Source organism: Bombina bombina, chromosome 3, assembly GCF_027579735.1.
Source record: "Bombina bombina isolate aBomBom1 chromosome 3, aBomBom1.pri, whole genome shotgun sequence".
In the NCBI taxonomy this organism is placed as follows: domain Eukaryota; kingdom Metazoa; phylum Chordata; class Amphibia; order Anura; family Bombinatoridae; genus Bombina; species Bombina bombina.
This window is the reverse complement of record NC_069501.1, coordinates 745,055-817,143: the sequence shown is the minus strand read 5'-3', so window position 1 is coordinate 817,143 and position 72,089 is coordinate 745,055. Positions and strand designations below refer to the sequence as shown.

Genomic DNA, 72,089 nt, shown 5'->3' with positions numbered 1-72,089 from the left:
ATCACAATCCATATTCCCAAGGAAATCGTACAGAGCATGACGCCTTGAAACATCTTTAATGCTCCGTACATTTAATGAACAAATTTTAAGATCCATGAGAATCACATAGAGATCATTCTCTCAGGACCCATCATATTACTATCATCTGATATAGAGCCCAACAGAGACTCAGGAGATCTGATCTCCAACATATCCTCCTCAAAACTGCTAACAGGAGAGATCCTACCAGGAGAAATAATATCCACTGACACATCTTCTTGCTCCACCACCATAGATTCTGACCCCGACTCACAATACAGAGTCCCGGGAACAAAGTCTGACCTCTTAAACCCCGACTCACCAACAAGAGTCTCAGGGAAGGAAGCCATTCCTTCATTTTTACTTGATCCTTGTTGAGCCATAAGATGATCTGAATCACAAACAAGAGTCTCAGGGAAGGAAGTAATAACTTCATCCCGACTTGATCCCTGTTGAGCTATAGGATAATCTGACTCACAAACAAGAGTCTCAGGGAAGGAAGTAATAACTTCATCTTGACACGATCCTTGCTGAGCTATAGGATGATCCGACTCACACACAAGAGTCTCAGACACAATATCCGCCAAGACATCAAAACGATTCTTCACTGGAACAACAATATCAGAACGAACCTCCCTTTTCTTGCCAATACCAGGAACCTTTGCTTCTTCCAAAGCTCTTTTCTGAGACTTTGGCCTTTTAACCACATCTTGACGCACATCAATAGAGGGCTGTTCAGACTTCTCAGGTGAAAGAGACGAAACAGAATGGCGTCTCATCTTTTCGGCAGCTTTTCTTGCCTCATATTGCTCCTTTGGAACCCATGCACCAACATCAGAAGTAGCACTCTTCCTTCTAACATAGCCAGATTTTAAGAGGTAAGCATCCCTTTCAGCATCCGACATTACAGGGGCATCACCATCTTTCTTCTCAGGAGCATTTTTCCCAGCTGAACGAAACTTAGAAGGACACTTGGCGTATATATGTCCACTTTCTCCGCATAGATCACATGTACGGTTAGTGCAATCTTTAGCATTATGTCCAAGCTGATTACAGAATCTGCAGAATAAATCTCCAGCACACTGGGCAGCATCATGGCCATACTTCTTACAATTCCGGCAAAACAGAGGCATATTATTGTAAAAAAGAAAACCCCTTTTATTGCCAATATTGAAAACTGGAGGTGGCCTTTGAAGACCCCCATAACCAAGAGGATCCGAGATAAAAGTCACACGAAATTTATGTTTCCCATTCCATATTCCAAATGAGTTGGTAACTTTTCCAACATACGAAACATCAGAACAAAATCTCATTAGGAAAGTATGGATATCTTCTTTGGGAACATGCGGACTATACATATGTACCGTAACAAGCCTGTTACGGACATCAAAAAGAGGAACAACAATAATCCCTCTAAATTCGGCATTCTCAAACTTAGTCTTGAAAACTTCATAATATTTCCCAGCAATAGCTTCAGACACAAAGGTGACATCATATGTGCCTCTCTTTGGGAAATCCTGTACACATAGAAGATCTCGTAGGCTCACTCCAAGTATTTTCATCAGGATAACACCAACGATAAACTTCAGATCTTTTTCCATACGAAATTCAGGCCGAACTTCAAAGCGTATTGTATCTGCACGATCCGTTGATGCAGCAGCAAAATGGACTTCAGGATCCGCCATGATAACGAAGCACCTGTCCCGTCCAGGACGCACAGAGATCCCAACTCGTTGCTTCAAGAAATGCCCACCACCCAATAGCAGCAAGTAGCTGAAGCCCAATTAAGGACGATACTACAAGGCCGAATGGCAGGGTTCTCTAAGCACCAAATAGCAAAGACCAGTAAAAAACTGATCTTCGCCAAAAGGCCGAGAAGCGATAACGCAACGCTCTTGTCTGGGACGCCGCACGCTCAGAGCACTCCCTCTGCCTCGGGGAGACAGGGCACTCACTCCAATGCTAACCACAAATCACACCATTGCAAATTCTAAAGCAGCAGCAAATAACAACACATGGCAGGCTGCTAGGCCAGGCAAAAAACACAACTAGATATAACCACAAAATAATATGCTTTAGGAGAAAAAGCAGCAGCGGCGACGACCAGGAACCTGCTGCTGCTGCTGCCTCCTGACTACTGGACAGAGAGCTGCTCTCCAATTTGCATGGCTCCGCCTCCTCCACCCTCCCCCGAAAACGGCCCCCCTCCTTCCCCCCGCCATCGTCGGAGCTACACTCCGCAGACACACAGAAAGGCGTGAAAGCCACCGGGCGGGGCTGGCAGATCAGGCTGATTGCACCTAGTAGCTGCTACTGCTACTGGATCTTGTGGGGGACTAGCTGCCTGCCTGTCTCACTCGCTAGCTAGCTAGCTAGCTAGCAGGCTCAAGTCTTTTTTTAAAAACTTCCCTGTCCAGGCACCAGGGGGGAGAAAGAAGCACAAAGACAACATTGACAGCTCCAAAGACTTTTATTGTCTGCCAAGAAGGAGTGATAGATAGATAGATAGATAGATAGATAGATAGATAGATAGATGAAAGAAAGAAAGAAAGAAAGAAAGAAAGAAAGACATAATTAGTAAACACATCCATAAATCAAGAAATGGACACATCTAAATACATACAAAATAAGGAACCACAGAAATAAATAAATAAATAAATAAATAAGTAAATGAATTTACACAGCAATACAGAGATTTGGGAAGAAAATGCTCATCAAATGAAGAATGAACAAAAAAGCATAGCAAACACGTCACCTCGCCAGGTTACAGCCGTTTCCTAGGCTTCTTAGGGACAGCAGACAAGGGGTTAACAAGAGTCCAAAAGAAAGCTGCGTGCACAGGATGGCAAAAAAGAAAGCAGGCAGGACAGATGCTTGCGGCTGAGGCTTTCGTCCAAAATGCTGCTGCTGCAGCAGTCATTTCGGCTTGTCGGCTTTTGCTTAGTTTGGGTTGATTCTGTTTTTGTCACACAGCAAAAGAGAGGGGCTGCACCGGTCCTGGAGGTACTGCAATACCAGGTCAATGCGTGGAGTGGACAGAGCAAGCTCTTCTTCCAATCTCCCTGTTTCAAAAATCCATTTAATATGTGGCACCAGATAGGGCGCGAGTATCAGATATAAACTGATAAGAACAGATTTTTTTTTTTAATTATTTTATTAGAAAAATAACATATTTACAAAAATAAAATAAAAGTTATCAGCAATACATTGACAAAATCAGAAACAAATAATAAACATAAATCCCCATCCCAAAAACAAAAAAAAAATTAACTATGCAAATAAACAAAAACAACTCCCTATAAAATAAATCAAGAACACCAATCTTTCCCATTTTTTGGTCTTCCAAATACCTTCAGAGTCCTCAAATCCCAACTTTCTCCTATCAAGAGAAAAATACAAATACAATTTACTACAAATCAAGTGAAAACAAGCATCTTCATTAATCTCCTCCTTCCTGAAAACAAAACATTCCTCATATCCCATAATGCCTTCCTTAACACAACAAGCAAGAAACCCACCACACACGCAAATGTGATTTATCCAAACCACACAACCCAAAAAGAAACCATATCAAAAGTAAACATTTTCAATCCAGTTAAACCAAAAATAATTTTCCCAAACTTCCTCAAACATTCCGAGCATACACACAACTCCACAAAACATGCACAATATTCTCACAATTACCACAATCCATCTCTAGGACACATATTAGACCTCACCAAACCTCTTTTATGCTGAAATTCTCTCGTCGGCAAACACCACATGTACAGCCATCCATGCTACATCCTTCTGCCTATTTACCAAGCCTTTTCACATTCACATTCTTCCATACCTGAGCACTCTGAACTTCTGATAAAACACCAAGCACATACACACTTTCCCTTTCATACAATACAGACATAACAGACTTACTTACACACCAAACATCACTAGATAAACCTCCCAAACCATATTTCCACACACACCAAGCCATCTTCAAATAAAACCAAGGACCTAACAAAACACTCAGGTCTACATTTATCACGTACACACAAATCCAAACGCCTTAGAACACCACCTGCAGCATATCTAGTCATACAACCTGCAATATTAACTTTCTTACTAATACAAACACTTAAACTAACAAACTTAACTAATAAAAACCTTTCAATTTCAGTCAAACCCTTACCACCATTTATACGCAACAACATCCACTTTCTCTCGACTCAACTTTTCCATACCAGATGACCAAAAAAACAGAAAAATCATTCTCACAATCTTCTGTAAACAACCATAAGGAGCCGGAAAAACACATCCAATGTACAACAAATATAGGAATCAAAACAGACTTAATCACAAGCACCTTACCTTCCAAACTCCAGACTACGCAAACGCCAAAAATCTATTTTCCTTTTCACCTTAACATATGCCAACATCCCAGCTTTCAAACCCTCTCAAATCATTATTAAATTGCACACCCAACACATCAATAGCCCCACTCTCTCAACAGACAAACCACATGAATCCAAATCAAACCCACTCACCAAAACCTTTCACTGCACATTTATCCCAATTAACCCTAAAACCACTTGCTAAACAAAAAACAATTAATATGAAATTTAAGTCTCTCTAAACCAACCAAACTTCTACAAAACCACAGCTAACATCATCCATATAACCCAAAACTTTCATACAACGCCCCCCCACTCACAGGTACAACCACACCTCTAATAAACTTATCACCCACCTAACATCTCAGCAATGGCTCAATAACACAAACAAAAAGAACAGGGGACAGAGGACAACCTTGACGCACACCCGATCTAATACAAACATTTCCAGTCAAAAAGCCATTTACCTGCACCTTACTCACAACACCATCATACAAACATTTAATCTGATTCAATAACTTCATTAGGAATTCCCACTTTCTCAAGAACACCAAACATAAAAGAATGAGCAACCCTATCATACGCTTTTTCAAATCAATCTTAGCAATCACAACTGGCTGCTTACATTCCATACTCAAACCATACCACATCTCTCAAACAACCCAAAACTTTCAGCAATCTGCCTACCAGGAACTGCACACACTTGTTCCTCACCAACAATCTTACCAATAACAACTCTCATTCTATCAGCCAAAACTTAGCAATCACCTTATAATCAACATTCAACAAAGAAATAGGTCTCCAATTCTTCAAATCACGCTTATCCCCTTTTTTTTATATAATAGCACAATCACCACTCTCCCTCATAGACACAGATAATTCATTCATCTCAAAAACATATACACAAACATCCAAAAAATCTTCACATATCATATCCCAAACCTTACAATAATAATCAACAGGCAAGCCATCCACTTCCTGGAGTTTACAATTTTTTCATACCAAACAACAACCTTCAGCAACTCATCCAAACTCAGATCATGTTCCAAAAGCGCACAATCATCCCTATTCAACATACAATCAATACCATCCAAACAATCATTATACAAATCTTTATCAACAACTTTCTCCCATAAAGATTCTCATAAAACTTACAAACAACATCCAAAACATCATCACTACCAACCACTTCATCACCAAAATCATTCAAAACAGAAACCATACCCTCCTTACCAGAAAATACTTTCTTAAAAAACAAACTCGTACACTTCTCATCCTTCTCACAAACATCCATTCTAGCTTGCATAACAATCTTACGCCCTTTCTCATCTAAACATTTCCTTAAAACCTCTTTCGCAGTATCCAACTCATCCTTTATATCCAAACCAAGATCTCTCAAATTCCTTAGATAATCTAATCTTTTCTGCCAACTATCATACTTCAACCTTTCATTCTTTACTTTCAAACAACCTTGTTTAATAAAGAAAAACTTAGTTTCAGCCTTCATCCATTCCCACCAATCCAAAACAGAGACAAAATCACATTTCTTCTTTTTCATCCAAGCATACTTCCTTTCATACCTCTTCATAATACATTTCATCTTCAAGCAAAATAACATTTCAACTTCCAAACACCTTTACCATAAACATACTTCACATCCAAAACCAACTCACATACAATACATACATGATCCGAAAAAGAAAAGGAATGAGTATTGTAAGTCTTAACAACAATATTCCTGGAAAGAAAGAAAAAATCAATACGTGACTTAATAAAACCTTTGTCACTAAAAAAAAGTAAAACCTTTTCCAGGATTATTAGAGACCCTGAAAGCATCCTGCAGACCAAAAATACGAATTAAATCAAAAAGATCTTTACCAGATTTATCTAAAGAACCCCCCAAACTTCCCTTCTCTATCACCTGGAGAAAGAACACAATTAAAATCCCCCACACAAAACAGTATAATCCCTCCCACCCAAAAAATAAACTCAGAGTAGCAAAAACCTGCACACGCTCCGCTTTCTTTGCTGGAGCATACACATTAATAACCCTAACAACAACCCCCCCCCAAATTAAAAAATAACCAACAAAGCCCTCCCCCCTAACAATATGCTCCACCCCTAAGAATTTTAAACCCATCACCTACAAAAACATATACCAATCCCCCCATTCTTATCTACAGAAAAAGACCAAAAAGATTTGCCCAGAGACCATTCGGCTTCTTTAAAAGGAGATGTTAAACAGCATTCCTGTAAACAAAAAAACGTTAGCACATATAAGAGACAAAAGATGAAATATACATGCTCTACGTGAACAGAACAAATGTTACGAACATTAATAGAGGCAAATTTAAGAGACATGGGAAAAAAAAGGTTATAAACAACAAAAAAACCAAGAAAAACATTAAGGAGACTGATCCCCAGATTTTTTACACCTCTACCTCTACCAACCGGGGGTTTTTTCTTAGTGGATGTGGATAAAACAGAGGCAGATTCTGGAACAAAAGGATCCCTAGATTTACCATCAGGACCTATAATAGGGCCAAAATCTCTAGTCAATTTACAAGGTTTTTTAGGATCAGAACCAGAAACCATTTCAGTCGTTTTAACAAAAGACTTAAGAGCTTCTTTACCCAGGAAAGCCTCCTCACATAAAGAAGAAGAGTCTGACACAATACCAAGAGACTCCGCATCACCAACAGAATCAGAGGAACTTGAGAGATCTTCAGACAAAGAACGCTTCATACTGCATTCAGGATCCACATCCATCTCACCCATAACTGGATCAGGTACATCAGAAACCTCAGACTCAGCAACAATAGACACACCAGGAGAAGATTCCACAACTTCAGAAGAAAATGGCACAGGCTCAACAGGAACATCGGGAACAACAGACTCCTTAGGAACATCTTCATCCTGAAGCATCTGCACCTCTCTCAACTCATCATTCAGAATAGCATGACCACGAAGAGCAGCAGCATAAGATCTTTTCTCCATTTTATACTGAGGACACTGACGTGCAAAATGATCATGTGAGCCACATAAATTACAAGCATGACCTTGTGGACAATTTGCAGAAGTATGATCTTTCTCACCACAAGTGCGACATCCCACATCAACATCACATTCTTCTTTCCGATGACCAAACTTTCAACACTTCCTGCAGAAACGTGGCATTTCAGGATAAAATAAATATCCACGTTGACCAAAAATATTAAAAGCCTGGGGAGGATGTGAAATAATGATACCATTTGCATCACGAAGAAACTCCACCCAAAAACGTCTATGGCCATTGAAGGTACCAAAAGGATTAGTCATATGCTCAGCCAAGCTCACACTAGAACAGAACTGCTTCAACCAGGCATAAATCTGAGCATCGTCCACAAAAGGATTGTACATGTGAACAATAATTGGTGTCCTAGTAGATACAGGAACACTACAGTGGAAAGACATACCTTTCAAGTCAGGATGGTCCTTAGCATCCATAGCACGCTGATAACACATAGATGTAAAAGCCTCCATGGTAAACGACACATCATAAGCTCCTTTCATGTAGGGCTGAACACAAAAGAAACTTTTTTTCTGCGTTCCCAGAATTTTCTCCATCACCACAGTCTGGACAAATAACAGCTCTCCAATCTGCTTCTGTTGCTCATTTAAGAACAGCCGAACTGTCTACTTGAAATTAGGAGCAGTATTCTCCGCCATCGCATCTCACAGCAAATGTAAAACTCCTCCAGATCAAAAGAAACTCCACAAGGAATGCCGAAACCCCCAATAGCAGCAGGTACCCAACCCACTAGGGAAGAGCACCAGGCCGAGGGCGGGGTCTTGTGAGTAGACCAATTGACTAGATACTTGATCTAGCCAAAAGGCCGAGAAGCGATAACGCAACGCTCTTGTCTGGGACGCCGCACGCTCAGAGCACTCCCTCTGCCTCGGGGAGACAGGGCACTCCAATGCTGACCACAAATCACACCATTGGAAATTCAAAAGCTGCAGCAACAACCAACAACAATACATGGCAGGCTGCTAGGCCACACAAAAAAACACCACTACTGGCCAGGGATAACAGAAAACATTCTGCTTTATGAGAAAAACAGCAGCGGCGACCAGGAACCTGCTGCTGTCTCCTGACTACTGGACAGAGAGCTGCTCTCCAATTTGCATGGCTCCGCCTCCTCCACCCTCCTCCACCCTCCCCCGAAAATGGCCCCCCTCCTTCCCCCCGCCATCGTCGGAGCTGCACTCCTGAGGGAGACAGAAAGGCGTGAAAGCCACCGGGCTGGCTGATCAGGCTGATTGCACCTAGTAGCTGCTGCTGCTACTACTGGATCTTGTGGGCCTAGCTGCCTGCCTGTCTAGCTCGATAGCTAGCTAGCTAGCAGGCTCAACTTTTTTTTTTTCAACTTCCCTGTCCAGGCACCAGGTGGAGAAAGCAGCACACATACAACATTGACAGCTCGAAAGACTTTTATTGTCTGCCAAGAAGGAGTGATAGATAGATAGAAAGAAAGAAAGAAAGAAAGAAAGAAAGAAAATAGTTATTAAACACATCAATAAATCAAGCAATGGACACATCAAAATACAAACAAAATGAGGAAACGCATAAATAAATAAATAAATAAACAAACAAATAAATAAATAGATGAATTTACACAGCAATACAGAGATTTGGGAAGAAATGCTCATCAAATGAAGAATGAACAAAAAAGCATAGCAAACACGTCGCCTCGCCAGGTTACAGCCGTTTCCTAGGCTTCTTAGGGACAGCAGACAAGGGGTTAACAAAAGTCCAAAAGAAAGCTGCGCGCACAGGTTGGCAAAAAAGAAAGCAGGCAGGACGGATGCTTGCGGCTGAGGCTTTCATCCGAAATACTGCTGCAGCAGCAGCAGCTCATTTCGGCTTGCCGGCTTTTGCTTTGTTTGGGTTGATTCTGTTTTTGTCACACAGCAAAAGAGAGGGGGTGCACCGGTCCTGGAGGTACTGCAATACCAGGTCAATGCGTGGAGTGGACAGAGCAAGCTCTTCTTCCATCTCCCTGTTTCAAAAATCCATTTAATATATGGCACCCAGATAGGGCGCGTATCAGATATTAAACTGATAAGAACAGATTTTTTTTTTTTTTTTCTTTTTTTCCACTCAGTCATGAGCCTGAGACCTTAGAACTTGGATTTATTTGGATTGGATTAAAACGCATCACCGGAACCTTCAAATCCATAAAGTTCTGCTCAATCACATCATAGTGGATATAAAATGTGCCTTCAATAAATATATTGGATGTAAAACCATTTAGTGCATAAAAAACCACCCATAAAAAGAAAATAAAAATAAGATACTAAATCTAACCCTATATTATCCCTAATAAACCAACACTCAAAAAAAATATCCCTCACTTCACTAACCCACTACATATCCCTAAAATCTATCCTAGCAAATACTGTCCCTCAAACCTGACCCTAAAAGAAACAGAAAAGAAACTGAAAACCTATAAAAAAACCTTAAACAAAATCCTCAAAACTCACCCTCCCTTCACCACACCCAACTAACTATCCCTACAAATTGCCCCTATAACTTACCCTACCAACTGTCCCTTACAAAGAAAAGAAGAAGAAAAAGGAAAGAAACTTAAAAAACAGCTTTGTTCCATAAATAAAATCCCCATTTGCGTTTTGCACTTTTTTCATCCATGGTTTTACAATCTCCCAAAAAATAAATATGAATTAAGCTAAGAGCGTACTGTATGCAATGTCATGATAAAATAGTTTCGTGTTTAAAAAGTAAAAGATTCCTTGCCAACCAAAGGGCTTCTTTAAAACAATTTAAAATTAACCAATTATATAAAAAACTTTTCTTTGTCTATGCATAGCAGCCTTCCATATAAAAATAGCCTCTTCATTAAAACTTTAAGACCCCCTACCCACATTAAAAGGGGACGCACCTTCTTCCACACCTCCTGCGCAAAAGCACAAGACCAAGAAACGTGTAGCACATCCTCATCGTCATAGCATTCTGACGAGGGCACTTGGCTCTGGCCACCAAGCCCCTTCCATGCTGAAAAGCCCGGGTGGGAAGACAACCAGAAACAATTCCCGAAGCCAAATCTTTTTGTGCGTTGCTTAACATTTTATTAGATACATTCTTCCAAATTAAAAGAGAAATTTCATCGGAAAAAACGTAAAACTGTAGAGACCAGCTCACCAGATTTAAAAACATTTAAAAGCTTCTTATGGTCTTGTAAAATATCTACAGTAAAACTTTGTAACTTAAAATCTCTAATAATTTTATCTAAAATCATAAAATGTTTGGGTAAATTAAAAGCATGAGGTCTGTTTAATAAAAAAGGAAACCAATTATATTTTTTAAAAACAAAACCAACAGAGTATTTTAAAAAGAGGCCAGCCATACAATCATCATCCCGAAGAGCTATCTTTATATTAAAAGCAAGGAATTTAAAACTGAGAAACATATTAATATCAAGGGCATTTTTCCCACCATGTGCATGTAATTTTTGTAACTCTGTTCTCTTATGTCGTTCCATCTTAGCCCCCCAGATAAAAACAAAACACTCCCTAACTATTCGTCTTATCCATAAAACTGGGGGAAATAAAACCAAGGCTGTATATAAAAGAACTGGTAAAATAACTTGCTTTATAATTAAAATCTTCCCCTCCAGAGTTAATTTCCTAAAACCCCATAAACCAAATTTCTTTTTAACTCTAGCTAAAATAATCTCCCAATTAAAATCATACTTCATATTCTGAGTAAAATGGATTCCTAAAATCTTAATTTTGTCTCTCACAACATTTATATCCACATCTAACAAACTATCCCACCTTCCATACAACATACACTCTGATTTCTCAAGATTCACCTTACACCCAGAAGCCTCACAAAACCACTGAACAGTTCTGATTGCACGCTTTATAGACACCGGATCCGTACATAACACAGTCACATCATCCATATAAGCTAACACTTTCACCTGACACCCATTCCCACGAGGTACACACACACCTCGAATCAACTTATCCTTCCTTAACGCACACAACAATGGCTCCATACAACAAATAAACAAAATAGGGGAAAGGGGACATCCTTGCTTCACACCTGATCTTACTTTCACACCTTCAGTCAAAAACCCATTCACAGACACAGCACTCTCACACCCATCATACACACTTCTAATCTGCCTACATATCTTATCTGGGAATCCTAACTTCTTTAAAACATCAAATAAAAACTTATGGGATATTCTATCGAAAGCTTTTTCAAAATCAATAGTTAAAAGCGCTAAACTCTGATCTCTATCCAAGCAATAAAAAACCGAATCTCTAAGTGTACATAAAAGCTCTGTTATGCTTCTCCCAGCACCGCACAGCACTGGCAGGGAGCAATAACCTTGGATATAACAGTCCTAATACGTGAGGCTAAAAGCTTAGTAAAAATCTTATAATCGTAATTCAGCAATGTGATGGGACGCCAATTCTTTACTTTGTCTTTATCCCCCTTTTTGTACAACAAAGTAACCACCCCCTGCGTCCAAGATTTAGGTAAAAAATTAAAATCACCATATTTCTGAATTAAAAAAATAAAATCTTTCTTTAAAATATCCCAAAAAGTCACATAAAATTCTATTGGCAGCCCATCATTCCCCGGGGTCTTGCCATTTTTAAAACTCTTAACAGCATTTAAAATCTCCTCACTAGTAAAATCCTGGGCTAAAAAACTTTGGTCATCAATATTAAAAGAAAAATCTAAAAGGTTTAAAAAATGTTTTTCTAAAGAACGGTCTAAAACTTTAGGAGAAAATAAATAATCATAAAAATCAAAAACAACCTTTTTAATATTTAAAAATCCCAGTTTCCCCTTCTAAAACCTCAATAAAACTCTTATTACTGGCAAGTTTTTTAAAAAAGAAACGGGAACACTTTTCATCTTCTTCTAAAACCTGAACTTTAGAATTAAATAAATAAATAAACAAACAAATAAATAAATAGATGAATTTACACAGCAATACAGAGATTTGGGAAGAAATGCTCATCAAATGAAGAATGAACAAAAAAGCATAGCAAACACGTCGCCTCGCCAGGTTACAGCCGTTTCCTAGGCTTCTTAGGGACAGCAGACAAGGGGTTAACAAGAGTCCAAAAGAAAGCTGCGCGCACAGGTTGGCAAAAAAGAAAGCAGGCAGGACGGATGCTTGCGGCTGAGGCTTTCATCCGAAATACTGCTGCAGCAGCAGCAGCTCATTTCGGCTTGCCGGCTTTTGCTTTGTTTGGGTTGATTCTGTTTTTGTCACACAGCAAAAGAGAGGGGTGCACCGGTCCTGGAGGTACTGCAATACCAGGTCAATGCGTGGAGTGGACAGAGCAAGCTCTTCTTCCATCTCCCTGTTTCAAAAATCCATTTAATATATGGCACCCAGATAGGGCGCGTATCAGATATTAAACTGATAAGAACAGATTTTTTTTTTTTTTTTTTTTTTTTTTTCCACTCAGTCATGAGCCTGAGACCTTAGAACTTGGATTTTTTTGGATTGGATTGGATTAAAACGCATCACCGGAACCTTCAAATCCATAAAGTTCTGCTCAATCACATCATAGTGGATATAAATGTGCCTTCAATAAATATATTGGATGTAAAACCATTCAGTGCATAAATCCACCCATAAAAAGAAAATAAAAATAAGATACTAAATCTAACCCTATATTATCCCTAATAAACCAACACTCAAAAAACTATCCCTCACTTCACCAACCCAGTACATATCCCTAAAATCTATCCTAGCAAATACTGTCCCTCAAAACTGACCCTAAAAGAAACAGAAAAGAAACTGAAAACCTATAAAAAACCTTAAACAAAACCCTCAAACCTCACCCTCCCTTCACCACACCCAACTAACTATCCCTACAAACTGTCCCTATAACTTACCCTATCAACTGTCCCTTACAAAGGAAAGAAGAAGAAAAAGGAAAGAAACCTAAAAAACAGCTTTGTTCCATAAATAAAATCCCCATTTACGTTTTGCACTTTTTTCATCCATGGTTTTACAATCTCTTAAAAAATAAATATGAATTAAGCTAAGAGCGTACTGTATGCAATGTCGTGGTAAAATAGTTTCGTGTTTAAAAAGTAAAAGATTCCTTGCCAGCCAAAGGGCTTCTTTAAAACAATTTAAAATTAACCAATTATATAAAAACTTTTCTTCGTCTATGCATAGCAGCCTTCCATATAAAATAGCCTCTTCATTTAAAACTTTAAGACCCCCTACCCACATTAAAAGGGGACGCACCTTCTTCCACACCTCCTGCGCAAAAGCACAAGACCAAAAAACGTGTAACACATCCTCATCGTCATAGCATTCTGGACGAGGGCACTTGGCTCTGGCCACCAAGCCCCTTCTATGCTGAAAAGCCCGGGTGGGAAGGCAACCAGCAACAATTCCCCAAGCCAAATCTTTTTGTGCATTGCTTAACATTTTATTAGATACATTCTTCCAAATTAAAAGAGAAATTTCATCTGAAAAACGTAAAACTGTAGAGACCAGCTCACCAGATTTAAAAACATTTAAAAGCTTCTTATGGTCTTGTAAAATATCTACAGTAAAACTTTGTAACTTAAAATCTCTAATAATTTTATCTAAAATCATAAAATGTTTGGGTAAATTAAAAGCATGAGGTCTGTTTAATGAAAAAGGAAACCAATTATATTTTTTAAAAACAAAACCAACAGAGTATTTTAAAAAGAGGCCAGCCATACAATCATCATCCCGAAGAGCTATCTTTATATTAAAAGCAAGGAATTTAAAACTGAGAAACATATTAATATCAAGGGCATTTTTCCCACCATGTGCATGTAATTTTTGTAACTCTGTTCTCTTATGTCGCTCCATCTTAGCCCCCCAGATAAAAATAAAACACTCCCTAACTATTCGTCTTATCCATAAAACTGGGGGAAATAAAACCAAGGCTGTATATAAAAGAACTGGTAAAATAACTTGTTTAATAATTAAAATCTTCCCCTCTAGAGTTAATTTCCTAAAACCCCATAAACCAAATTTCTTTTTAACTCTAGCTAAAATAATCTCCCAATTAAAATCATACTTCATATTCTGAGTAAAATGGATTCCTAAAATCTTAATTTTATCTCTCACAACATTTATATCCACATCTAACAAACTACCCCACCTTCCATACAACATACACTCTGATTTCTCAAGATTCACCTTACACCCAGAAGCCTCACAAAACCACTGAACAGTTCTAATTGCACGCTTTATAGACACAGGATCCGTACATAACACAGTCACATCATCCATATAAGCTAACACTTTCACCTGACACCCATTCCCACCAGGTACACACACACCTCTAATCACCTTATCCTTCCTTAACGCACACAACAATGGCTCCATACAACAAATAAACAAAATAGGGGAAAGGGGACATCCTTGCCTCACACCTGATCTCACTTTCACACCTTCAGTCAAAAACCCATTCACAGACACAGCACTCTCACACTCATCATACACACTTCTAATCTGCCTACATATCTTATCTGGGAATCCTAACTTCTTTAAAACATCAAATAAAAACTTATGGGATATTCTATCGAAAGCTTTTTCAAAATCAATAGTTAAAAGCGCTAAACTCTGATCTCTATCCAAGCAATAAAAAACCGAATCTCTAAGTGTACATAAAAGTTCTGTTATGCTTCTCCCAGGCACCGCACAGCACTGGCAGGGAGCAATAACCTTGGATATAACAGTCCTAATACGTGAGGCTAAAAGCTTAGTAAAAATCTTATAATCGCAATTCAGCAATGTGATGGGACGCCAATTCTTTACTTTGTCTTTATCCCCCTTTTTGTACAACAAAGTAACCACCCCCTGCGTCCAAGATTTAGGTAAAAAATTAAAATCACCACATTTCTGAATTAAAAAAACAAAATCTTTCTTTAAAATATCCCAAAAAGTCACATAAAATTCTATTGGCAACCCATCATTCCCCGGGGTCTTGCCATTTTTAAAACTCTTAACAGCATTAAAAATCTCCTCACTAGTAAAATCCTGGGCTAAAAAACTTTGGTCATCAATATTAAAAGAAGAATCTAAAAGGTTTAAAAAATGTTTTTCTAAAGAACGGTCTAAAACTTTAGGAGAAAATAAATTATCATAAAAATCAAAAACAACCTTTTTAAGATTTAAAATCCCAGTTTCCCCTTCTAAAACCTCAATAAAACTCTTATTACTGGCAAGTTTTTTAAAAAAGAAACGGGAACACTTTTCATCTTCTTCTAAAACCTGAACTTTAGAATTAAAAATTATTTGTTTTGCTTTATCTTCTAAAACCTTTTTTATTTCTCCCTTAACCCTAATAATATCCTCTTCTACTTCACACCCAAAATTCCTAGCTTGATATAAAGCATTTAAACGAAATTGTAAAACCGAATAAAACTCTCTTTTTTCTTTAGCTTTCCTTTTGCCAGCATTTATAAAAAACCTACGAATTTTAGCTTTAGCTGTATCCCACCACCCCACAATATCATTATCACCCCTAGTAAAACTTAATCTCTCATAAAACTTAATAAAATCATCACATACACGTTTATCTGTTAAAAGAGAGGTGTTTAATTTCCAATATGTTGAAGTACATTTCTTTTCACCAGGTAAATCACAAATACATTCAACAATCTTATGATCTGATAAAACATTCTCACATAACTGACAATCCAACACCTTAAAAGCCTTTGATAAAAAAATAAAATCAATCCGGGACTTAACACGAGCGTTACCCCACGTAAAACCGTCACCCACACTACCACTCACCTTCCATACATCCTGCAAAAACAAATCCTCGACCATCCCTTTCAGAGCACTCGCAGAACCATCCAGACCAGCACACATACCCAAACTCTCTCTTTTCTCACCAGGCCACACACAGTTAAAATCCCCACCTAAAATCAAAGGCTCATTGCCAGCTAAAAACAACCCTAAAATACCAAAAAACTCCAGCCTCTCCCTCTTAACAGTAGGGGCATAAACATTAATACACTTGAAGCTAAAATTATAAAAACTGACATAAATAACTAAAATCCTACCCGGTACAACTTCCTCTACCCGATTAATAATAAAATCATTACTACCAAATAAAATGCCCACTCCAACACACTTGTTCTCATTTCCTCCTGACCAAACTGAGGGGCCTCTATCCCAACCTTTTTGTAATGATTCTACATTAAAATGAGTATCGATAGCACATTCTTGTAAAAATAAAATATCATTAAAACGCAACTTCAAAAAATCATACAGAGCGGTCCTCCGAGGAAGACTCTTAAGGCTCCGTACATTTAAAGATGCCACACGGAGCATCTATAGAAAGTGAACGGTCTCAGCTATTTAGAATACTTCCTAGACACATGCAGGCCCTGACCCTCTGACAAGCAGTCACTGAGTGCAGGGCTCTGTCCACTTTCTGTTACAGGCATCTCATCGATCCTGAAATCTGTATCACTCACATCTGATATAAAGTCTTCAATCTCTCTAGAGGAATCCACAGGAGGTGACAAAGGGGACTCAAACTCCACAATATCCATTGAGGTACCAGGTACCATATCAGAAGACCCTATCTCCACAGATGAAGAAAGGGCAGACATATCTGGGAACAAGGCAGCAAATCTATTTGCAGACTCAAAAAGAGCCAAGCCTGGGTCTTGAGGTGACTGTAAAGGTGATAAAACAGTAGACGGAATAAGTCCTGACACATCCTCCAGGCTAGCTGATAAACAAACAGCTGAACTCCTTAATTTCAAAAGATTACCACGCTTGCTATCCTTAGTCTTATTGCCCTTCTTAGGGGAGGAAGGCAAACTTCTCTTCCCTCTAGCCCGACGAGTAGGGGAAAAAACTGGTTTCTTAAGAACCTCCCCAGCAACTGGAACAGGGATTATCCCAATTCCATCAGTCCCAACCACAGGAACAGGAGCTTTAACTATTGCTTCACTGGGCACCTGTTTTCCTGGTACAAGGTTTTTAACAACAGACTTGGGAGGGGCAACAGGACCTTTCCTACTCTCCCAACGCCTTCTCTCTGGGCAATTTTTGTATTCATGCCCAGTTTTACCACACTCATCACAGGTGCGATCCACACAATCTTTACTCAAGTGACCAGCCTTTCTGCAAAACCGGCAAACCTGGTCCTTTTTACAGAATGTGGTATCATGACCATAACACAGGCACTTACGACAATAGAGTGGCATCTGACTATATACCAAAAACCCTCTATTGTATCCAATTGAAAACATAGGCGGGGGTCGCCTGTAACCCCCAAACTCTTGATCATCAGGCTTAAAGGTTACCAGGAATTTCCTCTTTCCTGTCCACACATTAAATTGGTTGTAAACCCTGCCCTTTGTCTCTACCTTAAGGCAGTATTTATAAAGAAAATGTACAATATCGTCATCCGTAACATGGGGGTTATACATCTGGATGACGACAAGTTTTTCTGCATCGCCAAACAAGGGGAATATTTTAACCCCCTGTAACAGTTCATGGCCCTTATGCAGCCTAACCTTCTCCAAAACAAGATTAGCAATCACTTCAGATTGTAAAGTTAGATCATAAAACCCCCTCCTCTGAAAATCCTGAAAGCACATGAATTCAGAATAATGAAATTCAAACATCTCATGCATTAGAGTCTTCTGAATGAACTCACCATTCTTCCTTCCCTGGTAGCTCTCTTCTACCTCAATCCTGAGGGTATCCAGTGGTCTGAAACCTGGCGTCCTCCTACGAGTCCCTCCAATAAAGTTACTGGATTGGCCATCTGTGGCCCGACCTGTTCTGGATCCTCCATCTGTCACTCCTTTGCCGATCCCGGCACCTCCTCCTTCGAACTCCCGATCTCCATCTCCAACTGTCTCTCTAGTGCCGATCCCGACACCTCCTCCTGAAAACTCCCGATCTCCAACTGCAGACTTTTCCTCCTCCTCTCCTCGAACTCCTCCAGCCACTCCACACTCCTCCTGAAGCGCTGCCATACTGGCAACTTGATCCCTTCTCGTTGTCTCAGATAGCTACCCCCCCAATAGCAGCATGTGGTGCACCCGAAGGAAACACCACAAGGCCGAGGGGGTAGGTTCTTCAACACCAATTGGCTCAGACACTTGATCTTAGCCAAAAGGCCGAGAAGCGATAACCGCAACGCTCTTGTCTGGGACGCCGCACGCTCAGAGCACTCCCTCTGCCTCGGGGAGACAGGGCACTCACTCCAATGCTAACCACAAATCACACCATTGCAAATTCTAAAGCAGCAGCAAATAACAACACATGGCAGGCTGCTAGGCCAGGCAAAAAACACAACTAGATATAACCACAAAATAATATGCTTTAGGAGAAAAAGCAGCAGCGGCGACGACCAGGAACCTGCTGCTGCTGCTGCCTCCTGACTACTGGACAGAGAGCTGCTCTCCAATTTGCATGGCTCCGCCTCCTCCACCCTCCCCCGAAAACGGCCCCCCTCCTTCCCCCCGCCATCGTCGGAGCTACACTCCGCAGACACACAGAAAGGCGTGAAAGCCACCGGGCGGGCTGGCAGATCAGGCTGATTGCACCTAGTAGCTGCTACTGCTACTGGATCTTGTGGGGGGCTAGCTGCCTGCCTGTCTCACTCGCTAGCTAGCAGGCTCAAGTCTTTTTTGAAAAAATTCCCTGTCCAGGCACCAGGGGGGAGAAAGAAGCACAAAGACAACATTGACAGCTCCAAAGACTTTTATTGTCTGCCAAGAAGGAGTGATAGATAGATAGATAGATAGATAGATAGATAGAAAGAAAGAAAGAAAGAAAGAAAGAAAGAAAGAAAGACATAATTAGTAAACACATCCATAAATCAAGAAATGGACACATCTAAATACATACAAAATAAGGAACCACAGAAATAAATAAATACATACATAAATAAATAAATAAATAAATAAGTAAATCAATAAATCAATAAATGAATGCATGAATTTAAACAGCAATACATAGATTTGGGAAGAAATGCTCATGAAATGAAGAATGAACACAAAAGGATAGCAAACACGTCGCCTCGACAGGTAAATAACGTTTGCTAGGCTTTTTTGGCCAAGCAGCACACAAGGGGTTAACAAGAATCCAAAATGAAATCAAGCAGGCAGGAAAGCAGCTCGTCGCTCAGGATTTCTTCCAGAAACATGCTGCTGCAGCTCATTTCGGCTTCTGGTTGTTGTATGGATGAGGAGGATTATTCTGTTTTTGTCACACAGCAAAAGAGAGGGGTGCACCGGTCCTGGAGGTACTGCAATACCAGGTCAATGCGTGGAGTGGACAGAGCAAGCTCTTCTTCCATCTCCCTGTTTCAAAAATCCATTTAATATATGGCACCCAGATAGGGCGCGTATCAGATATTAAACTGATAAGAACAGATTTTTTTTTTTTTTTATTTTTATTGAAAAAGTTTCATATATACAAAATAAAAACAGAAATAAAAATCAAAATTTAAACAACAAAATACAAAAGAAAACAATTACAATCGGATCATATGATTCCAGACATTAATTTTCCATTTAGTTTTTGCAGTTACATCATCAATTTTTAGATCAAGCAGAAAGTATGTATAAACAGTGCTCAAAATCAATCCAATACAATCATTTACAGAAAGAAATTCTTTTTTAAATAAATACAAATTTCTCACTTTCCACAAAGTAATTTTAACAGAACAAATAAATTGCCATGCAATTCGATGTTTTTCATTGGACAAAGATAAACCCTTCCCATAAAGTACAACATCATAATTTAAATCCTGCAAATTACAAATCTCTTGCAACAAAGGAAACAACATTTTCCAGACTTGCTGTGCATAACTGCACTCCCACAAAAGATGTAAAACACTCTCCGGAAAGAAACATCGTTCTCTGGGGCAATTCTCAGATCTCACAAGACCCCTCCGGTGCTGAAACTCACGAGTAGGAATACAGCCATGCACAGCAAGCCAAGCCATGTCCTTCTGTTCATTAGACAAAACTTTACAGGAAACCTTCTTCCAGATATCCTTAGACTGATCTTCAGGGAACCTATCCACTGGCAGAACAAAAGAAAGAGAATTGGCATGAATAGTCAGTTTCTTATGGTCTCCCACAACACCTAAAGGCAAACCATTAAGACGGAATAAAAAAACAATTTTCTCCAAAATAAAATAAAATTTCAGAGGACAAAGCAAAAAAGGGGATTTTAAAGAAACATAAAACCAACCAAATCTACGAAAAAAAATTCCAGCATGAAATTTCAAAAAAGCAGAAAACTTAGTATCTTTATTAAGTGACTTAATAAGAAAAGAAAAAAACTTCAAATAAATATACGTCACCAAGCTTGGAAAATCCTTCCCTCCACACAGCTTGCTCCTGCAGAGCTTTTCCCTACTAAGCTTGTCCATACTGGAATTCCAAAAAAAAGAGAACAAAGGTTTATTAATGCGTTTTAACCATAATGCATTTGGAGGAAAAATCAAACAAAAATACAAAATAATAGGCAATAAAACAGATTTGACAATTAAAACCTTTCCTTCCATTGTCAAATCACGAAGCCTCCAAAAGGAGACCTTGTCCTCAATTTTTTTAACTAAAGCATGCCAATTCCCTTGACCAGACAAACCTTGGTCAAAATAAATCCCTAGGACCTTAACCTGATCTTTCCTAACTTCAACATCCTGTGGAAGATCCTCCCTCCAATCCCCAAAAACCATACAAACACTCTTTTGGAGATTCAAAACTAACCCAGAACCCACAGAAAACAGTCTAGCAAGCAAAATACCTCTATGAACAGCAGCAAAAGAAGGACAAAGAATATTTACATCGTCCATATAGGACAGACACTTTACTTGCCTACCATTACCTCCAGGAACAAAAATGCCTTTAACAACCTTATCTCTTCTAATCAAATTCAGAAAAGGCTCCATTGCACATATAAAAAGCATAGGGGAAAGAGGGCACCCCTGCCTAACACCAGAATTAATAGAAAAAACCTTACCACAAAAACCATTAATAATTAATTTACTCTTACCACCACTATAAAAAGACTTTATTTGGTGAACCAACAAATCAGGAAAACCCATGGAATCCAAAACAGAAAACAAAAAGTGGTGAGCCAACATATCAAAAGCCTTTTGAAAATCGAAACTTAATAAAGCAACTGGCAATCCCCTATTTTGACAATAAAATAAAGTATCCCTTAATAAACTTAATGCATCCTGAATAGTTCTTCCAGGAACTGCACAAACATGTTCTTCCTCAATAAAAAAATGCAACACATGTTTAATTCTATTCGCAAGGAGCTTTGTAATAAACTTATAATCACAGTTCATTAACGTGATTGGCCTCCAATTCCTGATATCTGTCTTTGGCCCTTTCTTATATATTAAAGTCACTACACCAGTTTTAAAGGAATCCGGAACAATTCCACTTGCCAAAATTTCTTCACACAATAACAATACATCAGCTTTTAGAATATCCCAAAAAAATGTGTAAAATTCATAAGTTAAACCATCACTACCTGGAGACTTGTTTGTTTTACTTCCATCAACAACCAATTTCAACTCATCTTCCGAAAAAGAAGCACATAAAATCTCAGCTTCACAAGCAGGAACTTTATTAGAGATAGACTCTAAAAGCATTTTATGACATTCAGCATCAAGATTTTTTTCAGAAAATAAATCCTTATAAAAATTACTAGCAATCCTCAAAATACCAGCAGAATAAGACTCACTCACATCCCCTTCAACTAAACCAGACATACTATTACTCTGATAGGCCTTCTTAAAGAAAAACCGGGAGCACTTTTCTCCTTCTTCCAAATGCTGGACCCTAGCATTAAAAATAATAGACTTTCCAGTCTCATCAATAATTTTTTTAATCTCACGTCTAGTACAAGATAATTCCTCATCAACTTGAAAACCATTATTCTTCATCCTATAAAGCCATTGCAATCTAACTTGCAATTCCTCATACATTTTCCTTTTTTGCCTAGCCTTAATTTTTCCCCATCTTACAAAAAAGGACCTAATTTCCAATTTCACCATTCCCCACCAACACACCTGAGATGAAAAAAAATTCTTAAGATAGGACAGGCTTTCATATAACTTAATAAAATTATTAAAAATGACTTTATCCTCAAGTAAGGATGCATTAAACTTCCACAAACCTGGCCCCCTACCTTCCTTTGTTAGTCCTAAGGAAACAGCTAAGATCTTATGATCAGAGAACACGTTCTCTATGAGCGTTGCCTGTGATGGGGAAAAAAAAGAAGTACAAAAAATGTAATCTAGACGTGACTGTATATTTCCTCTCCCCCACGTGAAACCAGAATCACGAGGGTTCACAACGCTCCAACAGTCAGCAAAACGTCGATCAGTAACAATTTCTGAAAAAAGTCTAGATGTTACATCAGCATATACCTCTCCTCTCTTTCGCTTCCTCCCCTCAGGCTGTAAAAAGTCACCAGCCAAGATGTCAACATCAGATCTTAAAGAAAACCGAAGAACCTCAAAAAGATCGATCCTTTACTGTTTGAGGGGAGAAGCATAAATATTAACAATATTAAGAGGTATATCATCAAAAATCACCCGCACAGACAACGCTCTACCTGGTATTATTTCACAAGAATTAACAATAGTACAATTTTTACAATTAAAAAGCACAGCCAGCCCTATTGTCGTCACCCCCAGACCACACTGAAGGCCCAAAACTCCACTCCTTCTGGAAGGCACTATAATCAGGGGATGACAGCAATGCACACTCTTGCAGACATATGACATGAAATCCTAAGGATGCAACAAAGGATAATAAGGCCAATCTACGTGCCTGTGTCTTAATAGCACATACATTAAAACTCAGAACTTTAAGCTCCATAAGGATGAGGAAGAGATTTACAACCTTCTAATAATACCTTCACTAGGAGAAGCAGGATCCAATTGCTCAGAAAACTCCTCCCCTATTGTAAGACTGTCAACAGAAGAATTATCATCAAAATATACATTTTTATCCCCAGCCACCTGAGAAGTGAAACTACCAATAGTCCCAGAAAAAGAACTTGTATCCGAAGAATGAAAACTTTCAATCAGTTCAGACCCTCTTACAGCCTCTTGAGAAGAAAAGCAACCAATTTCAGCAGATCTTTGCACAGTCTCTTGAGAAGAAAGAGTTCCTGAAAGATTAAGGTCACATTTTACCTCAGAAGAGAAAGAAGTTCCAGAGGTAACAATTTCAGGTTCAGCCAACAACTTGCTTTTTTGATGGGATATCCCCTCCTTCCGAGTCTCCTTTTCCATCCTAGGCCTTTTACAAGAAGAACTTGTATCCATAGGGGAATCCCCCATAACCTCCTCCACAAGCCTTTCAACTTCTGGAACGATTTCCTCACCACCTCCATCCGCTGATGACTCACAAACTGGAGATCTCTGGCCACACGGAATACTGGAAACCTCTGAAACACAAGACAGAGAGAACACGCCGTCCTCCAAATGGGACTCAGAAAGGATCTCATACACATTACCAACTTCATGGTCCTCAACAGCAGACACCATTGGAATAGTTGTTTCTTCCAGCTGAACCCAACTGCTTCCATCACCATCAGTAACCTTAACTTTCTTCCGTTCAGAAGCACATTCTTTCCAAAAACTTCTCTGAGGCTTAATCAAGGGATCCAAAGAACCTGTAGAGGAAAGAGAAGAAACAACAGGAATCCCCTTTGGGGGAGCAATATCATCATCAGACAACATTTTATTAATTTCACTTTCAGAGTGGCTGGGTGTATCATTACTAGAATTTTCAGGAAAATAATCAGCATCTCTTTTTCCCAAAACAACTTTAACAACTCCTGCATAAGAAGGTTGACTCTTTCTAGGACATTCATGAAAAAGATGGTCTAAAGAATGACATAAATGACATTTTTTGACTCTACACTCACTTGTAGCATGAGAATCATTTTGACAATTTATACAAAACTTAGAAATACAATTTTCAACCTTATGCCCATAAACTAAGCACTTCCTACAAAAGCTAGCCTGTCCCTTATAATAGGCACGACCTTTATTTGACCCTATAAACACAGTCATAGGTGGACATTTTATACCATTATAGGAAGACTCATCCTTACGGAACTGAACTCTATATAAACGTTTACCATTCCATATCCCTTGTTCATTTTGCAATTTTTTAACAAAAACGACCTTAGAACAGTAAATACGTAAATATTTCATAATGTCATCTTCAAGAATAAAAGGGTTATACATATGTAAAGTGAGAAGAATATCTTCCTCTCTATACATCATCTCACATTCAATTCCTTTAAACAAAACATGTTTAGCATATTTCTGATACAAATTCCTAAAATTATAAGCTTTTGCAACAGATGAAAAAGTTACATCAATAAAACCAAGTTTTGAAAAATCCTGGCTACAAAAAAAATCACCCAAAGTAAATTCCAATAAACCAAATAGAATTTGGTCATATAAAATTTTTTCAGTAACACGCCCTCTAGCATCCTCCTGAACATGGAACCGCACCGTTTTCCTGGAGGTTGTAAAAAATCGCGCCCCTCTTGAGGCCGACAAGGGTCTGGAATCCGCCACCCTTCTTGTAAAAGAAAAAAGAAAAAAGCCGCTACCGATCGCCTCCCGTTTTCCTCAGGTAATGCCCCACACCCAATAGCAGCAGCGCCCCAACCCCGAAGGGAAGGGGCAAACAGGCCGAGTGTAGGGGTCCTTCAGAAACCTTTTGGTCAGATCAGCAAAATAAAAATACCACTGATCTGAGCCAAAAGGCCGAGAAGCGATAACGCAACGCTCTTGTCTGGGACACCGCACGCTCAGAGCACTCCCTCTGCCTCGGGGAGACAGAGCAGCACTCCAATGCTGACCACAAATCACACCATTGGAAATTCAAAAGCTGCAGCAACAACCAACAACAATACATGGCAGGCTGCTAGGCCACACAAAAAACACCACTACTGGCCAGGGATAACAGAAAACATTCTGCTTTATGAGAAAAAACAGCAGCGGTGACCAGGAACCTGCTGCTGTCTCCTGACTACTGGACAGAGAGCTGCTCTCCAATTTGCATGGCTCCGCCTCCTCCACCCTCCCCCGAAAACGGCCCCACTCCTTCCCCCCGCCATCGTCGGAGCTGCACTCCAAAGACAGACAGAAAGGCGTGAAAGCCACCGAGCTGGCTGATCAGGCTGATTGCACCTAGTAGCTGCTGCTACTACTGGATCTTGTGGGCCTAGCTGCCTGCCTGTCTAGCTCGCTAGCTAGCTAGCTAGCTAGCTAGCAGGCTCAACTTTTTTTTCAACTTCCCTGTCCAGGCACCAGGTGGAGAAAGCAGCACACAGACAACATTGACAGCTCGAAAGACTTTTATTGTCTGCCAAGGAGGAGTGATAGATAGATAGATAGAAAGAAAGAAAGAAAATAGTTATTAAACACATCAATAAATCAAGCAATGGACACATCAAAATACATACAAAATGAGGAAACACATAAATAAATAAATAAACAAACAAATAAATAAATAAATGAATTTACACAGCAATACAGAGATTTGGGAAGAAATGCTCATCAAATGAAGAATGAACAAAAAAGCATAGCAAACACGTCGCCTCGCCAGGTTACAGCCGTTTCCTAGGCTTCTTAGGGACAGCACACAAAGGGGTTAACAAGAGTCCAAAAGAAAGCTGCACGCACAGGATGGCAAAAAAGAAAGCAGGCAGGACAGATGCTTGCGGCTGAGGCTTTTGTCCAAAATGCTGCTGCAGCAGCAGCAGCAGCTCATTTCGGCTTGTCGGCTTTTGCTTAGTTTGGGTTGATTCTGTTTTTGTCACACAGCAAAAGAGAGGGGTGCACCGGTCCTGGAGGTACTGCAATACCAGGTCAATGCGTGGAGTGGACAGAGCAAGCTCTTCTTCCATCTCCCTGTTTCAAAAATCCATTTAATATATGGCACCCAGATAGGGCGCGTATCAGATATTAAACTGATAAGAACAGATTTTTTTTTTAATTTTTTTTTTTATTTTTTTTCCCATTCAGTCATGAGACATAAAAGACTTTGAAAAATGAATTAGGCCTCTTAAAACAAAGAGCCTTCCATAAAAAACAAAGTCGCTCAATCACATCATAATGGTTAAAAATAGAAATCGAATTGATATAATTTATATAAGAAAAAATTAAAAAAATATTTTAAATAAAAAGGATGAAATTTAATTTTAAGTCAGCTTTAAAAGGAAAAAAAGGAAAAGGGAAAGACAGGGACTAACCCTACATATCCCTAAACCCTTACCTTAAAAAACTGACCCTCACTTCACCCAACCCCCTAACTCACCCTCACACTCTCCCTCACAAATATCCCTAAAAAACACAACCTAAAAAAGGGAAAAGGGAAGAAGGGGAAGGGAAAGGATGTTAATAAATAATTTTATTCCAAAAATAAAAACTATAAAATTTCTTTGCACATTTCTCACCTAAAAGCCTACGGTCTCTTAAATAATAAATATAAATTAGGCTCAGTGCATAGGAGATGCAATTCTTAACAGATAATATTTCATGCTTAAATAAAAATAAATTTCTTGCAAACCAAAGGGATTGTTTAAAACAATTTAAAAACAACCAAACATATAAAAACTTTTCTTCGTCTATGCAACGCATACGCCCAAATAAAATAGCCTCATGATTTAAAAAATAAAGACCACCTTCCCATTTTAAAAGGGTACTCACTTTCCTCCAAACCTCTTGCGCATATGGGCAGTTCCAGAACACATTTAGCGGAGTCTCATCAGCAGTACATTCCGGTCTCGGGCACTTGGCTCTGGCTACCAAGCCCCTTCTGTGCTGGAACTCCCTGGTTTGGAGGGAGCCAGTAACAATCCCCCAGGCTAAGTCTTTCTGATAGTTACTTAGCCTTTTATGATAGATGTTTGTCCAAATTTGTTGCAAAACCACATTAGAAAAATGTAAAACCGTAGAGACCTGCTCGCCAGATTTAAAAACATTTAAAACCTGTTTATGATCCTGCAAAATCTCAACGCTAAAAAATTGTAAGTTAAAAACTCTAATAATTCTCTCTAAAATAATAAAATGCTTAGGAAGATTAAAAGCATACGGTCTAGTTAATAAAAGCGGAATCCAGTTGTACCTCTTAAAAATAAAACCCGCAGCGTATTTTATAAAAAGGCCTGCAATGCAATCATCGCCACGAAGAGCCATCTTTATATTAAAAGCAAGAAATTAAAAACATATTAAGATCTATTGCATTCTTCCCACCATTTATAGACTTTTTTTGTAATTCCGTTCTTTTATATCGCTCCATTTTTGCCCCCCAAATAAAAACATAACATTCTCTAATAATTCTTTTTATCCATAAAACTGGGGGGAATAAAATCATTGCTACATATAAAAGAATTGGTAAAATTATTTGTTTAATAATTAAAATCTTTCCTTCCATAGTTAAAATCCTAAAACCCCAGAGTTGAAATTTCTTTTTGATCTTGGCTAAAACTAGTTCCCAATTAAAATCATATTTCATATCCTGCGTAAAATAAATACCTAAAATTTTTATTTTATCCCTAAACACATTCAACTCAACACCCAACAAACTATCCCATCTACCATACAACATACATTCTGATTTTTCCATATTCACCTTACAACCAGACTCCGTACAAAACCATTCAACCACTCTCACAGCTCTCTTAATAGACACAGGATCCACACACAAAATAGTCACATCATCCATATATGCCACAGTCTTAATCTGTCTACCTCCACCACCAGGCACAGGAACACCCTTAATCATTCTCTCTTTCCTCAAAGCACACAACAGGGGTTCCATACAGCATATAAACAGAATAGGGGACAACGGACATCCTTGTCTTACACCAGACAACACCTTCACTTCTTCAGTCATAAACCCATTCACAGACACAACACTCACACATCCCTCATACACACTCTTAATCATTTTACGCATTCTCTCGGGAACACCCATTCGCTCTAAAACATCAAATAAAAACTCATGCAAAACCCGGTCAAACGCCTTCTCAAAATCTATACTAAAAAGAGCTAAACTCTGGTTCCTATTTATAGAATAAAAAATGGACTCTCTAAGAACAGTTAAAATCTCAGTTATGCTCCTCCCAGGCACCGCACAGGCCTGACAGGGCGCAATAACTTTAGCAATGACAGTTTTAAGACGGGATGATAAAAGCTTGGTAAAAATTTTATAATCGCAATTTAAAAGAGTGATGGGGCGCCAATTCTTTAAACATTCTTTATCTCCTTTTTTATATAATAAAACCACAACCCCTTGTAACCAGGATTTAGGTAAAACATTAAAATCCGCACATCTTTTAATTAAAATCATAAAATCGTCTTTTAAAACATCCAAAACTTTTTATAAAACTCAATAGGTAACCCGTCATTGCCTGGGGTCTTCCCATTTAAAAAACTCTTAATAACCCCTAAAATCTCACTATCATTAAAATCTTGTGCTAAAAACTGCTGATCATCAGAATTAAAAGAGGAATCTAAAAGGTTTAAAAAATATTTCTCTAAAGATTGGTCTATAATTTTGGGTGAAAATAAATTAGAATAAAAATCATGCACAACTTGTTTAATCTTTAAAATCTCAGATTCACCCTCTAAAACATCAATAAAACTTTTATTCACAGCTATTTTTTTTAAAAAAGACGCGTGAGCACTGCTCATCTTCCTCTAAAACCTGAACTTTAGAATTAAAAATAATTTGTTTTCCTTTTTTCTCTAAAACCTTTTTAACCTCCTCCTTTAAAACAATAATCTGGTCTTCAACATCACAGCCATATGACCTTGCTTGGTAAAGTGCTTGTAGCTTAAATTGTAAATCTGAATAAAATTCCCTCTTTTCCCTGGCTTTTCTTTTCCCTACAGAAATAAAAAAATTACGTATGTTACCTTTAACTTTATCCCACCATGTTAAAATATCCTCATTACCCCTATTAAAACGCCAAACCTTATATTTATTAATAAAATCAGCACACACACGTTCATCATCTAAAAGAGTAGTGTTTAATTTTCAGTATGTGGGTTTACATTTAAAATCAACAGGCAATTCTAAAACACATTTTAGCAGCTTATGGTCAGATAAAACATTATCACATAAAACACACAACGCCACTTTAAAAACCTTTGATACAAAAATAAAATCAATACGGGACTTAACTGATGCACTCCCCCAGGTAAAACCATCACCTACACTCCCATTTACTCTCCACACATCCTGTAAACGCACATTCTCAATCATACCCTTCAACAGACTCGCTGACCCATCCAATCTCTCACTTGTAGCAACACTCTCACGCTTCTCCCCAGGCCACACACAGTTAAAATCACCCCCTAAAATCAAAGGCTCATTACCCGCTAAAAATAAACTTAAAACCCTAAAAAACTCCACTCTCTCTCTCTTACATGTAGGGGCATACACACAAACACATTTAAAGGTAAAATTATAATAACTCACATACGCAACTAAAAGCCTCCCAGGAATTATTTCATCATAATTATTAATCTTAAAAGCACTATTCCCAAATAAAATACATTTTTATTTTCGTTCCCACCCGACCATAAAGATGGGCCCTTAATCCAACGTTTCTCTAAAATAGCATAATCAAAATTTGTATCAATATTACATTCCTGTAAAAAAAATTAGATCATCCTTTTCATTTTTTTAAAAATCACACAGAGCGGCCCGCTTAACTGGGCTCCTACAGCTCTGTGTATTTAGAGTTGCTACACGTAGCATAATTTTGAAAAGTGGAAAGATATTATCTATGCGTGACGCACCGGGCCCTGATCCTCAGATATAGCGTCACTGGATACAGGGCTAAAAACACTTTCCGCAACAGGCACCGAACTCTCATCGATCCTGAGACAAGGACTAACACAGGAAAAATCAGCAATGTCTATAGGTGAGTCCACAATTTCTGGAGGAGACACATCTTCAAGGATACAGGCAGTACTCTCTGATACGTCTGCCTGCAGTGGTGGGCCCTGAAGATCAGGCTCCTCATTCGTCAAAATTGAGAATAAATTGTCACTATGAAACATGCTGAAATCCGAAGCAGATGGAGACATGATTGGTGACAAAACACCACCAGACACCCCTTCATCAAAATCAATGAGAACCGTAGATGATAGAACAGAGTGCTGTTTCTTCTTCTCCTCCATCTCAGCAATGGCCACAGAATAATTTACAGCCTTCTTCCCCATAACCTTCAAGGATTTCTTTTTTCCTTGGGAACCAACCTTCTTCATAGGGGAGATGAGCTTCCTTTTCCCTTTTGACTTCCAATCATTGGTTGGAACATCATCCGAACTTTGAGGAGCCATAGGCTCAGAAACTCCTGGACACGATTTGTCCGTGCTCTTCTCAGGACCAATGCAAAGAGACTTTGCCTTAGTTACCTGCTTAGGAACAACTTTGTCCTGATTTACAGCAACAGCCTTTTGCTCCATTGCTTGCTTAGGAGATCTTTCAGGAGCAATCTCTGTCTCCTATCCCCTTCTTTTAGGGCAAGACCAGAACATATTACCAGACTCTCTGCATATATCACACTTTCTCTCAGTACAATTCTTGCTCTCATGACCAGTTTTTTTGCAAAAGCGGCAAACTTGATCTTTCTTGCAAAAAACCGTGTCATGGCCATATACCAGGCACTTAGGGCAAAAAAGTGGCATCTGGTTGAAAAAAAGAAAGCCTCTATTGTTGCCAATTGAGAACATAGGAGGGGGTCTACGAAACCCACCAAAATCAGCAACATCATGCTTAAACATGACAAGGAACCTCCGTTTCCCTGTCCACACACCAAATTTATTTAGAATTTTGCCCTTTGACACAACACTAGAGCAATAATCCTCCAAAAACATCATGACTTCTGATTCAGAAACATGAGGGTTGTACATATGTACAACCACCAGCTTCTCAGGGTTCCCAAATAAAGGGGAGATAGTTACCCCGGTCATAAGGTCATGTTTATGATTGATCCTAGCCTTGTCCAATACGTAATTAGCAAGACCTTCAGCCCTCAAGGACAAATCATAGTAGCCCCTCCGTTGGATCTCCTGAAAACACATAAAATCAGTGAAAGGTAATCCAAAGAATTCGCTTACCAAAGTTTTCTGGATAAAATCTCCATTTTTCTCCAACTGATAAGCTTCAGCAATTTCGACAAGCAATGTGTCCATTGGACGAAAACCCAGAGGACGATAATGAAACCCTCCACCACTGCCACCAGCAGAGCCTCCCAGATCTTCGTCTTCTCCACCTCGATCTCCTTCTCCATCTCCACGATCAACTCCACGATCAACTCCCGATTCCTCCAAACTTTCCCGCTCTCCATCTTCTCCAAAAGCTCTTCCACCTCCTCCAACAGATGCTGCCATAATGGCAACTGGGGATCGCAACCGGACGTCTCAGATAGCTGTCCCCCCAATAGCAGCAGGTGGTGCACCCGAAGGAAACACCACCAGGCCGAGGGGACAGGTTCTTCAACTCCTAATGGCTCAGACACTTGATCTGAGCCAAAAGGCCGAGAAGCGATAACGCAACGCTCTTGTCTGGGACACCACACGCTCAGAGCACTCCCTCTGCCTCGGGGAGACAGATCAGCACTCCAATGCTGACCACAAATCACACCATTGGAAATTCAAAAGCTGCAGCAACAACCAACAACATTACATGGCAGGCTGCTAGGCCACACAAAAAACACCACTACTGGCCAGGGATAACAGAAAACATTCTGCTTTATGAGAAAAAACAGCAGCGGCGACCAGGAACCTGCTGCTGTCTCCTGACTACTGGACAGAGAGCTGCTCTCCAATTTGCATGGCTCCGCCTCCTCCACCCTCCCCCGAAAACGCCCCCCCTTCTTCCCCCCGCCATCGTCGGAGCTGCACTCCGGAGACAGACAGAAAGGCGTGAAAGCCACCGGGCTGGCTGATCAGGCTGATTGCACCTAGTAGCTGCTGCTACTACTGGATCTTGTGGGCCTAGCTGCCTGCCTGTCTAGCTCACTAGCTAGCTAGCTAGCTAGCTAGCAGGCTCAACTTTTTTTTTTCAACTTCCCTGTCCAGGCACCAGGTGGAGAAAGCAGCACACAGACAACATTGACAGCTCGAAAGACTTTTATTGTCTGCCAAGAAGGAGTGATAGATAGATAGAAAGAAAGAAAGAAAATAGTTATTAAACACATCAATAAATCAAGCAATGGACACATCAAAATACATACAAAATGAGGAAACACATAAATAAATAAATAAATAAATAAATAAACAAACAAATAAATAAATGAATTTACACAGCAATACAGAGATTTGGGAAGAAATGCTCATCAAATGAAGAAAGCATACCAAACACGTCGCCTCGCCAGGTTACAGCCGTTTCCTAGGCTTCTTAGGGACAGCAGACAAGGGGTTAACAAGAGTCCAAAAGAAAGCTGCGCGTGCAGGATGGCAAAAAAGAAAGCAGGCAAGACAGATGATTGCGGCTGAGGCTTTCGTCCAAAATGCTGTTGTAGCAGCAGCAGCAGCTCATTTCGGCTTGTCGGCTTTTGCTTTGTTTGGGTTGATTCTGTTTTTGTCACACAGCAAAAGAGAGGGGTGCACCGGTCCTGGAGGTACTGCAATACCAGGTCAATGCGTGGAGTGGACAGAGCAAGCTCTTCTTCCATCTCCCTGTTTCAAAAATCCATTTAATATATGGCACCCAGATAGGGCGCGTATCAGATATTAAACTGATAAGAACAGATTTTTTTTTTTTTAATTCTTTTATTAGAAAAATAACATATTTACAAAAATAAAATAAAAGTTATTAGCAATACATTGACAAAATCAGAAACAAAAAATAAACATAAATCCCCATCCCAAAAATAAAAAAACCTAACTATGCAAAAAAACAAAAACAACTCCCTATAAAATAAATCAAGAACACCAATCTTTCCATTTTTTGGTCTTCCAAATACCTTCAGAGTCCTCAAATCCCAACTTTCTCCTATCAAGAGAAAAATACAAATACAATTTACTACAAATCAAGCGAAAACAAGCATCTTCATTAATCTTCTCCTTCCTGAAAACAAAAACATTCCTCATATCCCATAATGCTTCCTTAACACAACAAGCAAGAAACCACCACACACGCAAACGTGATTTATCCAAACCACACAAACCAAAAAGAACCATATCAAAAGTAAACATTTTCAAACCAGTTAAACCAAAAATAATTTTCCCAAACTTCCTCCAAACATTCCGAGCATACACACAACTCCACAAAACATGCACAATATTCTCACAATTACCACATCCATCTCTAGGACACATATTAGACCTCACCAAACCTCTTTTATGCTGAAATTCTCTCGTCGGCAAACACCCATGTACAGCCATCCATGCTACATCCTTCTGCCTATTTACCAAGCCTTTCGCATTCACATTCTTCCATACCTGAACACTCTGAACTTCTGATATAACACCAAGCACATACACACTTTCCCTTTCATACAATACAGACATAACAGACTTACTTACACACCAAACATCACTAGATAAACCTCCCAAACCATATTTCCGCACACACCAAGCCATCTTCAAATAAAACCAAGGACTAACAAAACACTCAGGTCTACAATTATCACATACACACAAATCCAAACGCCTTAGAACACCACCTGCAGCATATCTAGTCATACAACCTGCAATATTAACTTTCTTACTAATACAAACACTTAAACTAACAAACTTAACTAATAAAAACCTTTCAATATCAGTCAAAACCCTTACCACCATTTATACACAAAAACATCACTTTCTTTCGACTCCAGAAAAATCGTTCTCACAGTCTTCCGTAAACAACCATAAGGAGCCGGAAAAACACATCCAATGTACAACAAAATAGGAATCAAAACAGACTTAATCACAAGCACCTTACCTTCCAAACTCAGACTACGCAAACGCCAAAAATCTATTTTCCTTTTCACCTTAACATATGCCAACTCCCAGCTTTCAACCCCTCTCAAATCATTATTATATTGCACACCCAACACATCAATAGCCCCACTCTCAACAGACAAACCACATAATTCCAAATCAAACCACTCACCAAAACCTTTCACTGCACATTTATCCCAATTAACCCTAAAACCACTTGCTAAACAAAAACAATTAATATGAAATTTAAGTCTCTCTAAACCAACCAAACTTCTACAAACCACAGTAACATCATCCATATAACCCAAAACTTTCATACAACGCCCCCCACTCACAGGTACAACCACACCTCTAATAAACTTATCACCCACCAAACATCTCAGCAATGGCTCAATAACACAAACAAAAAGAACAGGGGACAGAGGACAACCTTGACGCACACCCGATCTAATACAAACATTTCCAGTCAAAAAGCCATTTACCTGCACCTTACTCACAACACCATCATACAAACATTTAATCTGATTCAATAACTTCATAGGAATTCCCACTTTCTCAAGAACACCAAACATAAAAGAATGAGCAACCCTATCATACGCTTTTTCAAAATCAATCTTAGCAATCACAACTGGCTGCTTACATTCCATACTCAACCATACCACATCTCTCAAACAACCCAAACTTCCAGCAATCTGCCTACCAGGAACTGCACACACTTGTTCCTCACCAACAATCTTACCAATAACAACTCTCATTCTATCAGCCAAAACTTTAGCAATCACCTTATAATCAACATTCAACAAAGAAATAGGTCTCCAATTCTTCAAATCACGCTTATCCCCTTTTTTATATAATAGCACAATCACACTCTCCCTCATAGACACAGATAATTCATTCATCTCAAAAACATATACACAAACATCCAAAAAATCTTCACATATCATATCCCAAACCTTACAATAATAATCAACAGGCAAGCCATCACTTCCTGGAGTTTTCAATTTTTTCATACCAAACACAACCTTCCGCAACTCATCCAAACTCAGATCATGTTCCAAAAGCGCACAATCATCCCTATTCAACATACAATCAATACCATCCAAACAATCATTATACAAATCTTTATCAACAACTTTCTCCCTATAAAGATTCTCATAAAACTTACAAACAACATCCAAAACATCATCACTACCAACCACTTCATCACCAAAATCATTCAAAACAGAAACCATACCCTCCTTACCAGAAAATACTTTCTTAAAAAAGAAACTCGTACACTTCTCATCCTTCTCACAAACATCCATTCTAGCTTGCATAACAATCTTACGCCCTTTCTCATCTAAACATTTCCTTAAAACCTCTTTCGCAGTATCCAACTCATCCTTTATATCCAAACCAAGATCTCTCAAATTCCTTAGATAATCTAATCTTTTCTGCCAACTATCATACTTCAACCTTTCATTCTTTACTTTCAAACAACCTTGTTTAATAAAGAAAAACTTAGTTTCAGCCTTCATCCATTCCCACCAATCCAAAACAGAGACAAAATCACATTTCTTCTTTTTCATCCAAGCATACTTCCTTACATACCTCTTCATAATACATTCATCTTCAAGCAAAATAACATTCGACTTCCAAACACCTTTACCATAAACATACTTCACATCCAAAACCAACTCACATACAATACATACATGATCCGAAAAAGAAAAGGAATGAGTATTGTAAGTCTTAACAACAATATTCCTGGAAAGAAAGAAAAAATCAATACGTGACTTAATAAAACCTTTGTCACTAAAAAAAGTAAAACCTTTTCCAGGATTATTAGAGATCCTGAAAGCATCCTGCAGACCAAAAATACGAATTAAATCAAAAAGATCTTTACCAGATTTATCTACAGAACCCCCAAACTTCCCTTCTCTATCACCTGGAGAAAGAACACAATTAAAATCCCCACACAAAACAGTATAATCCCTCCCACCCAAAAATAAACTCAGAGTAGCAAAAACCTGCACACGCTCCGCTTTCTTTGCTGGAGCATACACATTAATAACCCTAACAACAACCCCCCCAAATTCAAAAATAACCAACAAAGCCCTCCCCCTAACAATATGCTCTACCCTAAGAATTTTAAACCCATCACCTACAAAACATATACCAATCCCCCCATTCTTATCTACAGAAAAAGACCAAAAAGATTTGCCCAGAGACCATTCGGCTTCTTTAAAAGGAGATGTTAAACAGCATTCCTGTAAACAAAAAACTTTAGCACATATAAGAGACAAAAGATGAAATATACATGCTCTACGTTGAACAGAACAAATGCTACGAACATTAATAGAGGCAAATTTAAGAGACATGGGAAAAAAAGGTTATAAACAACAAAAAAACCAAGAAAACATTAAGGAGACTGATTCCCAGATTTTTTACCACCTCTACCTCTACCAACCGGGGGGTTTTTCTTAGTGGATGTGGACAAAACAGAGGCAGATTCTGGAACAAAAGGATCCCTAGATTTACCATCAGGACCTATAATAGGGCCAAAATCTCTAGTCAATTTACAAGGTTTTTTAGGATCAGAACCAGAAACCATTTCAGTCGTTTTAACAAAAGACTTAACAGCTTCTTTACCCAGGAAAGCCTCCTCACATAAAGAAGAAGAGTCTGACACAATACCAAGAGACTCCGCATCACCAACAGAATCAGAGGAACTTGAGAGATCTTCAGACAAAGAACGCTTCATACTGCATTCAGGATCCACATCCATCTCACCCGTAACTGGATCAGGTACATCAGAAACCTCAGACTCAGCAACAATAGACACACCAGGAGAAGATTCCACAACTTCAGAAGAAAATGGCACAGGCTCAACAGGAACATCGGGAACAACAGACTCCTTAGGAACATCTTCATCCTGAAGCATCTGCACCTCTCTCAACTCATCATTCAGAATAGCATGACCACGAAGAGCAGCAGCATAAGATCTTTTCTCCATTTTATACTGAGGACACTGACGTGCAAAATGATCATGTGAACCACATAAATTACAAGCATGACCTTGTGGACAATTTGCAGAAGTATGATCTTTCTCACCACAAGTGCGACATCCCACATCAACATCACATTCTTCTTTCCGATGACCAAACTTTAAACACTTCCTGCAGAAACGTGGCATTTCAGGATAAAATAAATATCCACGTTGACCAAAAATATTAAAAGCCTGGGGAGGATGTGAAATAATGATACTATTTGCATCACGAAAAAACTCCACCCAAAAACGTCTATGGCCATTGAAGGTACCAAAAGGATTAGTCATATGCTCAGCCAAGCTCACACTAGAACAGAACTGCTTCAACCAGGCATAAATCTGAGCATCGTCCACAAAAGGATTGTACATGTGAACAATAATTGGTGTCCTAGTAGATACAGGAACACTACGGTGGAAAGACATACCTTTCAAGTCAGGATGGTCCTTAGCATCCATAGCACATTGATAACACATAGATGTAAAAGCCTCTGTGGTAAACGACACATCATAAGCTCCTTTCATGTAGGGCTGAACACAAAAGAAACTTTCTCTCGGCATTCCCAGAATTTTCTCCATCACCACAGTCTGGACAAATAACAGCTCTCCAATCTGCTTCTGTTGCTCGTTTAAGAACAGCCGAACTGTCTGCTTGAAATTAGGAGCAGTATTCTCCGCCATCGCATCTCACAGCAAATGTAAAACGCCTCCAGATCAAAAGAAACTCCACAAGGAATGCCGAAACCCCCAATAGCAGAAGGTACCCAACCCACTAGGGGAAGTGCACCAGGCCGAGGGCCGGGTCTTGTGAGTAGACCAATTGACTAGATACTTGATCTCGCCAAAAGGCCGAGAAGCGATAATGCAATGCTCTTGTCTGGGACGCCGTACGCTCAGAGCACTCCCTCTGCCTCGGGGAGACAGATCAGCACTCCAATGCTGACCACAAATCACACCATTGGAAATTCAAAAGCTGCAGCAACAACCAACAACAATACATGGCAGGCTGCTAGGCCACACAAAAAACACCACTACTGGCCAGGGATAACAGAAAACATTCTGCTTTATGAGAAAAAACAGCAGCAGCGACCAGGAACCTGCTGCTGTCTCCTGACTACTGGACAGAGAGCTGCTCTCCAATTTGCATGGCTCCGCCTCCTCCACCCTCCCCCGAAAACGGCCCCCCCTCCTTCCCCCCGCCATCGTCGGAGCTGCACTCCGGAGACAGACAGAAAGGCGTGAAAGCCACCGGGCTGGCTGATCAGGCTGATTGCACCTAGTAGCTGCTGCTACTACTGGATCTTGTGGGCCTAGCTGCCTGCCTGTCTAGCTCACTAGCTAGCTAGCTAGCTAGCAGGCTCAACTTTTTTTTTTCAACTTCCCTGTCCAGGCACCAGGTGGAGAAAGCAGCACACAGACAACATTGACAGCTCGAAAGACTTTTATTGTCTGCCAAGAAGGAGTGATAGATAGATAGAAAGAAAGAAAGAAAATAGTTATTAAACACATCAATAAATCAAGCAATGGACACATCAAAATACATACAAAATGAGGAAACACATAAATAAATAAATAAACAAATAAATAAATAAATAAATAAATGAATTTACACAGCAATACAGAGATTTGGGAAGAAATGCTCATCAAATGAAGAATGAACAAAAAAGCATACCAAACACGTTGCCTCGCCAGGTTACAGCCGTTTCCTAGGCTTCTTAGGGACAGCAGACAAGGGGTTAACAAGAGTCCAAAAGAAAGCTGCGCGCACAGGATGGCAAAAAAGAAAGCAGGCAGGACAGATGCTTGCGGCTGAGGCTTTTGTCCAAAATGCTGCTGCAGCAGCAGCAGCTTATTTCGGCTTGTCGGCTTTTGCTTAGTTTGGGTTGATTCTGTTTTTGTCACACAGCAAAAGAGAGGGGTGCACCGGTCCTGGAGGTACTGCCATACCAGGTCAATGCGTGGAGTGGACAGAACAAGCTCTTCTTCCATCTCCTTGTTTCAAAAATCCATTTAATATATGGCACCCAGATAGGGCGCGTATCAGATATTAAACTGATAAGAACAGATTTTTTTTTTTTTTTTTTTTTTTTTTTAAATTCAGTCAAGAGTTAACCTCCAGTTTTAATTCCCCCGAAGGAAAATACGCACATAAAACCAATGAGGGACTCAATCACATCATCTGTGAAAAAGCCAGAAAAATCAGTAAAAACTGGCTTAAACAAACAGACATAAAATGACATAAAATAACTGGCATAAAACAACTGGCATAAAACTGGCATAAAAGAACTGTCCCTTAGAATAACCCTATAAGCTCACCCTCAGCTCTGTCCCTCTCTTCACCAACCCAACTAACTGACCCTACAGCTTTCCCTACAGCTGTCCCTACAACTGTCCCTAGAAAAGCATAAAAAATAATTAAAAGGAGATCCGGCTCCAGAACAGAAAAACAAAATGTGCTTTAGCGTCTTTATCTCCGATGCTTTTCCTTTCACGTAAATAATAAATATGGATTAAACTAAGAGCATATTGTACACAGTTCTTTACAGATAAAAGTTCATGATTAAAAAGTAAAATATTTCTGGCCAGCCAGTTGGCTTCTTTAAAACAATTGATAATAAGCCAGACATATAAAAACTTTTCTTCCGCTATGCAAAGCATCTTGCCATATAAAACAGCCTCATGGTTGAGAATCCTCAGACCGCCTACCCACTTTAGAAGGGGACTAATTTGTCTCCAGACCTCTTGTGCAAATCTGCAGTTCCAAAAGATGTGAAGTGGCATCTCACAACTCTCACACCCTGCTCGAGGGCACTTGGCACTGGCAACCAGGCCCCGTCTATGCTGGAATTCCCTGGTAGGGAGAGAGTCTGTGACAATCCCCCAGGCCAAATCCTTCTGGAAGTTAGATAGAAATTTATGCGCCACATTCTTCCAGACTTGTCGAGAGACAATTGCAGAAAAATTTATAACAGGACTTATAACTTCGCCAGTGAAAAATACCCCAAAAATTTTCTTATGGTCAATCAAAGTCTCTGTAGTAAAATTCTGCAACTTAAAAACTCGAATGATTCTCTCTAAAACCACATAATGTTTGGGTCTATTGAAAGCCAATTGAACCCATTTGTATTTGTGAAAAATAAATCCAGTGGTGTATTTTATAAACAAACTAGCAATGCAATCCTCACTGCAAAGAGCCATCTTTATATTATAGGATAAAAACTTAAAAACTTATCCATGTCCAGAGCGTTCTTCCCACCATTAAAAGACAATTTCTGTAATTCAGTTCTTTTAAAACGCTCCATTTTAGCCCCCCAATAAAAAATAAAACATTCACGGATAATTCTTTTTAAAAATAAAACCGGGGAAAATAAAACCATGGATACATATAAAACAATGGGTAAAATCACCTGTCTCACTATTAAAATTTTACCCTCTAGAGTCAACTTTCTAAAAGCCCACAACTGAATTTTTTTCTTAACTTTTGCTAAAACGGTTTCCCACATAAAATCATACTTCATGTTACCCGTAAAATAGATGCCTAAAATCTTAATCTTATCTCTCACAAGCGGCACAGTCACATCAAGCAAACTGCTCCACCGGCCATACAACATACACTCAGATTTATCCGCATTCATCTTACACCCAGACGCACAACAGAACCACTCCACAGTCCTTACCGCTCTATTTAAAGAGACTATGTCAGTGCACAGAATGGTGATGTCATCCATGTATGCCACGGTTTTAGCTTGCGTTCCTCCCCCTCCAGGAACAGGCACACCACGAATCACCTTGTCTTTTCTTAATGCACATAATAGTGGCTCAACACAACAAATAAATAAAATAGGTGATAAGGGGCAGCCCTGCTTAACCCCAGACTTGATAAAAACACCATCAGTTAAAAACCCATTAACAGACACTCTACTCACACAACCATCATACACACTCTTAATCTGATTCAGCATCCGTACAGGCACACCCATCCTCTCTAAAACCGTAAATAAAAACTCATGTGACACACGATCGAAGGCTTTCTCAAAGTCTACACTAAAAAGAGCCAAGCTCTGGTCCCTATCTAAACAATAAAATATCGAATCTCTAATCGTGCTTAAAATTTCCGTTATACTCCTCCCAAGCACCGCACAGGCTTGACAGGGAGCTACAACTTTGGAAATGACAGATTTCAAACGGGATGCTAAAAGTTTAGTAAAAATTTTATAATCTGTATTTAAAAGTGTAATGGGACGCCAGTTCTTAATACTATCTTTGTCACCTTTTTTATAAATTAAAACAACAACTCCCTGGGTCCAAGATAAAGGTAAAATATTAAAATCACTACACTTTTTAAATAAAATCATAAAATCATCCTTTAAAACATCCCAAAAAACCCTATAAAATTCAATTGGTAACCCATCATTTCCTGGGGTCTTACCATTACTAAAACTTTTAATAACCCCTAAAATTTCTGCACAACTAAAATCCTGAGCTAAAAAAGATTGATCATTAAAATTAAAAGAAGAATCCAATTGTGATAAAAAATGTTCTTTTAGGGAGGGATCTAAAAATTTGGGAGAATATAAATCCGAATAAAAATTAAAAACCTCTTGCTTCATACCATTAATATCAGATTTCCCCTCTATACTCCCCATAAAACTCTTTTTACTAACTATTTTTTTAAAAAAGAACCTAGAACACTTCTCATCCTCCTCTAAAACTTGTACTTTAGAATTAAAAATTATTTGTTTCCCCTTTTCTTCTAAATTTCTCCTAATTTCTTCTTTTAATTTTAAAATATCGTCATCTACATTAAAACCATAAGAACGTGCCTTATAAAGTGCTTGAAGTCTAAAATTAAGTTTAGCATAAAATTCCCTTTTCTCTCTAGCCACTCTCTTACCCATTTTAATAAAAAAGTCCCGAATTAAAACTTTAACCTTATCCCACCATAAAATAATGTCCTCATCCCCCCAACTAAAACTCCACTTCTTATAACTAGCGATAAAACTCTGTCTAATAAAATCATCATCTAAAAGAGAGGTATTCAATTTCCAATAAGAGGATTTAAAATTCTGCTCAGCAGGTAGATCACATTCACACTCTAAAAGCTTGTGGTCAGAAAACACATTCTCACTTAAAACACAAGACCGCAAACTAAAAACCTTTGATAAAAACATAAAATCAATACGGGATTTAACCGCTCTATTAGCCCACGTAAAACCAGGATCCGCACCATTTAACCTCATCCATACATCATTTAACCTAAAATCCTCAATCATACCTTTCAACACACTAGCAGATCCATCCAAACGCTCACTCACACTCACACTCTCCCTCTTCTCACCTGGTAAAACACAGTTAAAATCCCCACCTAAAATCAAAGGTTCTGAACCTGCTAAAAACAAAGCTAAAATCTTAAAAAACTCTAACCTCTCCTTTTTAATAACCGGGGAATAGATATTAAAACATCTAAAACTAAAATTAAAATAACTAACGTGGACAACTAAAAGCCTACCCGGGACAATTTCCATAAAACTATTAACAATAAAATCATGGCTATTAAAAAGGATGCCCACCCCTACAGATTTGTTTTCATTACTCCCAGAGCATACGGATGGGCCCCTATCCCAATATTTTTCTAAAACTTCCACTTTATCATTTTTATCAATACAACATTCCTGTAAATAAATAATGTCATTATTGGTATTAACCAAAAAATCACACAGGGCCGCCCTCCGAGGAGGGCTTTTAAAGCCCCGTGTATTTAATGATGCTAACTTAAGCATCTGGAGAGGAGTAGCACAGTATCCTACTTAGAAAACCTCCTAAGCAGGAGACCATCCTGGCCCTCAGAAACGTCACTGGGCGCAGGACTTGCCACAACCTCTCCAACAGGCATTGACGTGTCGTCAATCCTGATAACGCTAGCAACATCGCTGCTAGCATCAGAAATATTATCCGTCCCGGTCAAAACACTGAAGTCAATGTTCCGCAGATCTTCACGGGGGGAGACTGGTTCTTGTTCCAGAGCAACAAATCTATTAACGTGCTCCAAGTGGCTCAAAGAAGAGGATGATTCCTCCTCAGACTGAAATTTCTGCTTCTTAGAGGGGTTTTCACCCCCCCTCAGCCATAACATCCACTACAGGAACCAAAGATTTCAGCTTCACAGAAGCAAGCTTCTCAGCCTTAGATCCCAATTTAAAAACTCCAGTCTTCTTTTGCTGTAAAGAGGTAGGTGGAACAAAAGACCCCTGTATTGAGCCAGAGGAACCAGCCTCACCAATATCCATAGGGTCTTGATCATCAGTAATTAAATCTTCACCCCCTTCCTCCATAGGGGACAAGGGGATAGACAAATCCGCCACAGGATGCACCTGAGACTCCCCCTTTTCAGAAGGAGTACCCAAGTGCACCACAAAGGGCTGCTTCCTTGTCTCCCACCTACGTCTCTCGGGACAAAATCGGCTGAGATGGTCAGACTCGCCGCAAAGATCACATACACGGATCCTGCAATCCTTGCTTAAATGTCCCGGCTTTTTACAAAACCGACATGCTTGATCCTCTACACATTCAGATGAATCATGACCATATCTTAGACATGTGCGGCAAAACGGGGGCATCTGGTTAAATACCAAAAAACCTCTGTTACTCCCGATAGAGAACAAAGGAGGAGGTCTAAGAAAACCCCCAAATTCCTCCTCATCTGGCCGGAAAGACACACGGAATTTCCACTTCCCAGACCAGACACCACAGGAATTAAAGACCTTCCCTTCAGGTTTAATCCTAGCACAAAACCTCATAAGGTAGCGGGTAATCTCCTCTTCTCTCGTATGAGGATTGTACATATGAACAATGAGTAATTTTTCACCGCCACCAAACATCGGGGAAAATTTAACCCCCTTCAGATCTTCATGTGCCCTATAAATACGACACTTCTCCAACACAACATTAGCCAATTGATTAGAGATCATTGTTAGATCAAAATATCCTTTCCTGTAAAAATCCTGGAAACACATGAATTGATCCAGTGAAAAACCAAACAGAGCCACCATAATATTCTTCTGTATAAAAACACCATTTTTCAAAACCTGATGGTCAGGAGCCACCTGGACACGTAATTTGTCATATGGGTAGGTTCCAACAGAGGAACCCTGCCTACGACCTCCCGGTACCTCCTTACCATCCAAACAACCTCCAGTCTCCACACCGACTCCGACACCTTTGACACGTCCAGCACCTCCGACACCTTCGACACGTCCAGCACCTCCAGCACCTCCAACACCTTCGACATGTCCAGTACCTCCGACACCTCCGACACTTCCAGCACCTCCGACACTTCCAGCACCTCCGACACCTCCGATACCTCCGACACCTCCGACGACACTCTCCACAATACTTCCTCCAGTAATCGCTGCCATGATAGCAACACGATCGCAACCCGGACGCTTTGGATAGCTAACCCCCCAATAGCAGCAGGTGGTGCACCCGAAGGAAACACCACCAGGCCGAGGGGTCAGGTTCCGCCACTCATTCTGACTCAGACACTTGATCTGAGCCAAAAGGCCGAGAAGCGATAACGCAACGCTCTTGTCTGGGACGCCGCACGCTCAGAGCACTCCCTCTGCCTCGGGGAGACAGAGCAGCACTCCAATGCTGACCACAAATCACACCATTGGAAATTCAAAAGCTGCAGCAACAACCAACAACAATACATGGCAGGCTGCTAGGCCACACAAAAAACACCACTACTGGCCAGGGATAACAGAAAACATTCTGCTTTATGAGAAAAAACAGCAGCGGCGACCAGGAACCTGCTGCTGTCTCCTGACTACTGGACAGAGAGCTGCTCTCCAATTTGCATGGCTCCGCCTCCTCCACCCTCCCCCCAAAACGGCCCCCCTCCTTCCCCCCGCCATCATCGGAGCTGCACTCCGGAGACAGACAGAAAGGCGTGAAAGCCACCGGGCTGGCTGATCAGGCTGATTGCACCTAGTAGCTGCTGCTACTACTGGATCTTGTGGGCCTAGCTGCCTGCCTGTCTAGCTTGATAGCTAGCTAGCTAGCTAGCTAGCAGGCTCAACTTTTTTTTTTCAACTTCCCTGTCCAGGCACCAGGTGGAGAAAGCAGCACACAGACAACATTGACAGCTCGAAAGACTTTTATTGTCTGCCAAGAAGGAGTGATAGATAGATAGATAGATAGATAGATAGATAGATAGAAAGAAAGAAAGAAAATAGTTATTAAACACATCAATAAATCAAGCAATGGACACATCAAAATACATACAAAATGAGGAAACACATAAATAAATAAACAAACAAATAAATAAATAAATGAATTTACACAGCAATACAGAGATTTGGGAAGAAATGCTCATCAAATGAAGAATGAACAAAAAAGCATACCAAACACGTCGCCTCGCCAGGTTACAGCCATTTCCTAGGCTTCTTAGGGACAGCAGACAAGGGGTTAACAAGAGTCCAAAAGAAAGCTGCACGCACAGGATGGCAAAAAAGAAAGCAGGCAGGACAGATGCTTGTCGCTGAGGCTTTCGTCCAAAATGCTGCAGCAGCAGCAGGAGCAGCTCATTTCGGCTTGTAGGCTTTTGCTTAGTTTGGGTTGATTCTGTTTTTGTCACACAGCAAAAGAGAGGGGTGCACCGGTCCTGGAGGTACTGCAATACCAGGTCAATGCGTGGAGTGGACAGAGCAAGCTCTTCTTCCATCTCCCTGTTTCAAAAATCCATTTAATATATGGCACCCAGATAGGGCGCGTATCAGATATTAAACTGATAAGAACAGATTTTTTTTTTTTGATTTTTTTTTATTTTATTTTTTTTGTTTCTCTATTCAGCCATGAGTTAAAAAAACCTTAAACATGTTCGTTCATTTTTCACACATTCAAGGAAAAAACTCAAGTTACATCATAATAGAGAAAAAAATTATTTAAGCAAACAAAACCCTATTCCATATATAAAATTGCCACTTTCGCTTAGCAATTGTTCCTCCTAAAATTTTCTTATCTCTCAAAAAATATACATGGACTAAACTAAGTGCATACTTTATACAATCTTTAATGGAAACAGTATCAGTTTTAAAAAGAAAAAGATTTCTTGCCCACCATATAGCTTCTTTAAAACAATTTATGAGTAACCAGATGTGTAATAAATTATAATAAATTATGTTCCCTCCCAAATAAAATATTTCCCAAATAAAATTAATTCATGATCTAAAGTATTAATACCCCCTATCCATTTCAATAAAGGACCAACATGTAGCCAAATTTCTCGTGCAAAAATACAATTCCAAAAAACATGTAAAACTGATTCTGAGCTTGTACAAGTAGCTCTCGGACACTTGGCCCTTGCTACCAACCCTCGTCTATGCTGAAAATCACGCGTAGGTAAAGACTCAGTAACAATACTCCACGCGAGATCCTTCTGTACATTACTTAATAAAGGGTGAGAAACAAGAGCCCAGATTTTACCAGAAATATCAGCATTAAAATTTAAAACAGGGGAAATAATTTCATTAGACTTAAAAACAGCTAACATTTTTCTATGGTCCTGTAAAACATCAATATTAAAAGACTTTAAATTATATACCCGAATAATCTTTTCTAAATAAATATAATGTTTAGGGGGAAAAAAAGCATAAGGTCTTGATAAAACTAAAGATACCCACCCATATCTCCTAAAAATACAACCCATAGAATACTTAATAGAATATGAAGCTAAACAATTATCAGGACGCAAGAACATTTTAAAAACAAAGGCAAAATTAATGAAACTTAAAAACATAGCAATATCCGTAAAACCTTTACCACCATTCACATGTAATTTTTGCATTTCACTACGTTTTAGTCTTTCCATCTTTGCCCCCCATAAAAACCTAAAACATTCTTTAATTATTCTTTTCAACCAAATGACAGGAGGAAAGAAAATCTTAGCCGTATATAAAACAATAGGCAAAATTACCTGTTTTATAATTAAAATTTTACCTTCAAGGGTCAACTTTCTAAAACCCCATAACAACATTTTTTTCCTAATCTTCTGTAAAATCAACTCCCAAATAAAATCACTTTTCATATCAGAGGTAAAATAAACACCTAAAATCTTAAGTCTTTCTCTTTGGATAAAAACATTAATATCTAATAAACTGTCCCACTTCCCATATAGCATACATTCCGATTTCCCCATATTTATTTTAAAACCAGAGGCGCTACAAAACCATTCAGTTATACGTATTGTTCTCTTAAGGGCCACAGGATCTATACAAAAAACAGTTACATCGTCCATATATGCCACTACTTTAGCCTGCAAGCTCTTACCACCAGGTACTACAACACCTCGTACCATCTTGTCTGAACGAAGACAACACAGAAATGGCTCCATGCAACAAATAAATAATATAGGGGATAAAGGACACCCCTGTTTTACTCCCGAATTAATAACAATTTCTTTAGTTAAAAAACCATTAACTGAAACTGAGCTAAAACTATCAGAATAAATACTTTTAATCCAATTTTGCATTTTAAATGGAACTCCCATTTTATCTAGGACCTTAAATAAAAAGGCGTGTGATAATCTGTCAAAAGCCTTCTCATAATCAATATTAAAAAGAGCAAGATCTTGGTTTCTATCCTTACAATAAAATATAATGTCCCTGACAGCAGACAACAACTGGGTAATGCTTCTGCCGGGCACTGCACAAACCTGGTCTGGCTCAATCACCTTAGAGATCACAGTCTTTAAACGAGTTGCAATAAGTTTTGTAAAAATTTTATAATCACAGTTCAACAGAGTTATAGGGCGCCAGTATGTAATTTTATCCTTATCTCCCTTTTTAAATAATAAAACCACCACCCCTCTTTTCCAGGAAGCAGGTAAAATATTCATCTCAGCACATTTAGTAAATAATAAGTTAAGATCATTCTGTAAAACCTCCCAGAAAGTGGTATAAAACTCCATAGGCAGCCCATCATCCCCAGGTGTTTTACCCGATTTAAAACTCTTAATAGTATCTAAGATTTCTGCCATATTAAAATCCCCAGATAAAAACTCCTGATCACACAAGTTAAAAGAAGACTGTAACTGACTTAAAAAAAACTGTTCTAAAGAAGCATCAATCGGCTTAGGGGAATATAAAAGGGAATAAAAATCTGTAACAACTTTTTTAATACCCTCAATCTCAGACTCCCCCTCTAAAACATCAATAAAACTTTTTTTCTGAACAATCTTCTTAAAAAAGAACCTAGAGCATTTCTCGTCAGATTCTAAAGTCTGTACCCTAGAATTAAAAATGATTTGTTTACCCCTTTCTCTAGGACTTTTTTCAAATCTTCCTTTAACTTTAGAATATCGTTCTCTACAGCACAACCATAAAACTGTGCTCTATAAAGTGCTTGAAGTTGGAATTGTAGCTTATCATAAAAATCCCTTTGCTCTTTAGCTTTCTTTTTCGCAACATTACTAAAATAATCTTTTATACGGACTTTAGTTCTATCCCACCAAATAAAGATATCTTCTTTACCCTTACAAAAACTCCAGTTCTTATATTTTTGTACAAAATCTTCTCTCACTGTTTCATCTTCTAAAAGGGAAGTATTTAACTTCCAGTATGTAGACTTTGACTTAGATTTAGTAGGCATCCCAAATGTAACTTCCAAAACCTTATGATCAGACAAAATATTACTTTTTAAAACACAAAAATTTATCTTAAAATCCTTAGAAAAAAAGATAAAATCAATACGAGATTTAAATAAAACGCTACCCCAAGTAAAACCTTCCCCTTTACCCTTAAGCTTCCAGGCATCCTGTAAATTAAAATCCTCAATTATCCCCTTCAGAATGCTGGCAGAGCCATCTAAATGCCCAGAACTGGCTCCCCCTTCTCTCTTCTCATCTGGCATAACGCAATTAAAATCTCCACCTAAAATAAAAGGATCAGAACCTACTAAAAAAAGACTTAAAATATTAAAAAAATCTACTCTTTCCTTCTTCTCAGTGGGAGCATAAATATTAAGACATCTAAATTTAAAATTCAAATAGGAAACATAGACAATTAATAATCTTCCTGGAACAATCTCCTCAAATCTATCAACAGAAAAATTATTACTTCTAAATAAAATCCCAACTCCTACATTTTTATTATCATTCCCCCCTGACCAAATGGAGGGGCCATGTGGCCAACTTTTCTCTAAATCTTTTATATTACATCCCCTATCAATACCACATTCTTGTAACATATAAATATAATTTGCTTGTAAGGACAAAAAATCGCACAGAGCAGTACGCTTAACTAAACTGCGTAAGCTCCGTACATTTAAAGAGAGGACTTTCACCATATAAGGGCATGAGTTTAACGATTACCTTTTAGTTACCAACTCTTGATCCCTGCTTTCAGAACTTTCACTAAGCATGGGACTGCCCATTTCCTCAATTACAAGCACCCCTGAGGCAGGTGAAAAAGCCTCAGAGATCTTGACCTCGGAATCAGAACTACTAATAGGAGACAAAATCAGACCTGTGTCTCCTGTTATAGACAACAAAGAAGACTCTTGTACAAAATCTTCTTGTATTGACTCCAGCATAGGTTGTAAAGAACTTTCAGATTCACTAATATGGGACAATACTGCAAAACTATTAAGAGACTCTGGTATTTGCATAGATGACTGACACGTCTCATGCTCAACAGAAACCTCCCCATGATCTCCCGAAGTAGGTAAAGATTCAAAATCCATCAAAGAAATCTCAGATGAATCAGACAACCCTCCTTCTTCCTTTTGTGATTTTCTCATCTGTTTCCTTTTCATTTTTGAAATTCTTTTATCCAATTTATCTTTCTTTTTAACATTCACTTTTTCACGTTGAACTAAAAGCCTCTGAATATTTTCCTCTGGACCCCTACAGATTTTTTGTTTTTTAGAGAGAACAACATTCAAATCAGGCCTCCCCAACTTAGAGGAAGAAGAAGCAACAGAAAGGACCTGCCTCAAAGCTGATCCCTGCTGGGGCATAACCCCACTTACATAAGGCTTAGCCACCCTCCATGCACCAACATCACTTGTGGCATCCGGATTCCTCCTAAAACCAAATTTCTCAAGAATTTTCAATAGTCTCAGCATCTGACTTATAAGAGGCAGAAGTCACACGAGGTAACTCTTTAACAGCCTCCAAAGTCACTTTCTCTTTAAGAACCTCTTTATGTACAGCAGACTCCCAACGTCTATGAGAAGCTTTTGCTGGACAGTTCCTGAACTCATGGTCCAATTTTCCACAAAAATGACATGTTTTATTTTTACAATCCTTAGCAGCATGATCTCTCTGTTTACAGAACCTACAACAAGGCTCAGCTCCGCAAGACAAAGTGTCATGTCCATATATCATACACTTTCTACAAAAAGGTGGCATTTGGGAATAGAACAAAAAACCTCTATCTGAACCAATAGTGAAGATAGGAGGGGGTCGCGAAAAACCACCAAAACTTTGTTCATCCCTCTGAAAAATAACCTTAAAAGTTCTTTTACCTGTCCAAACTCCAAATTGATTTAAGACCTTGCTCTGATAATTAACAGTAGAACAAAAACTTTCCAAAAAATGAATAATAGCATCCAAACGAACATGAGGATTATATGTTTGAAGAGTAATTAATTTTTCAGGATTCCCAAATAAAGGAACAACTTTAATCCCTTTCATAATTTCAGAGTCTTTAATTTGTTTACACATTTCCAAAGTCTGAAGAGCCCAATGTTCAGAAATAAGGGTAAGATAGTAAAAACCCCTACGTTGGAAATCTTGAAAACACATAAACAGTTTATAATCCAAACCAAGAGTTTCATTTAACAGTACTTTCTGTAAAAACTTGCCAGTTTTCTGACCTTGAAATTCTTCCTCCACCTCAATGCGCAGAGTATCCATCCTTCTTGAGGAAGATGAGTGTTGATGATCACTTCCCTCATCTCTAGGGACATCATCTTTACTACATCCTCCAGCGTCAACTTCAAAATACCTTCTTCCTTCTCCAGTATCTTCCTCAGGTTTTTCCACTCCTCCATCTCCGATTTCTCCATGATCTCCTCCTTTCGAAAGATCTCCTGCCATCATAGCAAAAAAAGGGGTGATCGCAACCCGTTGTTTATCAGAAAGCCACCCCCCCAAAAGCAGCAAGCAGCTTAAGACACCGAAGTGTCGATGCTGCAAGGCCAAGTAGGTAGGTTTGTCACAACTGCCTCTAAAACACAAACAATATTTGATTGTGCCAAAAGGCCGAGAAGCGATAACGCAACGCTCTTGTCTGGGACGCCGCACGCTCAGAGCACTCCCTCTGCCTCGGGGAGACAGAGCAGCACTCCAATCCTGTCTAGCTCGATAGCTAGCTAGCTAGCAGGCTCAACTTTTTTTTTTAAACTTCCCTGTCCAGGCACCAGGTGGAGAAAGCAGCACACGGACAACATTGACAGCTTGAAAGACTTTTATTGTCTGCCAAGAAGGAGTGATAGATAGATAGATAGAAAGAAAGAAAGAAAATAGTTATTAAACACATCAATAAATCAAGCAATGGACACATCAAAATACATACAAAATGAGGAAACACATAAATAAATAAATAAACAAATAAATAAATAAATGAATTTACACAGCAATACAGAGATTTGGGAAGAAATGCTCATCAAATGAAGAATGAACAAAAAAGCATACCAAACACGTCGCCTCGCCAGGTTACAGCCGTTTCCTAGGCTTCTTAGGGACAGCAGACAAGGGGTTAACAAGAGTCCAAAAGAAAGCTGCGCGCACAGGATGGCAAAAAAGAAAGCAGGCAGGACAGATGCTTGCGGCTGAGGCTTTTGGCCAAAATGCTGCTGCAGCAGCAGCAGCAGCTCATTTCGGCTTGTCGGCTTTTGCTTAGTTTGGGATGATTCTGTTTTTGTCACACAGCAAAAGAGAGGGGTGCACCGGTCCTGGAGGTACTGCAATACCAGGTCAATGCGTGGAGTGGACAGAGCAAGCTCTTCTTCCATCTCCCTGTTTCAAAAATCCATTTAATATATGGCACCCAGATAGGGCGCGTATCAGATATTAAACTGATAAGAACAGATTTTTTTTTTTTTCTATCCTACCCTATCACCTATCACCAAATGTACATATATACATATCCACAAATTTACAATAGCTAACTCGCCCAAATCAAAAATCCAAATCAATCCAATATCCGCGCCAAATTTCAAAAGCCAATTTAATCAACCCATAATAATCTTTCCAATAATTTCCAATAATAATCGTTCTTGGTGGAAAGTGCAAAAAATGCCAGGCCAGCGTACCCACACAGGCGACCGCTGCCGAATGCTCTGGGAGGCCAGATACAAGCAAGAAGAGGTTTCACAACCCCCTCAAGCCTGATACCCAGGCCCCCCCTCGACCCCTGACCAAGACCAAGCTGTTCTCCACCCTGCTAGGGGATTTCAGGTCAACCCGGAAAACCACCGAAAACCAGGACGCCCCTACTACCCCCATGTGCAATGCAGGGCAGATACTACACTTGATCTTAGCCAAAAGGCCGAGAAGCGATAACGCAACGCTCTTGTCTGGGACGCCGCACGCTCAGAGCACTCCCTCTGCCTCGGGGAGACAGAGCAGCACTCCAATGCTGACCACAAATCACACCATTGGAAATTCAAAAGCTGCAGCAACAACCAACAACAATACATGGCAGGCTGCTAGGCCACACAAAAAACACCACTACTGCCCAGGGATAACAGAAAACATTCTGCTTTATGAGAAAAAACAGCAGCAGCGACCAGGAACCAGCTGCTCTCCAATTTGCATGGCTCCGCCTCCTCCACCCTCCCCCGAAAACGGCCCCCCTCCTTCCCCCCGCCATCGTCGGAGCTGCACTCCGGAGACAGACAGAAAGGCGTGAAAGCCACTGATCAGGCTGATTGCACCTAGTAGCTGCTGCTACTACTGGATCTTGTGGGCCTAGCTGCCTGCCTGTCTAGCTCGATAGCTAGCTAGCTAGCTAGCAGGCTCAACTTTTTTTTTTCAAATTCCCTGTCCAGGCACCAGGTGGAGAAAGCAGCACACAGACAACATTGACAGCTCGAAAGACTTTTATTGTCTGCCAAGAAGGAGTGATAGATAGAGAGATAGAAAGAAAGAAAGAAAGAAAGAAAATAGTTATTAAACACATCAATAAATCAAGCAATGGACACATCAAAATACATACAAAATGAGGAAACACATAAATAAATAAATAAATAAACAAACAAATAAATAAATAAATAAATGAATTTACACAGCAATACAGAGATTTCGGAAGAAATGCTCATCAAATGAAGAATGAAAAAAAAGGCTTCTTAGGGACAGCAGACAAGGGGTTAACAAGAGTCCAAAAGAAAGCTGCGCGCACAGGATGACAAAAAAGAAAGCAGGCAGGACAGATGCTTGCGGCTGAGGCTTTCGTCCAAAATGCTGCTGCAGCAGCAGCAGCAGCTCATTTTGGCTTGTCGGCTTTTGCTTAGTTTGGGTTGATTCTGTTTTTGTCACACAGCAAAAGAGAGGGGTGCACCGGTCCTGGAGGTACTGCAATACCAGGTCACTTTACTCTCAGAAACCTCTTAAATAGTCACTTATTATAACCTTTGTTTTCACATTTATCAGGTACAAATGACATACAGGAATCATCACAGAGGAGAGCAACGGAAAATCACAAAATATTATTCCACACCCCCCATTGCCACACTTCCCTTGCTTTCACTTTCCCTAAATATTTACAATCTCTAAGAAAATATATATACATAAGACTTAAAGTTAACCTAACACAATCCTCAACCGACATAACTTCTCTTCTAAACAAAAGCGAATTCCTAGCTGACCAAATAGCTTCCTTCACACAATTAATGACCACCCAAATAACAATCTTTTTCTCAACCAAAACATAAATAGTCATACCAAACAAAACAGTCTCATGATCCACACACCTCAATCCACCAATCCATTTCAACAAAACTCCAAACTTCTTCCAAACATCTTGCGCATACGTACAATTCCAAAACACATGCATCACACTCTCATCACTCCTACACTCATCTCTCGGACACTTTGCGCTTTCCACCAGACCTCTAGCACGCTGAAAAGCCCTTGTAGGCAAACAGCCATGAACAATAGCCCATGCAAGATCTCTTTGCTGATTAGACAAGGACTTATGTGAAACACATTTCCAAATCTCCTCAGACATTTTTGCATTAAAAGGAGACACCAAACAAACTTCCATACCCTCACATGCTTTAGCTTTAATTTTTTTATAATCCTTCACCACCTCCAAAGACTCATTCTGCAACTTAAACATCCTCACAGCTTTCTCCAGAACAACATACTGCCATGGTAAAGACCAACATAAAGGCAACGCATTATCAAACAAAACCCACTTATGGCGCCTAAAAAAGAAACCAGCAGCATACTTCACAAACCTACCACACAACCCACCTTTCAAACAAGCATTAATATAAAAAGAAAAATATTTGGAAAACAAAAAAACAGAAATATTTGGAAAATTCTTTCCACCTTTAGAATGATCAAGATATAACTTCTCTCTCTTCAAACTTTCCATCTTACAACCCCAAAAAAACAAAAACAATACTCGAACCAACCTCTTTAAACACAAATCTGTAGGGGGAAAAACTAACCCCAAAAACAAAATCATAGGTAACACAATTTGTTTTAAAACTAAAATTCTGCCCTCTTTTGTTAAACTCCTCAAATTCCACATAAGCATTTTCTTTTTGATCTTCCCTAACAAAATTTCCCAATTAATTTCACCTTTGAAATCTTGGGAAAAATAAACACCCAAAATTCTTAATTTATCAGAAACAACCTTAACACCAACACTATCCACCCCTTCACATTCCCCATACACCAAGCACTCAGATTTATCTAAATTCAACTTAAAACCTGAAATCGTACTAAACCAGTCAACATTCCTAATCACCCTTTTCATATGAAAACAGGAAAACCCATTCTTCTCAAAACAGACAACATCCACTCATGATCCACGCAATCAAAAGCCTTCTCGAAATCCAAACTCAACATAACAACACTCTGACCTCTCACCCTTTCATACCATACAGCATCTCTCAAAACACTTAAATTCTCATGCAAACTCCGACCAGGCACACCACACACCTGATTCTCACCCACAACCTTAGCAATAACATTTCTCATCCTAACAGCAATCAACTTAGCAAGGATCTTATAGTCACAATTTAACAAAGTAATTGGATGCCAATTTTTCAAACATTCTTTATCACCTTTCTTCTTATAAATAAGAGACACAATACCCCGTCTCCAAGACAAAGGTAACACATCCACTCTCATACATTCATGAAAAATTAAAACAAGATCATCTTTCAAAATCTCCCAAAACTGCAAATAAAACTCAACAGGCAACCCATCACATCCAGGAGTCTTACCAGAAGCAAAACTCTTAATAGCACTCAAAACCTCATCCTCACCAACCTCCCTACACAAAACTTCTTTATCATCCAAATCCAAACAATCTGACACACCATCAAGAAAAAAATCTTTCAAATGGGAATCAACAGGTCTTTTGGAAAAAAGATCAGAATAAAAATCAAAAACAATATTAAGCAAGTCATCAATATTAGAATGACCATCAAGACACTCCATCAAATCTCTACTGCGTTCACTAATTTTCTTAAAAAAATGACGAGAACATTTCTCATTATCTTCTAGATTTTGAACCCTAGAATTAAAGATAATTTCTATCCCTTTTTCATGAAGGGCAGACTTAATTTCTATTTTAGTTTTTTTCAATTAGAGAAGAAACATCAATTCCTGCACTTCTCATCCTAAAATGAGACTGCAACTGAAAATTTAAATTTTCAAAAAACCACCTCTTTTCCAAAACCTTCTTCCTTCCACAAACACAAAAAAACTTCTTAATTTGACCTTTCGCCCATTCCCACCATAACAAAATATCACTTGTCCTCCGATTTTGCAATTTCCGATACAACACAATAAATTCATTCCTAATCCCATCCTCACCTAACAAAGAAACATTCAACTTCCATAAATCCGACCTACCTCTCCTAATACACGTACAATCACACTCACACAACAACAATACATGATCAGAAAACCCATTAACAATCAAGGACATATGAATAACCTTAAAAAACCTAGGAATAAAAACAAAATCAATCCTAGAAGAAACAAAATTATTCTTCCATGTAAACCCATCCTCCACCCTATTTCCACCCTTAACCCAAGCATCACATAACTGAAAATCCTCAAGTAAATTTTCCAAAAAATTAGATGTTTTGTCAATCCTACCACAATCAGCACCTCCTAACCTCTTTTCCCCAGGCAGCAAACAATTAAAATCACCCACTAATATAACAGGTGTAGAACCAGACATAAAGAAAGGTAACATTTGAAATAAATCTTCCTTATCATGAATCCCCACAGGGCTATAAACATTAATACATTTAAATAATTCTCCACAAAAACTAAATACAATAACTAAAGCTCTCCCTGGAAAAATCTCCTCAATAGATTTAATAAAAATATTTCTACCACCTAAAATAACCACACCCGAATTCTTAGTGTCATTCCCACCAGACCAAGCCGAGGGACCAAGGGACCACTCATGCTTCCAATCTGTATAATCTTCTTTCCTAGAAATATTACACTCTTGTAAACAAATTAGATCACAGTCTAAAGATTCTAAATAAGAAAACAAAGCAGCCCTCTTGGAAGAGCTCTTCATAGATCTCACATTGAGTGATACAACCTTAAGCATCCTCACAAGATAACTTAAGTTATTTCATCTTGATGTTTAGCTCCAGAACTTCCATCAGGCAAGGATTCCATTTCTGTTATAGCTTTAAAAGAGGAAACACAAGCATCCTCCAAGAAAGCTGAGGTAGATTCACTGGACAACATCACTTCTTGCCTTGTAGGATCATACGATGGACTATCTATCCCCAAAGGGGAATCCGCCATAACTGACAAGACAGGAGTCCGCTCTAACTCAGATTGAAAATCCAGCTTAGCAGGAGGAGAGAAAGGCAGACGTTCCCCTGCCAGATCATCAAAAACAGAATCAAAAGAATCTTCTTTCTTAGATTTCTTAGCCAGCTGCTCAAATTCCAAAGAATCATGTTTATTTTTAGAAGATTTAACATCAACCTCCATCTCACCTTGAGCAGCAGTTTCAAGACATGAAGGACCTGCAACCTCATCTTTATCAGAAACAGCCACCTTTATATTAACTTCGGCCCCAGAGGAAACAGGTTTGGCAGATGACACACCAACACCAGGGCTGGAACACCAAACACCAGGATCCCAGGATCCATCCACTCTCTGGGTCCAACCGGAGCGAACCAAAGTCTCAGCAACAGGCAAAGCAACAGCCTGTTCAACAGCTTCGGGAGTAACAGACAAATTCTGCTTCCTCCTTACAAGGGATGGAGATTCACCCTGGAAACGAGCCTTCTTAGGACAAGAGTCACACAAATGACCAGCCTGCCCACACAAATCACAGGTCTTCTGTTTAGGACATTTGTCACGAGCATGCCCTTCCTGCCCACAATTTTTACAAGGATCTTTCTTAGGGCACTCATCCTTCATATGGCCAAAATCCTGACAGTTCCTACAAAAAAAGGGCTGCCCAGGATAAAACAAATAACCCCTATTGCGCCCAATAGAGAAATTTGAGGGAGGATGATCCAAACCCCCATGGCCATCAGAATTTTTATTGAAAATGACCATAAAACGCCTCTTCCCATTCCAGATGCCAAAATCATTCACAACCTTATATGTGAACCGTACCTGAGCACAGTATCTTCTAAGAAAAGTTACAATATCCTCAGTTTCCACATAAGGATTGTACATTAGTACTGTCAAAGGCCTCTCAATATTTTCAGATGTGGAAGTAAACTCCACACCTTTGAGCAAAGGATGGCCCCTATTCTCCCTATACTTCTTGTACAAATCAGTACACAGGTTTTCACAAGCAAGGGTCAAATCATAAATACCTCGAACAGGATTATCTTGAAGGCAGTAGATTGATGCTCTTGCAAAGCCAAACAGACCTTCCAGAATTCCCTCCACCAGACATTTCAAATTCACACGACGTCTCTCCTCCTCCAAAACCGTCACCCGAAAACTGTTCCTCAAACGAGCTGTTGCCGACCGAAATCCAGAAGAACTCGCCATGATGTATTCAGGATCGCCTTCTCCCACAAAGCTTACCAGGGCAGTCACCCCCCAATAGCAGCAAAGGGCTTAAGGTGACATAGTCACCGATGCCCTAAGGCCGAGGGGTCTCGTACCCTGATTCGCAAAGCCAAATGACACAACCAAGGATCATGCCAAAAGGCCGAGAAGCGATAACGCAATGCTCTTGTCTGGGACGCCGCACGCTCAGAGCACTCCCTCTGCCTCGGGGAGACAGAGCAGCACTCCAATGTTGACCACAAATCACACCATTGGAAATTCAAAAGCTGCAGCAACAACCAACAACAATACATGGCAGGCTGCTAGGCCACACAAAAAACACCACTACTGGCCAGGGATAACAGAAAACATTCTGCTTTATGAGAAAAAACAGCAGCGGCGACAAGGAACCTGCTGCTGTCTCCTGACTACTGGACAGAGAGCTTCTCTCCGATTTGCATGGCTCCGCCTCCTCCACCCTCCCCCGAAAACGGCCCCCCTCCTTCCCCCCGCCATCGTCGGAGCTGCACTCCGGAGACAGACAGAAAGGCGTGAAAGCCACCGGGCTGTCTGATCAGGCTGATTGCACCTAGTAGCTGCTGCTACTACTGGATCTTGTGGGCCTAGCTGCCTGCCTGTCTAGCTCGATAGCTAGCTAGCTAGCTCAACTTTTTTTTTTTTCAACTTCCCTGTCCAGGCACCAGGTGGAGAAAGCAGCACACAGACAACATTGACAGCTCGAAAGACTTTTATTGTCTGCCAAGAAGGAGTGATAGATAGATAGAAAGAAAGAAAGAAAGAAAATAGTTATTAAACACATCAATAAATCAAGCAATGGACACATCAAAATACATACAAAATGAGGAAACACATAAATAAATAAATAAACAAACAAATAAATAAATAAATGAATTTACACAGCAATACAGAGATTTGGGAAGAAATGCTCATCAAATGAAGAATGAACAAAAAAGCATACCAAACACGTCGCCTCGCCAGGTTACAGCCGTTTCCTAGGCTTCTTAGGGACAGCAGACAAGGGGTTAACAAGAGTCCAAAAGAAAGCTGCGCGCACAGGATGGCAAAAAAAAAAGCAGGCAGGACAGATGCTTGCGGCTGAGGCTTTCGTCCAAAATGCAGCAGCAGCAGCAACTCATTTCGGCTTGTCGGCTTTTGCTTAGTTTGGGTTGATTCTGTTTTTGTCACACAGCAAAAGAGAGGGGTGCACCGGTCCTGGAGGTACTGCAATACCAGGTCAATGTGTGGAGTGGACAGAGCAAGCTCTTCTTCCATCTCCCTGTTTCTAAAATCCATTTAATATATGGCACCCAGATAGGGCGCGTATCAGATATTAAACTGATAAGAACAGATTTTTTTTTTTTTTATTATTTTTTTTTTTTTTTCAATTCAGTCATGAGACATAAGAGACTTTGAAAAATGAATTAGGCCTCTTAAAACAAAGAGCCTTCCATAAAAAACAAAGTCGCTCAATCACATCATAATGGTTAAAAATAGAAATCGAATTGATATAATTTATATAAGAAAAAATTAAAAAAATATTTTAAATAAAAAGGATGAAATTTAATTTTAAGTCAGCTTTAAAAGGAAAAAAGGAAAAGGGAAAGACAGGGACTAACCCTACATATCCCTAAACCCTTACCCTAAATAACTGACCCTCACTTCACCCAACCCCCTAACTCACCCTCACACTCTCCCTCACAAATATCCCTAAAAAACAAAACCTAAAAAAGGGAAAAGGGAGAAGGGGAAGGGAAAGGATGTTAATAAATAATTTTATTCCAAAAATAAAAACTATAAAATTTCTTTGCACATTTCTCACCTAAAAGCCTACGGTCTCTTAAATAATAAATATAAATTAGGCTCAGTGCATAGGTGATGCAATTCTTAACAGATAATATTTCATGCTTAAATAAAAATAAATTTCTTGCAAACCAAAGGGATTGTTTAAAACAATTTAAAAACAACCAAACATATAAAAACTTTTCTTCGTCTATGCAACGCATTCGCCCAAATAAAATAGCCTCATGATTTAAAAAATAAAGACCACCTTCCCATTTTAAAAGGGTAATCACTTTCCTCCAAACCTCTTGCGCATATGGGCAGTTCCAGAACACATGCAGCGGACTCTATCTGCCGTACATTCCGGTCTTGGGCACTTGGATCTGGCTACCAAGCCCCTTCTGTGCTGGAACTCCCTGGTTTGGAGGGAGCCAGTAACGATCCCCCAGGCTAAATCCTTCTGATAATTATTTAGCCTTTTATGAGAGATATTTGTCCAAATTTGCTGCAAAACCACATTAGAAAAATTTAAAACCGTAGAGACCTGCTCGCCAGATTTAAAAACATTTAAAACCTTTTTATGATCCTGCAAAATCTCCACGCTAAAAAGTTGTAATTTAAAAACTCTAATAATTCTCTCTAAAATAATAAAATGTTTAGGAAGATTAAAAGCATACGGTCTATTTAATAAAAGCGGAATCCAGTTGTACCTCTTAAAAATAAAACCCGCAGCGTATTTTATAAAAAGGCCAGCCATGCAATCATCGCCACGAAGAGCCGTCTTTATGTTAAAAGCAAGAAATTAAAAACATATTAATATCCATTGCATTCTTCCCACCATTTATAGACTTTTTTTGTAATTCCGTTCTTTTATATCGCTCCATTTTAGCCCCCCAAATAAAAACATAACATTCTCTAATAATTCTTTTTATCCATAAAACTGGGGGAATAAAATCATTGCTACATATAAAAGAATTGGTAAAATTATTTGTTTAATAATTAAAATCTTTCCTTCCATAGTTAAAATCCTAAAACCCCAGAGTTGAAATTTCTTTTTGACCTTGGCTAAAACTAGTTCCCAATTAAAATCATATTTCATATCCTGCGTAAAATAAATACCTAAAATTTTTATTTTATCCCTAACCACATTCAACTCAACACCCAACAAACTATCCCATTTACCATACAACATACATTCTGATTTTTCCATATTCACCTTACAACCAGACACCGTACAAAACCATTCAACCACTCTCACAGCTCTCTTAATAGACACAGGATCCACACACAAAATAGTCACATCATCCATATACGCCACAGTCTTAATCTGTCTACCTCCACCACCAGGCACAGTAACACCCTTAATCATTCTCTCTTTCCTCAAAGCACACAACAGGGGTTCCATACAGCATATAAACAGAATAGGGGACAACGGACATCCTTGTCTTACACCAGACAACACCTTCACTTCTTCAGTCATAAACCCATTCACAGACACAACACTCACACATCACTTATACACACTCTTAATCATTTTACGCATTCTATCGGGAACACCCATTCGCTCTAAAACATCAAATAAAAACTCATGCGAAACCCGGTCAAACGCCTTCTCAAAATCTATACTAAAAAGAGCTAAACTCTGGTTCCTATTTATAGAATAAAAAATGGACTCTCTAAGAACAGTTAAAATCTCAGTTATGCTCCTCCCAGGCACCGCACAGGCCTGACAGGGCGCAATAACTTTAGCAATGACAGTTTTAAGACGGGATGATAAAAGCTTGGTAAAAATTTTATAATCGCAATTTAAAAGAGTGATGGGGCACCAATTCTTTAAACATTCTTTATCTCCTTTTTTATATAATAAAACCACAACCCCTTGTAACCAGGATTTAGGTAAAACATTAAAATCCGCACATCTTTTAATTAAAATCATAAAATCGCCTTTTAAAACATCCCAAAACTTTTTATAAAACTCAATAGGTAACCCGTCATTGCCTGGGGTCTTCCCATTTAAAAAACTCTTAATAACCCCTAAAATCTCACTATCATTAAAATCTTGTGCTAAAAACTGCTGATCATCAGAAATAAAAGAGGAATCTAAAAGGTTTAAAAAATATTTCTCTAAAGATTGGTCTATAATTTTGGGTGAAAATAAATTAGAATAAAAATCATGCACAACTTGTTTAATCTTTAAAATCTCAGATTCACCCTCTAAAACATCAATAAAACTTTTATTCACAGCTATTTTTTTTTAAAAAGAAGCGTGAACACTGCTCATCTTCCTCTAAAACCTGAACTTTAGAATTAAAAATAATTTGTTTTCCTTTTTGCTCTAAAACCTTTTTAACCTCTTCCTTTAAAACAATAATCTGGTCTTCAACATCACAGCCATATGACCTTGCTTGGTAAAGTGCTTGTAGCTTAAATTGTAAATCTGAATAAAATTCCCTCTTTTCCCTGGCTTTTCTTTTCCCTACAGAAATAAAAAAATTACGTATGTTAACTTTAACTTTATCCCACCATGTTAAAATATCCTCATTACCCCTATTAAAACGCCAAACCTTAAATTTATTAATAAAATCAACACACACACGTTCATCGTCTAAAAGAGTAGTGTTTAATTTCCAATATGTGGGTTTACATTTAAAATCAACAGGCAATTCTAAAACACATTTTAGCAGCTTATGGTCAGATAAAACATTATCACATAAAACACACGACGCCACTTTAAAAACCTTTGATACAAAAATAAAATCAATACGGGACTTAACTGATGCACTCCCCCAGGTAAAACAATCACCTACACTCCCATTTACTCTCCACACATCCTGTAAACGCACATCCTCAATCATACCCTTCAACAGACTCGCTGACCCATCCAATCTCTCACTTGTAGCAACACTCTCATGCTTCTCCCCAGGCCACACACAGTTAAAATCACCCCCTAAAATCAAAGGCTCATTACCCGCTAAAAATAAACTTAAAACCCTAAAAAACTCCACTCTCTCTCTCTTACATGTAGGGGCATACACACAAACACATTTAAAGGTAAAATTATAATAACTCACATACGCAACTAAAAGCCTCCCAGGAATTATTTCATCATAATTATTAATCTTAAAAGCACTATTCCCAAATAAAATACCTACTCCAACATTTTTATTTTCGTTCCTACCCGACCATAAAGATGGGCCCTTAATCCAACGTTTCTCTAAAATAGCATAATCAAAATTTGTATCAATATTACATTCCTGTAAAAAAATTATATCATCCTTTTCATTTTTTAAAAAATCACACAGAGCGGCCCGCTTAACTGGGCTCCTACAGCTCCGTGTATTTAAAGTTGCTACACGTAGCATAATTTTGAAAAGTGGAAAGATATTAACTATGCGTGACGCACCGGGCCCTGATCCTCAGACATAGCGTCACTGGATACAGGGCTAAAAACACTTTCCGCAACAGGCACAGAACTCTCATCGATCCTGAGACAAGGACTAACACAGGAAAAATCAGCAATGTCTATAGGTGAGTCCACAATTTCTGGAGGAGACACATCTTCAAGGATACAGGCAGTACTCTCTGATACGTCTGCCTGCAGTGGTGGGCCCTGAAGATCAGGCTCCTCATTCGTCAAAATTGAGAATAAATTGTCACTATGAAACATGCTGAAATCCGAAGCAGATGGAGACATGATTGGTGACAAAACACCACCAGACACCCCTTCATGAAAATCAATGAGAACCGTAGATGATAGTACAGAGCGCTGTTTCTTCTTCTCCTCCATCTCAGCAATGGCCACAGAATAATTTACAGCCTTCTTCCCCATAACCTTCAAGGATTTCTTTTTTCCTTGGGAACCAACCTTCTTCATAGGGGAGATGAGCTTCCTTTTCCCTTTTGACTTCCAATCATTGGTTGGAACATCATCCGAACTTTGAGGAGCCATAGGCTCAGAAACTCCTGGACACGATTTGTCCGTGCTCTTCTCAGGACCAATGCAAAGAGACTTTGCCTTAGTTACCTGCTTAGGAACAACTTTGTCCTGATTTACAGCCACAGCCTTTTGCTCCATTGCTTGCTTAGGAGATCTTTCAGGAGCACTCTCTGTCTCCCATCCCCTTCTTTTAGGGCAAGACCGGAACATATAACCAGACTCTCTGCATATATCACACTTCCTCTCAGTACAATTCTTGCTCTCATGACCAGTTTTTTGCAAAAGCGGCAAACTTGATCTTTCTTGCAAAAAACCGTGTCATGGCCGTATACCAGGCACTTACGGCAAAAAAGTGGCATCTGGTTGAAAAAAAGAAAGCCTCTATTGTTGCCAATTGAGAACATAGGAGGGGGTCTACGAAACCCACCAAAATCAGCAACATCAGGCTTAAACATGACAAGGAACCTCCGTTTCCCTGTCCACACACCAAATTTATTTAGAATTTTGCCCTTTGACACAACACTAGAGCAATAATCCTCCAAAAACATCATGACTTCTGCTTCAGAAACATGAGGGTTGTACATATGTACAACCACCAGCTTCTCAGGGTTCCCAAATAAAGGGGAGATAGTTACCCCGGTCATAAGAGCATGTTTATGATTGTTCCTAGCCTTGTCCAATACGTAGCAAGACCTTCAGTCCTCAAGGACCAATCATAGAAGCCCCTCCATTGGAACTCCTGAAAACACATAAAATCAGTGAAAGGTAATCCAAAGAATTCGCTTACTGGATAAAATCTCCATTTTTCTCCAACTGATAAGCTTCAGCAATTTCGACACGCAATGTGTCCATTGGACGAAAACACGGAGGACGATAATGAAACCCTCCACCACTGCCACCACTGCCACCAGCAGAGCCTCCCAGATCTTCGTCTCCTCCACCTCGATCTCCTTCTCCATCTCCACGATCAACTCCACGATCAACTCCACGATCAACTCCCGATTCCTCCAAACTTTCCCGCTCTCCATCTTCTCCAAAAGCTCTTCCACCTCCTCCAACAGATGCTGCCATAATGGCAACTGGGGATCGCAACCGGACGTCTCAGATAGCTGTCCCCCCAATAGCAGCAGGTGGTGCACCCGAAGGAAACACCACCAGGCCGAGGGGACAGGTTCTTCAACTCCTAATGGCTCAGACACTTGATCTTAGCCAAAAGGCCGAGAAGCGATAACGCAACGCTCTTGTCTGGGACGCCGCACGCTCAGAGCACTCCCTCTGCCTCGGGGAGACAGAGCAGCACTCCAATGCTGACCACAAATCACACCATTGGAAATTCAAAAGCTGCAGCAACAACCAACAACAATACATGGTAGGCTGCTAGGCCACACAAAAAACACCACTACTGGCCAGGGATAACAGAAAACATTCTGCTTTATGAGAAAAAACAGCAGCGGCGACCAGGAACCTGCTGCTGTCTCCTGACTACTGGACAGAGAGCTGCTCTCCAATTTGCATGGCTCCGCCTCCTCCACCCTCCCCCGAAAACGGCCCCCCTCCTTCCCCCCGCCATTGTCGGAGCTGCACTCCGGAGACAGACAGAAAGGCGTGAAAGCCACCGGGCTGGCTGATCAGGCTGATTGCACCTAGTAGCTGCTGCTACTACTGGATCTTGTGGGCCTAGCTGCCTGCCTGTCTAGCTCGATAGCTAGCTAGCTAGCAGGCTCAACTTTTTTTTTTTCAACTTCCCTGTCCAGGCACCAGGTGGAGAAAGCAGCACACAGACAACATTGACAGCTCGAAAGACTTTTATTGTCTGCCAAGAAGAAGTGATAGATAGATAGAAAGAAAGAAAGAAAGAAAGAAAATAGTTATTAAACACATCAATAAATCAAGCAATGGACACATCAAAATACATACAAAATGAGGAAACACATAAATAAATAAATAAACAAACAAATAAATAAATAAATGAATTTACACAGCAATACAGAGATTTGGGAAGAAATGCTCATCAAATGAAGAATGAACAAAAAAGCATACCAAACACGTCACCTCGCCAGGTTACAGCCGTTTCCTAGGCTTCTTAGGGACAGCAGACAAGGGGTTAACAAGAGTCCAAAAGAAAGCTGCGCGCACAGGATGGCAAAAAAGAAAGCAGGCAGGACAGATGCTTGCGGATGAGGCTTTTCGTCCAAAATGCTGCTGCTGCAGCAGCAGCAGCTCATTTCGGCTTGTCGGCTTTTGCTTAGTTTGGGTTGATTCTGTTTTTGTCACACGGTAAAAGAGAGGGGTGCACCGGTCCTGGAGGTACTGCAATACCAGGTCAATGCGTGGAGTGGACAGAACAAGCTCTTCTTCCATCTCCCTGTTTCAAAAATCCATTTAATATATGGCACCCAGATAGGGCGCGTATCAGATATTAAACTGATAAGAACAGATTTTTTTTTTTTTTTGTCTTTTATTGAAAATCCACATGGATATATAATACATTTAAAAACAAGTAAAAAGAAAAATACAAAAACATAAAAGCACAATAATACAATTCCAAAATACAACAAAATATAGTGACAAAATACAATACAGTTACAAAACATTACAATAAAATGCAGTGCAATACAAAAACAATATAAAAAACAAAAAAACCTTCCCCTAACACAAACCCTCACTAACCCTCACCACTCTCCCTACACATGAACTGACACTGACCCTCACAAAAAAAACCTGACCCTTAGGAATAAACTAACAATGTCCCTTCTTCTGTCCCTTCTTCACTGTCCCTTCCGCTGTCCCTTTATCAGATGAAGATACCTACAAAAGAAAAACAATAATAAAAAAAAAAAAAAAAAAACAAGAAATACAAATTTACACAAAGATCAGATGAGACCACTGATCAGGCTTCCACAAAGCAGTTGCCGTCTCAGCATTAATCTTTTTGTCAATCAGAAAATAAGAATAGGATGTTCCTAAAGCTAAACCAATGCAATTTTCAACAGACAATTTCTCTTTCTTAAATAAATATAAATTTCTAAAATTCCATAATGCTAACTTCACACAGTTAATAATTTGCCACAAAACACGATCTTTAGCTTTAGACAGAGTTAATTGTTTTCCATACAAAATGACTTCAAAGGTAAATACTTTCAAATCTCCAAGAATCTGCAAAAGAGGAAACATTTTACTCCAAACTAACTTTGCATAATTACAACCGCATAACAAATGAAACACGGTCTCTGGGTCACCACACCCGTCTCTGGGACATTTCTCTGCGCTTACCAGACCACGTCTACATTGAAATTGGCAAGTAGGTAGACACTCGTGCACGGCAGACCAAGCCAAATCCTTCTGTGAATTGCACAAACATTTATTAGACACATTAGCCCAAACCTGTCTAGATAAAGCTTCTGAAAATCTGTCCACAGGAATTACTATACAAACAGAGGAGACAAAATGAGTCAGTTTCTTTTGATCACAAACAATATCTAAAGACAGATTGGCTAAACCATATTTGCTAATTATATTTTGCAAAATACAATAAAACTTGTGAGTGTCTAATCTAAAAGGAGAAGTATTAGATAGTTGTAACCATTTATGTCTATGCAACAACCTGCCTGCAAAAAATCTAATAAAGGCGGCTACCCTATTGTCTTTCAAAGAGGACTTAACTGTAAGGGCAAAGAACTTTAAATATATATATTTATCCAAATCTGGAAAATCTTTACCACCACAGAATTTAGGGGAACAAACTTTTTCTTTCCTTAATTTTTCCATTTTGGATGCCCAGAAAAAATAAAACAAGGGTTTCTTAATCCTCTTTAACCAAACATTGTTAGGAGGAAAAATAAGGCAAGAAAAAAGTACCAGGGGAAGCAAAACAGACTTAATAATCGGGACCTTACCTTCTAAAGTAAGGTCACGAAGACTCCAGAAATTACATCTCTCTTCGATTTTATTAACTAAAATCCACCAATTTTCTTCACCAGTAAGATTCTGAGAAAACCAAATCCCTAAAACTTTAATTTTGTCATAAACTACCTGAATAGTTTGGGGTAAATCTTCTCTCCAGTGACCAAGAATCAGACAAGCACTTTTATTAAGGTTAAGCTGTAAGGCAGAAGCAGATGACATAAGTCTAGCCCAAAGAACACACCTATGTATACTAGCAGAGGAAGTACAAAGGACACTAACATCATCCATGTAGCTGATACACTTTACTTGCTTCCCACCTGAACCAGGAACAAAAATCCCTCTAATTACTTTGTCCTCTCTAAGCTTGTTCAGAAAAGGCTCTAGGGTACAAATAAACAAAAGAGGGGACATGGGACACCCCTGCCTAACCCCAGATCTAATTGGGAAGGCCTCCCCAATATACCCATTTATCTGTAACGAGCTCACTCCATTCATATATAGAGATTTCACTTGTTGTAACAATATTGCAGGAAAACCCATCCGCTCCAGTATAGAAAAAAGAAAACTATGGGAAACACTATCAAAAGCCTTCTGAAAATCCATGCTTAATAAAGCAACAGGCTGATTAATACTAGATGCATAAAATAAAGAATCTCTCATTAAACATAAACTGTCAAGAATAGTACGGCCAGGCACTGCACAGGTCTGATCATTTTTTATACATAATGAATAGTTTTCTTCATTCTGTTAGAAATAACTTTAGCCATGATCTTGTAATCGCAGTTTAATAAGGTGATAGGCCTCCAGTTACGGATATTATCTCTGGGCCCCTTCTTATACAATAGGGTAACCAAACCCTGAGAGAAACCATCAGGTACAATACCCCTATCAAAAACATACTCACAAACTGCTAAAAAGTCATCTTTAATCAGAAACCAAAAGATTTTAAAAAATTCATATGACAAACCGTCAATACCTGGAGATTTATTATTCTTACTATTCTCAACAGCCAGCTGAACTTCAACCAATGATACTGGAGCAGACAGGTCATCCAATTCTGATTCAGGAATCTTATCAGAGATGGAATCCATAAACAAGGACTTACAATTGGAATCCACTGGCTTCTCTGCATAAAGATCCCTATAAAAACCAGAAGCAATATTTAGAACATCAGCCGATGATGAACCTTCCTTATCCTCCTCCACTAACACCCTTATATCACTTCTTACAAAAGGTTTTTTAAAGAAGTATCTGGTGCACTTCTCTCCCTCCTCAATATCTCGCACTCTTGCATTAAATATGATAGACTTGCCTACCTCCTCTATCCGTTTCTTAATAGCTACCTTAACTTTAGCAATCTCATCCTCAACTGGTGCACCAGAAGACTTCAATCTACATAGCCACTGGAGCCTAGATTGTAGATCTGCATAAACCTTCCTACTCTCTGCAGCCTTACGTTTACCCCATTTATCAAAAAAACTTTTAACCTCTTTTTTTACCATTAACCACCAGTAAATATGAGAATCATAAAATTTCCTAAGAGATTGCAAATGTTTATACAAAGATGTAAAACGGTCAACAACAATTTCATCATTAAGCAATGAAACATTCAGTTTCCATGTCCCAGGCCCTCTCACCTCCCCTGTTACAGCTAGGGAGACACACAAACATTTGTGATCAGAAAATACATTTCCCATGAGCGTTGCCTGCAAAGTTTTAAAATGAGATGAACAAAAAACATAATCTAAACGAGACTGAGAATTCTCTCTTCCCCACGAGAACCCTGGATCCCGTGGGTTGACCTGTTTCCACGCATCAGCCAAACCTACATCAGAGATCATCTCAGACAGTACTCGAGAGGTGATATCGGTGGTAGCTTCACCTCTCTTCCGCTTCCTCCCTTCTACCTGCAGGATAGTGTTGAAATCACCTGCTACCAGGGTTGGCTCTGATCGGAAAAAAAACGTAACAGTTTCAAGCAGGTCCAATCTCTCCTGCTTAATGGGAGAAGCATAGATTTTAAACAAGGAAAAACAAAAATCATTAATAGTAACATTTGCAGACAACTCTCTACCTGGAACAAGGACTTGAGAATGCAAAACTTTAAAATCATTATTTTTAAAAAGAACAGCCACACCAGAGGATTTGTTTTCATCTGAACCAGACCAAATAGAGGGCCCATATTCCCATTCCTTTTCAAAAGGAGCATAATCAGTAGAGAATGGAATTGCACACTCCTGTAAACATATAATATGAAACCCCAAAGTGGCCACGTATGTTAACAAAGCTGCCCTTCGTGCCTTAGAGGTAATGGCACGTACATTAAATGACGCAATTTTAATCTCCATCACAGAATGATATTAGAATCACCACGAGATGACTTACAAAGAACTCCTCCAGAGAGGTCGGATTCAGAATCCGAGACCATAAGATCCTCTCTGAGGCTTTCAGGAGAAGTACAAATAAGCAAACTATCTGCCATAGGGCTATCAACAGAGGAAAAAGAGTCAATGAAACCAGTTCCACAAAGTTCAACATCAGGCTTCTTCTTGGCTTTCGGCTCAATATCAGACATGTCTTCCTCCTGTGATCTTTTCTTCAGCTCAGATAGATCCATTGGTGTAAGAAGAGAGTCAGCCTTAGGACAAACCATTGAGGTGGCAACAGAATCTCCTTCAGCATCCTCATCACTCGAAATACAAGGCTTCTGAGCACAAGGTATACATGACAACTCTGTCACAGATGAATCAGACAGCAAGTCCTTAACAGGAAAGGAAGAAGAGCCCCTGCCAGCAGCTTCCTGGCCTTCCGGATCACCGGTTTCTGGCTCCATTGCACCTGTGCCTTGATCACACTGAACTTGTATAACTGGAGAACTGGAACCAATCGCATCCAACTTTCTCCTCCGTTTAACCTCAGGATCAGGCTTCTCCTTTGGCAATGCCTCAGAACCTACAGAAGGAGAAAAAAACACAGAAAGGATCCCATCGGGAGAATCTCCCTCAGGGGCCCTGCTATTTGGATCTGAAGAGAGTCCCGGAACCTCATCCGTCCTTTGTTGAACATCAGTTCTCGTGGCTTGCAAGGAATCTTTACGACTCACGGCTGGCATTCCAGTCATCAAACCTCTGGCAGCAGTAGCATAAGTGGGTCTAGCTTTACGAGGGCAGTCTCTGAAAAGATGATCAAAAGACAAACACAAAGTACATTTCTTTATAGGACAATCCCTAGTACAATGTTCATCACTCTGACAGGTAGAACAATTTTTCTGTGCACAAACTTCTTCAACATGGCCATAATTTTGGCACTTTCTACAAAACTTTGGCTGATCTTTAAAATAAGCTCTACCTTTATTAGGGACAATTGTAATATTTAAAGGAGGACATCTAAACCCATTATAGCAAGAATCATCAGCAATAAAAGTGACATAATACTGACGTTTTCCATTCCAAACCTCATGAGCATTATACAACTTCCTAGCAAATTTTACTTTAGAACAAAATCTAAACAAGTAGGACTCAATATCCTTATCTAGCACATGGGGGTTAAACATATGAATGGTCAATAGTACATCCTCCTCATTAGCAGATTCTACATGCAAACCTTTCATTTTAGGGTCAGACTTCTGTTCCAAAAATCTCTTCCTAAAGTTGAAACAATGAGAGGCATAAACAAAAGTAACATCAAAATATCCTATCCTAGAGAAATCCTGACTACAGTGAAAATCTTTAGCATCAAAAGATAGGAGCCCAAACAGAATTTCAATAAACAAATAACTTT

General features: G+C 39.3%; 5 non-coding genes and 7 pseudogenes across 5 annotated transcripts; all 12 read right to left on the bottom strand.

Moving 5' to 3' along the window:
• Positions 1-2,999: 2,999 nt before the first annotated feature.
• On the bottom strand, positions 3,000-3,215 carry LOC128655058 (uncharacterized; annotated as a pseudogene).
• Positions 3,216-9,350: 6,135 nt separating this feature from the next.
• LOC128655026 (U2 spliceosomal RNA) lies at positions 9,351-9,539 on the bottom strand. The gene has a single exon (XR_008401621.1). It is a non-coding gene; the product is annotated as a U2 spliceosomal RNA (small nuclear RNA).
• A 3,163-nt stretch (positions 9,540-12,702) lies between these two features.
• Positions 12,703-12,894, bottom strand: LOC128655031 (U2 spliceosomal RNA). Its single transcript, XR_008401624.1, has one exon. It is a non-coding gene; the product is annotated as a U2 spliceosomal RNA (small nuclear RNA).
• A 6,787-nt stretch (positions 12,895-19,681) lies between these two features.
• LOC128654949 (U2 spliceosomal RNA) lies at positions 19,682-19,868 on the bottom strand. Its single transcript, XR_008401584.1, has one exon. It is a non-coding gene; the product is annotated as a U2 spliceosomal RNA (small nuclear RNA).
• Positions 19,869-26,292: 6,424 nt separating this feature from the next.
• Positions 26,293-26,518, bottom strand: LOC128654952 (uncharacterized; annotated as a pseudogene).
• Positions 26,519-33,081: 6,563 nt separating this feature from the next.
• LOC128654948 (uncharacterized) lies at positions 33,082-33,298 on the bottom strand (annotated as a pseudogene).
• Positions 33,299-39,347: 6,049 nt separating this feature from the next.
• LOC128655042 (U2 spliceosomal RNA) lies at positions 39,348-39,536 on the bottom strand. Its single transcript, XR_008401632.1, has one exon. It is a non-coding gene; the product is annotated as a U2 spliceosomal RNA (small nuclear RNA).
• A 6,544-nt stretch (positions 39,537-46,080) lies between these two features.
• On the bottom strand, positions 46,081-46,304 carry LOC128654968 (uncharacterized; annotated as a pseudogene).
• Positions 46,305-52,373: 6,069 nt separating this feature from the next.
• On the bottom strand, positions 52,374-52,570 carry LOC128655008 (U2 spliceosomal RNA). The gene has a single exon (XR_008401615.1). It is a non-coding gene; the product is annotated as a U2 spliceosomal RNA (small nuclear RNA).
• A 312-nt stretch (positions 52,571-52,882) lies between these two features.
• Positions 52,883-52,997, bottom strand: LOC128655076 (uncharacterized; annotated as a pseudogene).
• A 6,886-nt stretch (positions 52,998-59,883) lies between these two features.
• LOC128655043 (uncharacterized) lies at positions 59,884-60,095 on the bottom strand (annotated as a pseudogene).
• Positions 60,096-66,688: 6,593 nt separating this feature from the next.
• LOC128655006 (uncharacterized) lies at positions 66,689-66,915 on the bottom strand (annotated as a pseudogene).
• Positions 66,916-72,089: the final 5,174 nt, after the last annotated feature.